The following is a 72,089-nucleotide window of genomic DNA, read 5'->3' as shown; positions in this document are numbered from 1 at the left end:
AAACATATAAATATGTTATATTTGGATTAAAAACAAGCTCTGAAAATTAAAAATATAAAAATTATTATCAAAATTAAATTGTCGAAATCAATTTAAAAACACTTTCATCTTATTCCTTGTCGGTTCCTGATTCCAAAAACATATAGATATGATATGTTTGGATTAAAAACACGCTCAGAAAGTTAAAACAAAGAGAGGTACAGAAAAGCGTGCTATCCTTCTTAGCGCAACTACTACCCCGCTCTTCTTGTCAATTTCACTGCCTTTGCCATGAGCGGTGGACTGACGATGCTACGAGTATACGGTCTTACTGAAAAATGGCATTGCGTTCAGTTTCATTCTGTGAGTTCGACAGCTACTTGACTAAATATTGTATTTTCGCCTTACGCGACTTGTTTTTGTTTACTTTTGCCAGTTTGCCAGTTGGTTTTTGGAACTTTGGAAAAAACAAATGAAACCTACCGATATGTCTTCTTACAAAGTCATGGAGTGCGTGTATCTTTGTGTGAGAAACACGAACGTCAAGTTCAAGTCAAACCAATTGACCCCTGACACACACATTTTGACCCGTGCACAAGTCAGACGTCAGTTATTACTAAGTTTTTTTAATTTAGTCCTTGTATCCGGCAAAGTACCCGAAGACTGGACTATTGGTGTCATTAAGCCCCTTTTCAGAATAAGGGTAGTAAGGATGATCCTAATAACTATAGAGGTATTTCCATCCTGAGCTGTTTTGGAAAAGCTTTCACCTGTCTGTTAAACAACCGCCTTACTCATTTTTTTGATGCCAATAACACTATTGGTGAAGAACAAGCAGGTTTTCGCTCCGACCATAGCGTGACTGATCATATTTTTACCCTGAATGTGACCCTCCACCACGGAATGAGTCGCATGTCACCTTTGCATGATTTTCATATTTTTACATGTTCCTAAAGGTTTTTTTATGCTCTATCCAGTGGTGAAAACCGTTTTAAAAAAGAGCGAACACTGTTTGAGTTATAAGTCTGTGACTAAGGTGACCCTCACACTGTTACCAGACACTCCCCGGACTTATATTAAGCCTAGCGCAGAACCGCGCGAGGTGACATGTGACTCATTTCGTGGTGGAGGGTCACTAATAGACTTTTTCCTGTCTAAAAAGAAGAGATTGTACTGTGTTTTTGTTGACTATGAAAAGGCTTTTGACCTTGTTAACCGCTCTTTTTTGTGGCAGAAATTGTTAAATTGTGGTGTGCGTGGTAAGATGTTGACGATTGTTCAAGATATGTACTCTAAAGCTAAGTCCTGTGTACAGTGGAACACTAAGTTGTCTGACTTTTTTTCTGGTTCTGCCGGTGTGAGACAAGGTGAGAACTTGTCTCCCCTGCTTTTTTCCGTATATTTAAACGATCTGAAGAATTATTTTGATCGGGAGTCAGCTCTAAATACCTTAGGACGTGAATCCGAAAATGTAAACTGTGACAACAGTGATGTTAACGTTCTGTATGGGTTGTTCATTTTGTTGTATGCTGACGATACGGTTATTTTTGCTGAATCGCCAGAATCCTTGCAGATCGCTCTAGATATTATGGACAGATATTGTAAAGATTGGTTTTTGAAATTGATTGTAACTAAAACAAAAGTAATGATTTTCTCAAGAGGGAAAGTAAGAACAGTTCCGACATTTACATTCAATGGTCGGAAACTTGATATTGTGTATGATTTTCAATACCTGGGTATTAAATTTAGCTACAATGGTAAATTTACTGTTGCACAGAAGAATTTGTATGACCGTGCCTCCAAGGCCATGTTTGCTTTATTACGTAAAACTAGAAAACTGTTTTTGCCTCTTGATGTCCAAATTGACCTCTTTGAAAAAACTGTGGTCCCTATTTTACTTTTCGGTTCTGAAGTATGGTGCCCTTACATGTCTGATTTAGCTAACAAATTACAGAAACGATTTTTTAAGATGATTTTGAAAGTTGGCAAATCAACACCAACAAACATGGTTTTGGGTGAATTAGGTCAGTTCCCTGTAAGTATTCAAGCGAAATGTCGTATGTTGAATTTTTGGTACAAACTTGCATTTTCTAATGGTTCTGACAAACTTTCTTGTGTGACATATCGTTTTTTGTTTAAAATGTATGAATCTGGTGTATACAAGTCAAAATTTTTGCTTTATGTCCATGGTGTTCTAAATGAGTTAGGCTTTAGTGATTTTTGGCACAATCAAACTATCAATAATGTAACGGATGGTGATTATTTTAATACTTTCAAAGCACTGATGAAAAATAGGCTACAAGACCAATTTGTCCAAACCTGGCATTCAGAAATAAATAACAATGAGTTTTATTATAATTATAGAATGTATAAAGAGAATTTTGAGTTTGAAAAGTACTTGTCCATCCTGCCGGTTAATTTAGCAAACGCTGTTTTAAAATTTAGAACACTGAATCATAAATTGCCTATACAAAAAGGTAGGACTCTTGGTATTCCCAGACAAGACAGAATCTGTCACAAATGTTCATCAGGTGACCTTGGGGACGAGTTCCATTATATTTTTGTATGTCCTTTTTTTACCAATTATAGAAAACAGTTGTTACGGTGCTATTATTATGCCCGCCCCAATTCAGTTAAATTCAGAGAGCTTTTTTCCACTACAAAAAAGAGTTTATTGCTAAAACTCGCAAAGTTCATGACACTTGTAATGGACTGTTTGAGAAGCGAGTAAAATTTAATTCTCTTTTAGCTTTATACTCCGTTATCTGTTTTGTGCTGTTTGTAATAGTATTTTTGTCCTTATGTTAACCCACCCATCTTCCCCCCCTCTCCCTCCCCCCCATTTCCCATAGTAAAGAAATGTATGTAATCACTTTGCACTTGTAGTGTTTTATTATTATTAGTATTAGTATTACTATTATTATTATTATTATTATTTATTATTATTATTGTTGAATTGTTTCTTGTATTGTTTTTGCTCTCCCTCACCCCTCAACTCCCTTTTCTGTACATAGTCTGATTTCTTTTTGTTTTAGTTCCTTTTATTTGGTGTTGAATGAAATGTGTTTTTATTGTGTTTTTTTAATTTTCCATGTACCCTCACGGGGTTTTATTGGAATAAAACTTGACTTGATGTTCAGAATGGTGAGGGTGTGTGACGGCTTTTTATAGTTGGTTTGCAATCCTAAGTTTGAATAATATTGCTGTTTGATGTTGACTGATGCACACACAAATGCATAATAGTTTATGTCCATAACATCTCACCTCTCCAAGTTTATGTTCAGGGTTTTTTGGAGGGTGCGTCGTGTAGAGGAACTTGAGGAACTCCAGCTTGCTAATGTTGCCATGTTGCGTGTCGCTGTTTTTCTTCTTGAGCACGTCCAGCTCGTCTTTGATCAGCTTGAGCACCTCCTTCCTGTCCTTCTGGTGCTTATCCTCCTCTGCCTGCACCTGCTGCTGCTGGTATCTCTCCACCGTGCTGCGCGCGTACTCGTAGCACTCTGTAACAGTAATCAAAGCTGAACAACACAATGGACCATTTTCCTGATTCAGTGGAATAACCCCACTGACTGCAGCAAATGGACAGACAGCTGCTGGTAACTTTCTACTGTACTGCGCGCGAACTCGTATCACTCTGAAACAACAAACAAAAGCTCTATAAAAAAAAATAAACGCAAAAGAACGAAAACAACAAACAACAAAGGCCGTTTCCTAATGCAGTGGATTAACCCCACTGACTGTGGCAAACGGACAGACAGCTGTGACCAATGAAGATAAAACAACCACAATTAATGAGTTTTTCTCAAGTTTTTTGTTTTACAAGAGATGATGTGAGTACTCTACCAGATTTAAATCTGGCATCTACATTTAAAAGGGTCACTTCGGCAAACGTTCGAGCAACTTCAGGAGCAGTTTGAACGAAACTGAGCGATTGAAACCCCAATAAGGCACAAGGGCCGGACAAAATCCCATCAAGGGTATTAAATAGGAATTTGGACTTGGCGCTATAATTTTGTGCTTTATGTGATAAATGCACGGAAAAATCGTCCAAAATGACTTGACATCAGCGGATGTGTGTTACACGACACTTGAGATTGCCACAAGTTCTCAAATGTCGTATAGTTGTGTTCTTTTTTTCTACGTCGCCCGTCTTCGCAGCAGCAGAAAACAACTCGTCAAATTGAGTTCGAGGATTTATTTAGCATTCCATACATACAACTGCACATCGTAGCAGAACTCAAAGTAGAAGCTTTTCTTCATACAAATCGCGCTGGCATATATAGTAAATACTCAATCTCGAGAATCGGCAATGCGCGATGACGTAGGTGTTCCCATGCACGCGTGATGCGTCGGCCATCTTGGTAAGCAGCGCTGAGAGGTGACTGTGCGTGAGGCGTGCAATGATACATGTTTCTGTTTGTCGTTGCAAAGTGATGGGGAATTTGTACTGAAACCTGGCCATCCCTATTACGCCCAGGTTCAGTGTCAGCTTCTTGCAACCAAGGCTGATTACTGTGACTTTGTTGTGTGGACCACAGTATATTTTTTGGTTGTGAGGGTGGAACCAGACGCTGCCTTTTTGCAGCGCGCAGAGGAAAAAGCCAAGGCATTTTTTTCAAAGAGTTGTCCTGCAAGAGATGGTTGCAAAACACTTCACAAACATTCACACAGCTTCAACATCTGTGATTGTCACTCCAGATTCACAGACACAGCATCTAACCAGAACTTCTGAAAGAATGCCACTCAGTCCTCAGAAAAGCATTCCTCCCCCGAAAAGAACCAAAAGAGTTATTTGTTCCAAGGGCAAGCCCAGGAGAAAAGTCAGTGTGTGGTGTTTGTGTCGCAAGCCTGAAAGTGGTGACATGGTTGCTTGTGACAGTGAAAATTGCAAAGTTCAGTGGTACCACACGGCATGTGTTGGACTTGATCATTTGCCAGGGAAAGATGATGCTTGGTTTTGTCCGGCTTGCCTTAAAATGTCACTTTAGCTTCGTGTAGCTGTCTGGGGTTTTTCTGTCAGTGTCATGCTGTTTGAGGTTATAAGACTGAGTGACTGCATATTTTGAAGTATGTATTTGCCTAACTGTGCAAGTCTTGCACACTTACTTGTTGTTTCATTTGTGTGCCAAATCTGAATTCACACACACACACACACACATTACAAATATTTGGTTGACTTCATAAACAAATGTGTTCTGTTTTTATTTTTTATTTTTGTACTGTGAGCACATGCACAGAAAAGTACAACATTGGAAAAAGAATGTGCAGCTGTCTACTAGTACTAGACTCATAGAATGTACATGCATGTGTATGTTATAATGATAATGTGACACAAAATAAATCTTTCTTCTGTCCCATACACATGACTTGAGCTGTTCATACATATGTGCCTGTTTCAGTGTTTGTTGGTGTGACTGTTACTTAATGTAAGCCATCTAAACTCCGAAAATAACAGAACAAATCACCATGTCACTGCACATACAAGTCAGAGCACAACAAGAAAGTTGTAAACACAATTCTGATACAATGGGATGATTCCAGAATGCTATACACACACATCTTCAGAGTCAAACACAATCACACCACACTTGGACACATGTTGGTCAGGGCACAGCAAACAACCACTATTTTGTCGAGGAATGTTACATCCTCGCCTTCACAAGGCAGTATTAGATTGATGGGGATAGTACTACTCAGAATGGTATATTTCATTACAACATTGCCAATTACACGTTCAACATGGATCCTTAAATGTGCAATTTTCTTTGTCTGCTCAATGTCCTGGGAATGCATCTGACACTTTCCCCTAGTAAATGCAGGGATTTTCACCTCTGCACATGCAAGACCTACAATCTCCTCAAAATCAAAGCCGCGATCTGCTAGCACTTTGTCTCCTGGTAACAGATGATTCAGAAATCCACTATTTTCTGTCATCATCTTATCACTTGCCTTCCCTCCCCATCCCTTCGACAGAAATGAAATAACCCCCTGTGGTGTTATGCCTATGAGATAATATTATTATTTCATGGTGTGGTTGTGTTTATAATTTGACCATGTCTCTGAGTGAGCCCTACAATTTGAAGGTTTTTCAATAAAAATCTCAAAGCAGTCAATGATCACAGCAACATTTCTTCCAAAGGCCTCAATGAACTCATGTGGCATGCTGTCATGCAGAGACTGCCTATCTGGCCAGTGAATCAGTCCCACTAAGCGTTCATACAGAACATTCATGGTTTCCATGATGACAGCCGAAGAACTTCCCAAACGCTAACACACACACGCGCCCACATACACACACACGCACACACACACACACACACACGCGCGCGCGTTTTTGATCTGTGTATCAGCGTTTTAACCACAATCGAGCGTGATGGACTTAAAGCTTGATCTTTGAGCAAAACAATTTGGTATCTATGTAATGTCTTTTGTGCTATATACTTTTTCTTGTTTTAGCTTGTTTACAGCGTTAAGGATATTGTTGTTTTTCTGTTTCGTTTTCAAATGTACATACACAAGGTTGCACAGAAGACAGTTTTACCTTACACCTGTTACGACCGTTTGGTTTGCCTGAAGCGTCTGGCATTAGGTTGATATTTGCAAATGTGCCAAGTGCACAAACACATTATTCATACAACTTTGATAGAAACTCTGTTTTTTTCCACTTTCATGTGTTTCTTTGTGTACAGTTTCTCGCCATCTTATCGGCAGCACATTTTGTGTGTGTTATGTGTTATTGACCATTGGTCTGCTTTCAACCATGACAGCAAGAAACGCCAAGGTGTGGAGCTCTTATTGTGTAATTATAATTTGATTAGATCAAGAATCAGGCTTAGACATAGCATGAATAGAAGCACAACTCACTGATATATGTGTTTAGTTTTTATTCAAAGATTAGAATTATTTCTGAACATATCAAACCGCTGATTATAGTTTGAACTCAACAACTAAAACATTTCATCTTGCACAAATATGTGTCAAAAAGTATTGGCTTTCCCGTAACTGTTTTTTTAAGATTAAAACAAAAATGCAAAGAATTTAGAACATCTATGCAATTACGTTAGGACTTGAAATACATTTTGAAAATGTACAACAGGCAGTGTAGCTATGCGTACAAGTTGGACATATACTGAATAAAACATAGAAAGAACGTAATTATTGACTTTTTTGATTTTTTACGATGGAAAATCTTGGAAAATAAGCAAATTAAACACAAAAACAAAAAACAGTTGACAAGAGAGAAGACAAAAAAAAGACATATATAGCAGACAAGCAAGCGAACAAACAAACACGCTTCTTACTATTGACACAGCAGACAAAATTAAAATAGATAAAGTTGGGGAAATCACCCAGACATATTCACATGAGGCATTGTAATAGCGCTGATTGAACATAACATATAACCTTCATGAACATGTCAAAGGAGAAAACGTTAGCAACGAATACATCAGATCAATACATGTTTTTTCATGATATCATTTCTTGACGCTGTTGTTGACAGTCTCTCCTTTTCTTCAAAGAAAATTATGAGAGAGGTAAAGAGAGAGAGAGAGAGAGAGAGAGAGAGAGAGAGAGAGAGAGAGAGAGAGAGAGAGATGGGTAACTCAGAACTTAGAACTCAGAGAGAGAGAGAGAGAGGGGCAACTCAGAACTTAGAACTCAGAGAGAGAGAGAGAGAGAGAGAGAGAGAGAGAGAGGGGGGTAACTCAGAACTTAGAACTCAGAGAGAGAGGGAGAGAGAAAGAGAGACAGACAGACATACAGAAAGACAGACAGAGGCACACAGACACAGACACAGACACAGAGGGAGAGAGAGAGAGAAAGAGAGACAGACAGACATACAGAAAGACAGACAGAGGCAGAGAAACACAGACACAGAGAGAGAAAGATAATCAGAAACAGAATCATTGATGCAGAGGGGGGAACAACAAAACATGTATACATGCATAGAATTAACAAAAACGTAGTCATTTTCTTTGTTGCGAAAAACAACTAATGTATCTTTGGCTAATTACGAACACGATTTAGCACGTCCACAGATAAACGAGGTTAATATTATGCAAAAGCTCAAATGTAAAATTCCGATGCAACGCCTATTGGAGAATCTGGGTCACGAGAACAAACGTAGCTAGAGTTGCAAGCACCGATCCTGTAACAAATAAATTAACACGCGCTTAGTACATGTATTACAAACTTAGAATTACTCTATTTGAGCATATTAAAATGTAAAGAAGACCAATGAATAGACTGGTGATGGAGGAAGGAAAGTAGGAAGGGACAGAGAGAGAGAGAGAGAGAGAGAGAGAGAGAGAGAGAGAGAGAGAGAGAGAGAGAGAGAGAGAGAGAGAGAGAGAGAGAGAGAGAGATCAAATCAAATCAAATTAAATCACATTTTCTTTTACAAGGGTTGTGGCATAAGCAATACAAACGAGCTTCTTTTCAACCAGCCCTCGCCAAGAGAGAGAGAGAGAGAGAGAGAGAGAGAGAGAGAGAGAGAGAGAGAGAGAGAGAGAGAGAGAGAGAGAGAGAGAGAGAGTTTTTAGCAAACGCACGAACAAGACGCCATTCAAAAGGAAACGTTATGGCTGGGACAGAGAGAAAGGCACGCAAGCACACACACTCATTGGAAACATGAACTTCACACAATCATGTCATGTGTACGGTAATACACGCATACAAGGTCATTGTAGTACTTACCCGCTAAAGTTACAGCAGCTCCCGTGGGGACATCTGCAAAGTATCGAAGGTACAATTTACAAATAAACACAAAACACAGTGTTTTGTTTTTACACCCCCGGTATAGGGGTGTGTATAGGATTCGGTCGATGTGTTTGTTTGTTTGTTTGTTTGTGTGTTTGTGTGTTTGTGTTCGCATATAGATCTCAAGAATGAACGGACCGATCGTCACCAAACTTGGTGAACAGGTTCTATACATTCCTGAGACGGTCCTTACAAAAATTGGGACCAGTCAAACACACGGTTAGGGAGTTATTGGTGGATTAAAATTATACAAGGACTTATTAATGGTCAAAGGGAAATAACCATTTTCACTGCCACCAACTGAGAAGGTTATTTCCCTTTGACGGGGGTGTTTTTCCTACCTCGGAGGAATTTCTTGTTTTACGGGTTTTTTTTATACTTTAACAGGTTTACAGGTTGAGTTTTTCAACGATTATTGTGAAGAATAATTGTATAGGTCGCCGAAGAAATCTAGACTTTGTGTAAAATACATTTTAAGAATGATTATTTTGTAATATACCAACAGAAAGCCTCACCAATCTGTTCACCGCACAAACAAGAAATATAAAATGCAAGTTTCTTAAAGAAGCCTCCTTCTCGTTTAGACAATCTCGTAAATTATCATAGATTATCATAAGAACAGCCTTCTATTTGGCCTGCTTTTGTTCAGAGTATTGATGGATGGGGGGGGGGGGGGGGGGGGGGGTGTCGTTTAATGGACAGATCCGTGGTTGTGCCTGTGTTCGTTTGCATAAGAAGGAATGTATCTTCAAATTCACATAGATTTGACCAATCGACAATTACCTGTGATTTCAATCTTCAAAAACGATACGGTGCCAGAGCCCGTCCCAGCAACCAACAACATTGGATAGTCTGCTAGTCCTTTATCCGTGCCGACATACCTTTGAGAGAGGACAAAAGCAGAACGTTTTGGTTATGAATCTTTTTGACATAGACGCACACCTGTAGGTCTGAATCGTTACAGAGAAACAGATACAAAGTAGATATCTATGTATAGGAAAGATGCATTTGTTATAACAGAATTAATCAGACAGCTTTGATAGTCTTGTAAACGAAGACAAAAGGAATGAAAGTGCGGTAATTCTCACGCTTTTCCTCTCAGTGATCTACGTAATTAGAAGCGTGAGTGGTAGCTATGTATGCTTCTGGAGCTTGACACGCTGAACAGAAGACAAATTTGCTATCGCCCCTCTATCGTTCTACACTCGCCCCTCTATCTAGTTGGCGTCTAACTCCGCCTTCAAATCAAAGAATATCGCGTGGAAGAAAACTGTCACACGATTAAGTCGGAACGCAGTAGGTAATCTAGGAATTAACACTTTACTGAGTGGAAGATAGGGCAAGGAAGAGACGTATTGGTTTGTCATAATTATGTGGCAACATCGAACCAATTTTGTTCCCCCTAAAACGGCACTCACTCGATATACTCAGGATCTATAGCGTGAAGCCTCCTAGCGTCATAAAGTTGTCCCCACGTGCTGCTGTTGTCTTGTGGGATACCGTCCGTGTACAGTGACTGAAAACGAGGCTGCATCCGGCGGTCGCCAGGGGCAACCGTGTAAATAGCGATACTTCCGGGTCTTTCGATTCCCACGAAGATCAGAAGGTAGCCCTGGATTTCTGCCACGGCCACGCTTTCGGGTTCTGGACCCTGAGAAAAAGAAAATAGCAGTGGGTGGGTAGGCGAGTGAGTAAGTCAGTCAGTCAGTGACTTATGCAGTCAGTCCGTCAGTCAGTGATCGAGTGAGTGAGTGAGTGAGTGAGTGAGTGAGTCCGTCAGTCCGTCAGTCAGTCCGCCAGTCAGTCCGCCAGTCAGTCAGTCAGTCAGTCAGCCCGAGTCTGTCAGTCAGTGAGTAAGTTGATAACTTAGCGTATTGGTTAATTACCGAGGAATTGTACGAATAACTTGAGTAAACGAGGGTCCGTCTTGCCGTCTGTCCGCCTATACCTGCGTTTGTTCCTTCGTCCGTTCTTCCATCCCTCCGTCAGCCAGTCAGTCGGTAAGTCAGTCTGACAATGTTCAAGACAGTAAGTTCCTCCGTTTTTGTCTGGTATCACATGATTAAATGAGTGATTGACTTGTGTGATTAGCTAGGTATACACCGTATAGTTAAGGTTTTGTTCGTTAGTTTGTTTTAACACCATGCAAGGCTGTTACGACTGATGGTTTGCCAGGGGTATTTTCTGTCTCCATCACCCCATACTGCCTCATGCATCATCTCAGCGAACAATGCCAACATCAACTGAGCATTTTGTTTCCCATATAATATCAGATATCAGAGAGACAAACGGACTCCTTACCCTATTTTCCGATCGTTTGTCCATGCCGTCAGCGACCTTCGTGTTCCTGCTACCAACGTTGTTGTTGAAGAGATCCCTCCGCAGCTCAATGGTCTTCTGACTCAGTTCGCTTCCGCTGTCAAAAATGAGTGCCATGTCGGAAGCGCGCCGAATGGAGAAGCTTCGACCGCCGAAGGTGTAGAATTGTTGATATTTCCCTTGTGTATCCTTGCCGTCGACTGAAGAGAACTGCAGTCGACCTGATTGAAAATAAAACTGATTACTTTCAGACAGAAAATATGGTAATGTATACAGACACGAATATAAAAACTTGCACAAATGTACAATTTGCTCCCCCCCCCCCCCCTCTGTGTGTCTGTCAATCGTCTGTGTCGCTCGCGCGCACGTGTGTGTGTGTGTGTGTGTGTGTGTGTGTGTGTGTGTGTGTGTGTGCGTGTGCGTTTGAGTGTGTGTGTGTGTGTGTGTGTGTGCGTGCGCGGGTGTGTGTGTGAGTGTGTGTAAGAATGTGTGTGTGTGTGTGTGTGTGTGTAGGTCTCATTGTCGGCACAAACAAACAAACAAATAAAAAACTTGTCATCATTACCCAATTGAGAATCATTCCGCAAAGCAGCCCGCATGTCAGCACTCACAGATGACGAAAGTTCCTGAGCTGAAAGAGAAACGATGAGATAAGACAGTGTGACTTCAAACAGAAATTAACGACATTGGTTAATCCAACAGTGTTAACGACTTCAGCAGGTCATGTGGGAAAAACACACCGAAAACACAACATATCGTCTTTATTGTAATATGTGGGCTTGAAAAGAGATTAAACGGCCCAAATCAACAATGAACAAGACAGTCACATGTGACAGCAACTGTCGCTGTCGCTACTTAATAACTACCTTTTCGTATATAACGCTGTGTTATTAAATTACAATACAGAGAGAAAGGGTGGGAAAGAGAGACAGAGAGCGTGAGACAGAGACAGCCCATCAAGGGGTGGTGGTAGAGACACAACAAGGCAGAGAAACACAGTAGACAAAAACGCAGAAACAGACAGCTAAGACAAAGGAAACACGACGGAGGAAACGAGAAAAAAACAATCCAAACACATCCCAAAATTAAAAAAAAAAAAAATACATAATCATACACCAACACAATCCCCACCGATGAATCAAACACTGCAGAGACAACCACTGACCAGAAAATTCTTTCCCCCGCTTGTCCTCCTCAAAGCTGACAGAATCGTACTCCTTGGCACCCCCCTCATTGGCTGTGACGAGATAGTCGGTGCCAGACCAGCGGAACCAGGCGATACCGTCTGGCTGGTAGATCCCGTACACCGGCCACGGTGCCATGTGGATGCCTGAAAAGGAGAAGAACACAAGTACTGACACTTACCTACTAACACTGAAGCCTGTCCTGAATTGGGCGAAGTCGACAACGCGAAGTATGCTTCGCGAAGCTGGGCCGTATGGAGCTTTAAGCACTGAGTTTTCGGTAAAACGACTTCGCGAAGCTGGCCGCATGGAGCTTTAAGCACTGAGTTTTCGGTAAAACGACTTCGCGAAGCTGGCCGCATGGAGCTTTACGCACTGAGTTTTCGCTAAAACGACTTCGCGAAGCTGGCCGCATGGAGCTTTAAGCACTGAGTTTTCGGTAAAACGACTTCGCGAAGCTGGCCGCATGGAGCTTTAAGCACTGAGTTTTCGCTAAAACGACTTCGCGAAAACGACTTCGGGCTCAATTAAAGACCGCCTTAAAAAAGAGCGAAATAGTCTGTCTACTTAAAACCCATTGACAGCTTGAAGAATGTAGTTACAAAATCATAATGTTCAACGTATGGCAATTAGTCCAACACTGAAATTTTTTTCTCCAGGCGAGGAAATCATGTTGCTGCACACCCAAAAGGCAATATAGAGCGGCTGTTTCCATTGTTTGCTGCACACCCAAAAGGCAATATAGAGCGGCTGTTTCCATTGTTTGCTGCACACCCAAAATGCAATATAGAGCGGCTGTTTCCATTGTTTGCTGCACACTCAAAAGGCAATATAGAGCGGCTGTTTCCATTGTTAAAAGGCAATATAGAGCGGCTGTTTCCATTGTTTGCTGCACACCCAAAAGGCAATATAGAGCGGCTGTTTCCATTGTTTGCTGCACACCCAAAATGCAATATAGAGCGGCTGTTTCCATTGTTAAAAGGCAATATAGAGCGGCTGTTTCCATTGTTTGCTGCACACTTAAAAGGCAATATAGAGCGGCTGTTTCCATTGTTTGCTGCACACCCAAAAGGCAATATAGAGCGGCTGTTTCCATTGTTAAAAGGCAATATAGAGCGGCTGTTTCCATTGTTTGCTGCACACTTAAAAGGCAATATAGAGCGGCTGTTTCCATTGTTTGCTGCACACCCAAAAGGCAATATAGAGCGGCTGTTTCCATTGTTTGCTGCACACCCAAAAGGCAATATAGAGCGGCTGTTTCCATTGTTTGCTGCACACCCAAAAGGCAATATAGAGCGGCTGTTTCCATTGTTTGCTGCACACCCAAAATGCAATATAGAGCGGCTGTTTCCATTGTTTGCTGCACACTCAAAAGGCAATATAGAGCGGCTGTTTCCATTGTGGGAGCCAAGTGGGTTTCTTTGAGACAAATGCGACTGCATTATTACTGATTTTTTTTTAAAGTTGGCAATTAGCGGTTGCTCGAAATGAGAATAATAAAACTAAACGGAGAAAATACACGATGAATGAATGAAGGAAGGAAAGGGAAAAAAAGGGTCAACAGAAGAAATGAAAGGAACGATAGGTAGATTCTGCTGTATGCATTGCCCTGACAATGTTTAGGTCAAAGGTAACAAGAACTTTGTACTTAAATAAAAACAAACAGTCCAATTCGCAGGCACAGACTCTGTACATTTGTAACATTATCTTTGACAGATCGAGATCATAGTCGACAGTATTTATCCATCTTTCATTTAGCTTCTTTGCACAGAACTGTTTGAATCTGCTGCAAGTAACAACATTCCAATGGACCGTATTTGACCAAGCATAACTGACCATTGTCTCTGTCGCTTGGGTCCAGTTGAAACAGTGTCCAGTTTTTGAAGCCAAGTCCGAGCACGGATGTGATGTTGTCCGCAGCGAGGTCTACTACAGCGATGGCGTTGTTGTCCTGTCAACAGTGTGTGTGCTGATCAAAAATGAGCAACATTGGAGAGGCTAATGTAACTACTAGTATGTCCTCTGACCAATGTATGTTAACGTTTAACAAACAAAATAGCACCAAGAAAGAGAGAGGGATGAATCAGCGGCTCGAGTGTGAAAAGTGCAGGGAGAGAGTCGAGATCAAGATCGTCGATCAAACAATCACTAACATATTCACCATTAGACTTCTAGCAATGGTCCACAATGGCAATCATAGTAACGTAAAATAAGACTTCTACTATGCATACTTAGAGCAAAAAGTAAGTCTCTCTGTGCCCCTTATCTTCACCAAACGTGCACATATGTGCACATTAAAACGCATCAACCAAACAGACAATCAACCAAGGAGAAAGACGGAGATTCAGCGAACCTGTAAACCAATGTAGGCCTTGGTCTGTTCAGCGTTGAAGGTGACGTATTCAGGTTCAACGTCATCACTGAACTTGTTGTTGTTACCCCGGTAAACCCAGCGAACACCGGCCTGGGCCAGTCCGTTGAATCTGAATGTGATGGTAAACATGATGAAATGCAAGCAGGAACGAACTTAGCATTTGGAAACAGAGCGGGGATGTAGCTCAGTCGGTAGCTCGCTGGATTTGTATCCAGTTGGCCGCTGTCAGCGTGAGTTCGTCCCAACGTTCGGCGAGAGATATATTTCTCAGAGTCAACTTCGTGTGCAGACTCTCTTCGGTGTCCGAACACCCCCGTGTGTACACGCAAGCACAAGACCAAGTGCGCACGAAAAAGATCCTGTAATCCATGTCAGAGTTCGGTGGGTTATAGCAACACGAAAATACCCAGCATGCCTTTTCCGAAAGCGGCCTATGGCTGCCTAAATGGCGGGATAAAAACGGTCATGCACGTAAAATCCGTGGGAGTTTCAGCCCATGAACGAACAAACAAATAAACACAAAGCATTTGGAAAACCGAAGAGTGCATTTTCAAAGTATTTTTAGCTCGCTGTTGCTGTGTGGGTCAAAACGACATGAGGATAGCGCAAAGAGAAATGAACATCTGAAAATAAAGCAATACTCAACGAACAAAACAAAACAAAATAACAATCCAAAAAAGATCAAGTTGATCAATACAAATACTTTACACAAAAATGAAATGTCAAAATAACAATCTACTCATGTATTTCAAATGAAAGTTAGAAAGTCGAGTGCGAGAAGAGACTGATGACAAAGCCGGTTAACAATTAGCCTAAGTAACGATACTTTACTTACAAAACAAAAATTAGAGCAAAAGTAAGAACGAGCAAACAAACTTACCGACTGACTGACTGACTGACTGACTGACGAACCGATCGAACATTCTACCAGACAACCAACAGACATACCAACCAACCTGTGATCAAAGGCCGTGAAATCCAGAGTAGTTTTGTGGGGAGAGTTGGCCACGCCCTCTGGGAATCGAATGATGCCCACGCCCCCTGGCGGGTCTATCAGCGAGCCTCCAACCGACACTGCCGGGTTTTCAAGTGCGACAACCAGTGTGCAATTCTTTGTGGCTTTCAGCATGTCAGGCTGCGTGCCGACTGAAAAATGACAAATGACAGTGACGTGAAGACAGAGAAGCACTAATTCGACACAAAAGAGAGACAGACACAGGAAGAAACAGAGGTGCATAAAGGTCCATTTACTAAACGTGCCAAGGTTAGTCGATCCCAACAGACATTTGATTAAGCAAACAAGCTCACAGGAAATTCAAATCAAAAGCAAAAGGATATGAGTTACCAGGCGACAAACAAACGAGCTCTTAAGTTATGAATCAAACATGACGAAACAATAGCTCATGGCTGAAAGCACAAGTGGTATTAGTCCATTTATCCAAAATATTGGAGGAGACGTATAATTCAGGTGGGGACAACTCTTCTGGTGCCATTTGATACATTTCAAGAACACATCGAGACAAATAGTTAAACAAACACACAGACTTTGTCATTAAAAGTGGTTTATTGTGCCGTTTTATGTCCACCAGAGAAATGCTTCGGCAAATGTTTCAAGCCCTTGCTACAGGGAAACAACTGTTGTTTGGGGATCGTCCCATTTGGAGTAGTTACCTCCCATGCACTAACACCACGTTTTAGTTCTTCCTGTATCTAATTTGTTCAATTATTGATTTCACTAAATCTTTTAAGATGTATCGCATGCATGTTGTTGCTTAATAGGTTGATCAACTTATATTTCTTCTCTGACCATCCTCCAAAGTCTGAACAAGCAAACCAGAATAGAAAGAGACTGACTCCGAGACAACCTTCATAGCACTGAGCTACACTGACGCCTAATCAGCCGCAACAAAAACAACAACACTCAGTCACAGACAGCCCTGATAGACGTACAGCCAAATAAGGCCTGGCGCTCACCTATGTAACGTCAGCAGGACAGACAACGCGCTGCAGATTATCCCAGCCCGCTACACGTTGCGTGAAAGGAAAACAGGCCAAGTACTCGTCATAATCCCTATCGCAGTATCAATAATATGCAGTGCGTCGTCTGTGCCGCTGAAACTGCGCAGGTATATTCTGCCCTTAAGTACGACACACAAACGAGTGAATGATGAAGCGAACAAACACAATCATGCAATCCTCCTGCATCATTGCACCTACTCTTGATATCCCTGGTGAAAATGATATTGCCAGAGCTCGCAGAGTACACCTGATACTGCAGAACTCCGCCGTGAAGTAGATCACGCTTGTCAATGTAGGTCACAAAGATGGCCGACCCGCACGCCGTCACATCCGTCAGATCCTTGTTCGGCACCGTCACGTGACTTAAGTAGGTCAAGCTGCTGGGGTTGCTTGCATCGATGATGTGTATGATACCCGTTCCTTCGAGAGAAAAAAAGTGATAATTCAATGAAAGAAATAATGTATGACTCTTCGTTTCACAGTATTTTATGTTTACACAGAGACATGTGCATACACTGAGACACTGGTACCATCATACACAGCCAAAAGCAGACAAGCATACGTATACACTACATTGGGGTGTGCACGTTAAAGATCCCACGATTGAAAAAAGGGTCTTTCCTGGCAAAATTGTATAGGCATAGATAAAAAAAAATGTCCACCAAATACCCGTGTGACTTGGAATAAAGGCCGTGAAAGGTGAATGCTCGCCCTAATAGGCTTGTGGTTTGCTGGCCGATGTGAATGCGTGATATATTGTGTAAAAAATTCCATCTCACACGGCAGAAATTAATATGTAAAGCACTTAGAGAACGTCAAGCGCTATATCAATCTCTCCATACCTACATACATACATACAGACAGACATGCACACAGACACAAACCCACACCCGTACGCACACACGACTGCCCGCCCGCACAAACACATACGTTCGTAAACTCTATACAAACGGCCACTTCTGAACGCACTCTTCTTAAATGTTGTGTGTGTGTTCAAGACACTTATGGTAAGGTAATGGTAACATCTAAGTCAAGATGGGTAGCAGATATTGCTCATGAAACATTTTAATCGATACACGACAATTACTGTTTACTCATTCCGACGTCAAGTGTTATAGTTTAGTTCCAGTGTCGCCACAGACGGACGGATGAGACAGGCAGACAGACAGACAGACAGCCAGATAGACACCCACACACACGAACACACACACATACACATCAGGGGCGGGTCTGGGTTTTGAAAGGGGGGGGGGTGCAAAGTTCTTTTTTTTTTTTTTTTGTATCTTATCAGCGAAGGCGCGAAGCGCCGAACCGATGGCGCGAAGCGCCGAGCATGCTAGGGGGGTCCGGGGGCATGCCCCCCCGGAATTTTTTTTTAAAAAGGAAGCAAAATTGTGCAATCTGGTGCAATCTGAGCGTGTAAAGTGCTATTTTCAGGTGATACATTTTTCTTCTTTTTGTTTGTTTTTTTTTTTTTTTTTTTTTTTTTTTGTCCCGCTGGGGAGGGTGCAATTGCACCCATTGCACCCCCCAGATCCGCCCCTGCACATACACACACACAAACACACACACACACACGCACAGACACACACACGCACACACACACATAAACTCACACACACTCAAACACACACACACGTACACACACACACACACACACACACACACAAACACACACACACACATAAACTCACACACACACACACACACACACTCTCAAAACACACTCAAAACACACTCAAAAACACACTCAAAAACACACACGCACACACACGCACACATACACACGCACACGCACACACACACACACACACACACACACACACACACACACACACACAACACACACACACACACACACACATCCCTCTCACCGACAGCATACACGATCTTTCCCACGGGATCGAGGACGGCTTTCTCCACGGCATCGGACTGAAACTCGAACTGGGGAGTGAGCCCATCAAAGCTGTGTGGCAAGTATACGGTTGACAGATGCTTCATTTGTACCTTGTAGCCGTCCGTCAAGCAAGCCACCAACAAGATGGGGAGCCACACATAGAATAATTCCATCCTGAGTATGTCCTGCTTTGTAAATGGTTGATCTGGAAGTAAGCAATTATGTATGTTACAGAACGATGGTTGTTTGAAGGTTGTTGTTTCTTGTTTCAAGAACCAATGGGGTTTAACGATGCCGATTAAGTCAGTTTAGGCCTGAAAAAAAAAATAGGTGTGGTTACTGTAACCCGACCTACCCTATTTTTTGGGGCCGACCCTATAACTTTTTATTACATTTGTCAAACAAAACACCCAAAAAAACAAGTAAACGAGTGCAGAAAACGCAATGAAAGCGAAAGCGCCCGAGTCGCACACTTATTTCCCTGTCAAGTAGGTTTAATTTGTACACATTAGAAAAAAAAAAGAAAAGTGATTGCCTACCTTCCTACCCTATTTATTTTGGCTATGTTACCGTAACCACACCTATTATTTTTGTTTTTTGCCTTAGAGTGTGCATGAGCAAGACCACACAAGAGAGCTAACCCATCCATGACCGACTAAGAAAATAGTGAACCAACTAGCTTACCCAACAACCATGCAAGTGAACTAGTTAGTCAAAAGCATGTGAACGTTAACACCAATGCAATGTTCCTTGAAACTTAGAACCACAGTATGCCTGCAAGCGTGTCCGCGTTTCTCACTGCCCTCGTACTAACAATTACACCCCCCCCCCTCCCCGCACCCCCTCCAGTTAGGCCCATTGCAGGGCTGGACTAGGCGAAGAGGAGGGGGGGGGTTGCCAGTGGTGGTCCAGGGGGATGTTCCCCCTTGCGGGGTCAAGGGGCAGAGCCCCTTGTGGGGGTCAGGGGGCAAAGCCCCCTGAAGCTGATGGGTAGGTCATATTCTGAGATAGGAAAATGGTCGCTCCTTGCATGAAACGGCATAAAATAAATAATAAAAAATGTTTTAAATGAGGTACATGTTTAGGCTGGGGGGGGGGGGGGGGTTGCGCAACCCCCATAACCCCCCCGGTAGTCCGGCCCTGCATTGAAACTATATCACTGACAGGAACCCAGCTAACACCGCTATTTAACCTCAGATGATTGGACAGTTACAAAACACACACACCCACACACACACACACACACACACACACACCGGCCGTCTCCATTCCTCTACTGTATTATGGCCGAAAGTCAAGTCACGTTGCCGTTAACGTCTCTTTGTCATTTTAAGCCAACTAATAATTGCCAAGGCGCTGAGACAATGCATGTTCGGGGGTACTTGTCGCCTGAAGCTATCATTAGTCAACGGCCGCTTGTCTTGTTGTTGACAGGTGAGTATCTTTGAATCTGCTCTTGCGTGTCCCCTCACCAGCGCTAAAGGGTTATACTATAGGTGTTCCCCATTCCGTTTCAAAGGTTTCAATTTGAATTTGTATACTATTCTGAAAACAGGTCAAGATTGGTCTGATTTAAGTAAATACTCCATGTTCAAAACATCGCTTTTGTGATCGTGTTTGTGCGTTTGGGTGTGTCTGTCTTTGCTTGTGTGTATCTGTGCGTTTTGTGGCCGTTGGAGATGTCGGGAGTGGCGTAAGGGTAGGCTGTCTTATCACAAGCTCGGATCATTGGTCATGGCGTGTGGACTGAAGGAGTTAGAAAAGTAGATATGAATAAAGAGACTGCGAGGAGGAAGAAGGAAAAGAGATCAAGGCAGTATCGACGTGGCAAGGCCAAAACAGGATCTTGTTGCGATATCGTTTGATCAGTGCACCAGATACATTCAAAAGTTATTGTTCTTGCATTATTGAGATATATAAACTTGGCCAAACAATTCTTGCAACAAATTTAGAACCCAAATTAAAGCATCAATTCTAGTGTCATTTTATTAAAACTTTTAATGCCAGCTAAGGCCGTTCACTTAACTATCAGGATCACCTTTTGGATTAAAGATTTATTGTACAGGGATCACGTGACTTCCGCTCAAACAAGGGTACCCTCAAAATCGACCAGATAAAAACGGAAGGGCCGAATACCTTCGTGGTTGAAAACGACGTTAAACACCAACCAAAGAAAGAAAGAAAGAAAGGAAGGGCCGAATGAAAAATCGACAATAAAATCACAATAGGCAAAACTTTGCAACTTTGACATACGAGAAGAAAGTCAAATCCATTATCTACCCTGAACAGATTGTTTTGTTTTGCTATCTTGTGTATTGCATGTGCTTTGCTATTCCTACTGCTGCAGGTGTCGATCGCAAGAGCGGTCAAAAATGGGACTTTTTGCGTCATTTTTTAGGGGTATCATGAAAAAAATGCTACACTTTAGCAATGACTTGTTGGATTGCCTTGACACTTTTAGAATATGTTACCAACATACAAGAAATACTTCGTGCGAAAGTTTAGATCGTTACAGTTATTCATTCAGATGTGACGTAATGTTTCGGAAAAAAATTGTTAAACTCGTCATAGGATTGTTCACTTGTGTCCAAACAAATGTATGACTTTGCATGTCTACAGATAAATAATTGATACAGATACTGTCGAAGTTTCATTTGCGTGTAGGCACTGGCGTTAATTTGCTAGTCATGCAAACACATGAGAAAAAAATAGAACGTTCACGCTGTTTCGCGCTGACTGTTGTTATCGCTGCGTCCAGGTGCCTCTTAAAACATGCTACGGTCACGCTTGGCTGGGCATCGCTGTGGCATCAGATTCATCGCTTAAATATCAAGCGTGTTTGATGCTTTAATTTGGGTGCGAAATTTGTTGCAATAATTTGTTGGCCAAGTTTAGCTTAGCTTTTCAGGTGTGTGGTCCCGACTGTTTCTAATGTACTATATACCACGCTATATTTTCATAATACATGTTTGTTTAAACCAATCGCAGTATTAGCAGCGGTCAGAGACACATAACGACACCAGAGTGTGTATAGAGTACTCTACAGTGTGCTCACACTAAGAATAGTTAATTACTCATTTTCACGTGTTAGTTACTAACTTTCGCACGAAAATTAGTAATTTTCACGTGAAAAGAGTAATTTTTAGTTTTGGCTCTAGTAATCCGTCAGGAAGCGGGCAAAAACTGAACGTGTTAATTACTAACTTTCACGGGAAAATTACTAATTTTTAGTTTTGGCACTAGCAATCCGTCAGGAAGTGAGCCAAAACTAAACATTAGTAATTAACAGGTGAAAGTTAGTAATTTTCACGGGAAAATGAGTAATTTGCACGGGAAAATTAGTAATTTGCACGGGAAAATTAGTAATTAACACGGGAAAATGGTAATTATCACGTGAAAATTAGTAATTTTCACGTGATAATTACAATTATGAGGTTTTGGCACTAGTAAGCCGTCATAGAATACTCGAACTGCTTCCAGACGAACAGCATCGCGCCAACTGACTTGCGCTGCGTATCCAGCTTCTTATTTTCCCAATATTGTGCCATGCACTTCACGTGGAGCGTTTGATTTTCATCAACATCTTTACAAATTTCATTCAAATATGTTTGACTTACGATGAACATTAACATTCTCATATACAATACTTTTTTCTCATTATTTGTTAAATAAATATAATTTATGTATCTGCAGTTGAAAAACACATTAGATACATAATGACATTCACATTAAACATAATATGTAGGACTACTACTTTATGAAAAATTATCCACTTCAATACAACATATACACAAAATCGTTTGTACCGTTGGAACGTATTTTTAATAGGCAGTTGCACATTAGAAGCATATTTGTGTAAGTATTGGTAAAATGTTCACACAAAGCCAGTGTACGTGAATATTTGTTTTGAAAGGATGGTTTTAAAACAAGTAAAAGCCTGACCGGCTGGTGTGCTGGACTGTTAAATAATGTCGTATTAACAATATTCATGTACATTATACCTGTGTCCAGCTTCATTGTAACCTGACCAATGGCTAACGAGAAATAACGGTCAGCGCATCGAAACGAATAATCCAAAATGTATGCAATGATAAACTCTTACCTTTAGAAACGTGTTTACTCCTAAACGGTAAACCCGAAACTTGTAGGCTTACATACGAAATAGTGCACTGTTTTTCAGTTGTAGATCGTATAATTATATGCAGCAATAACAGTGAGCGCGATAGTCTTTTCCTTCAAAATGGTTGTCAGTGTTTCTAACACAAAGGATGTATTTCTCCGTTGCATTAAAAAAACACCAGAAACTCGTTTCCTCATGCGTCAGTGAAAGTGTTTTTGCATTTTACGCTTGGGTGAATTCTCGTACCAGGATTCAATGGTAGCTTATTCAAGGCTGTTCTGTCTTGTGATTTGCTTCAGAGTAACACACTACATACAAGTAGCCTAAGTACTGTTTTTAGAACTGCAAATACCTTTCATGCATTGTGAGAACTGTATACATGGTTTTCGCACACGCACACACACACACACACACACACACACACACACACACACACACACACACACACATATATACACACACACACACATATATATATACACACACACACACACACACACACACACACACACACATATATACACACACACACACAATATTCACACACACACACATACATACACACACACACACAAACACACACACACACACAATACTCACCCCCACACATACACACACACACACACACACACACACACACACACACACACACACACACACACACACACACACGCAAACACACACCCCACATGATTACTTTCTGTTTTAGAAGAAGAAAAAACCCACCAGAAAAGCAACATGCGAGGAAAAGAATTAAAACATATTCACCTACCAGCGGTATTCCTGCTCCAAAACAAGTGCACACAACAAGAACAGCCCGACAATGACAGATGCCTACAAGGACTAACAACGGCCTGTGCAGGCTTGCTTGACGAACACACAAACAACGTATGAGGGAAGGTCGCACATTCAGATACACTGTCGCTCATGTTCCCAAACTCTAGAGGTTTCACCTTTCACGTGCTTTCACAGTCGTTAGCAGTGGGAGAGGCTTCAGAGGCGTCAGTCTCACGCAAGTCAAGATAAACAGGGTCTTTGTGATCGTAACGTCCACTAATTGTGACAAGACGCTAGCAACAGCGTATACAGTGACACCGATAGCAGGGCTTTGAACTGACTGCAGTGTTAATTCCCATGACTGATTCCGAAGACTTGCTCAATTTCTTAGAAAGTTTTGAAAGCTCTGCGTAGATGTGTGCGTGAGACAGAGACCTGCTTTTAAAACAAACATGTGTGTGTGTGTGTGTGTGTGTGTGTGTGTGTGTGTGTGTGTGTGTGTGAGTGTGTGTGTGTGTGTGTGTGTGTGTGTGTGTGAGAGAGAATATGTTTGTGTGCGTGTGCGTTAATTTGTTACTGAAAATAAAACTAAGTGCACGAGATGCGACAAGCACTTTGTGAATATATATATCAATTCACCGCAGAGGAAAAACCACAGTTCATTCCCATAAAAAGACGATACTGATTTACTGCCAGCGGCTCGCGTGAGGTATCATCTGTCACCCTGCGTCCCACACATCTTTGCTTACAATGGCAAAGGGATTGCGCTCTTATCAGCGCCGGACATGTGTTCATTTGCAAAGAACCAAGACAAGGAATTCATGTCGGTATACCGAAGCCAACGTTGCAAACTAGTTCTAGTCAGAATCATGCTACATTCAGAACATCGAAGATGCCCGAGCATTCCCGAAGGCTCTAAAAACTGGAGTAGACTGATAGGCTGTAAGTGTTATAGAAAACCCAGGTTGCAAAACATAGTGAGTGGCCCTCGTAGATAAGCAAGCAGACAGACAGCAAAGTTATAAGTCAATCATACAGAAACACAGCCAGACAAACAGACAATGATTGTCAGACAGACAGAGAGACAGACATAGAGACAGACAGACAGCAAAGTTATAAGTCAATCATACAGAAACACAGCCAGACAAACAGACAATGATTGTCAGACAGACAGAGAGACAGACATAGAGACAGACAGACAGCAAAGTTATAAGTCAATCATACAGAAACACAGCCAGACAAACAGACAATGATTGTCAGACAGACAGAGAGACAGACATAGAGACAGACAGACAGCAAAGTTATAAGTCAATCATACAGAAACACAGCCAGACAAACAGACAATGATTGTCAGACAGACAGAGAGACAGACATAGAGACAGACAGACAGCAAAGTTATAAGTCAGTCATACAGAAACACAGCCAGACAAACAGACAATGATTGTCAGACAGACAGAGAGACAGACATAGAGACAGACAGACAGCAAAGTTATAAGTCAATCATACAGAAACACAGCCAGACAAACAGACAATGATTGTCAGACAGACAGACAAATACGAAGACACACAGAATACTTTAAGGCCGTGAACAAGTCACATGGTTTCAACAGGATAAGCAGTAGCTCAGTTGGTAGAGCACTGGACTTGTGATCGGAAGGTCGCAGGTTCGAATTCGGGCCGGGACGGACACGGGTCAACTTTATGTGCAGACCCAGAGACGGAAGCCATGTCCCACCCCCGTGTCATCACAATGGCACGTAAAAGACCTTGGTCATTCTGCCATAAGTGCAGGTGGCTGAATACACCTAAACACGCAGACACCTGGGTAGCGCGACTCCGTTGCTGCTAGCTTTCCACTGGGAGGAAGCGACCCGAATTTCCCAGCGATGGGACAATAAAGTAATGAAAAAAAAAAAAAATGGGCACATGCTTTTTAACTAAAGATACTTTCCTTGCCGTGTAGACAAATGTTGCAATATAACCTTATTTATTGTATTTGTATGGATCACATGACGAAACTGAAACCAACCGTCATTGGTCAAACATGCACCCTGTACTTCACTTGATATCGCGCTGGAAGTAATGTTTGCCCAAACAATATCGCGCGCGCGCACACACACACACACACACACACGCACGCAAGCACACCCACACACACACACACACACACACACACACGCACGCACGCAAGCTTGTGCACACACACACACAAACACACACATACACTCACACACACACACACATACACATACACACACACACACACACACATACACACACGTGTGTGCACTCGTACATGCACACAAAGAAAATAACAGGGAGGAGAACAGTAAAAACACCAACAGTTTATTTGTATCTACTTTTTATGACCTCATCGTCAGCACGTGGAGAACGTATGTGTTATACACAATAAAAAACACCGAACAGTTAATATCTGGTTATTTCTGAAAATATTGCACCTTTAATTTGTTTCCACGTTCATTCACGGGATAAAACTATACTTAAAGACAAATGCACAGAAACAACGTGCGTGCGTGCATTAGTGTTTCTGTCCGTTTTTCTGACTTTCTTTCTGTCTGTCTGTCTGCCTGCCTGTATGTCTGGTCTGTCTGTCTGTCTGTCTGTCTGCCTGCCTTCCTGTCTGTCTGTGCATGTCTGGGTTTGCCTTTCTGAGGCTGTGCATGCTTGCAACTATGTGTTCACGCACAACGGACGGAAAGGCAGAGCAGATAACGCTTGGTGAGTCAGTTATAGTCCAACAATATTTTTCAGTCAACACTCTTCTTCTTAATCTTTTTCTTCTTCTTCTTCTTCTTCTGTTTCGTCTTCTTCTTCTTCTTCTTCTTCTTCTTCTTCTTCTTCTTCTTCTTCTTCTTCTTCTTCTTAATCTTTTTCTTCTTCTTCTGGTCGATCACAGTCAACATCAGAGCTTACATTTAATTTTTCGCTGCACCCCTTGAAGAACTCGTAGTGGCCGTTGAGAAGCTTTGTGATCTCCTCGGTCAGCACTTTCCACTTGGACCCATGCTCGTCCACTTGGATTTTATCCGGGTGATAGTGGATGACGGCCTTTTGGTACAGCCTCTTCAGCTTGCTCTGTTCCGGTGTGGGTGACACCTGAGACGGTAACAAATCATTATACATAATCGTCTATTGTCTGTGTGCATGGTAATTCCCGTGGAATGGGTCTCGGCACAAGTGGATGAAATACTACAAGTTCCCATCCCTGTTCATTGGCTCTATCGACGCCCGTTTTTAACCGCTTGCTTCCCTTTATATAATAAACCGTCCATAGATCGTCGTTCTCCCGAGCTAACTCCTTAGTATGTCATCAAGAATAGAGGATTTTGGGTATTTTTCATGCAATGACGTCAGCGCTTTTCAGCGATTGGTCAATGCATTTCGTATCAATAATGTTGGTCACGCTTGAAATTATCGCTACTTCATATTGCTTTCCAAACTTATACGAAATGACCGGGAGCGTAGGGTCAGTTATGAACTGAATTAGCCCCGAACGGTGAAATATAGAGAACAGTACACAAATACGAACGAAGAGACTCGGAAACTCGAGTCAGTCGTCGCCACGCTCGAGAACTCAAGTGTAATATTTCAAGTTAAAAAATCTTCCTCGCCTACAGTGCGACAGAATAGTTCAGTTGGTAACGCGCTCGATCATGCGCTCTTTTCTTACTTTTGTGGTCCTGGGTTCGATTCGCTTCGACGGTAATTTATTTTATTTTTGTCTGAACTCGTAATTCTTGTGTTTTATTCATTTGCTTCATTCCAAGCGTTTTGGATTATGAAATGAATCGAAATAATAAAAAAAAAGTTGCAGATATAGTATATCCAGCGGGACAATAATCCTCAGCCGCAGAACAAGTTACTAATTCATTTGTTTGTGTTTTAGTAACATCGGCTTTGGTGTTAATTGATTGCCCTATAGGCAACACCGTGAACTACATGTAATGACGGTATCAAGAAAACGTACAGAACACAAATACGAACTGGGAAAACGACGAGTCAACAAATGCTCGATTCGAAAACTGACCCGGGCACTTGGCAGTTATGTTGGCAGTTCAAGTCTTAGTTTTCACGCTTGTAGGGGTGGTAAGACGTTTGCGTCCAATGCCGGCGGTCTTGGGTTCGAATCCCCAAAGATTTTTGTAAAATATATATTTTTAATTTTCTTTTCTTCTTTTCTGAACTCTTTATTCTTGTATGTTATTCTTTTTATATTTAGTCAAGTTTTGACTAAATATTTTAACATCGAGGGGGAATCGAAACGAGGGTACCGGGTCGTGGTGTATGTGCGTGTGTGTGTGCGTGTGTGTGTGCGTGTGTGTGTGTGTGTGTCTGTGTGTGTGTGTAGAGCGATTCAGACTAAACTACTGGACCGATCTTTATGAAATTTGACATGAGAGTTCCTGGGTATGAAATCCCCATACCTTTTTTTCATTTTTTTGATAAATGTCTTTGATGACGTCATATCCGGCTTTTCGTGAAAGTTGAGGCGGCACTGTCACGCCCTCATTTTTCAACCAAATTGGTTGAAATTTTGGTCAAGTAATCTTCGACAAAGCCCGGACTTCGGTATTGCATTTCAGCTTGGTGGCTTAAAAATTAATTAATGACTTTGGTCATTAAAAATCTGAAAATTGTAAAACAAAATAAAAATGTATAAAACGATCCAAATTTACGTTTATCTTATTCTCCATCATTTGCTGATTCCAAAAACATATAAATATGTTATATTCGGATTAAAAACAAGCTCTGAAAATTAAATATATAAAAATTATTATCAAAATTAAATTGTCCAAATCAATTTAAAAACACTTTCATCTTATTCCTTGTCGGTTCCTGATTCCAAAAACATATAGATATGATATGTGTGGATTAAAAACACGCTCAGAAAGTTAAAACAAAGAGAGGTACAGAAAAGTGTGCTATCCTTCTTAGCGCAACTACTACCCCGCTCTTCTTGTCAATTTCACTGCCTTTGCCATGAGCGGTGGACTGACGATGCTACGAGTATACGGTCTTGCTGAAAAATGGCATTGCGTTCAGTTTCATTCTGTGAGTTCGACAGCTACTTGACTAAATATTGTATTTTCGCCTTACGCGACTTGTTGATTTATCCGAAAGGTTTTGAGTCGTGTATTGAAAATCGAATATAGTGCGTGAGAGCCCTTGGACAGCTTTCCCATAATCCCTTATTACACCCCCGGTATAGGGGTGTGTATAGGATTCGGTCCATGTGTTTGTTTGTTTGTTTGTTTGTTTGTTTGTTTGTGTGTTTGTGTTCGCATATAGATCTCAAGAATGAACGGACCGATCGTCACCAAACTTGGTGAACAGGTTCTATACATTCCTGAGACGGTCCTTACAAAAATTGGGACCAGTCAAACACACGGTTAGGGAGTTATTGGTGGATTAAGATTCCACAAGGACTTATAGAGGGACATATTAATGGTCAAAGGGAAATAACCTTCTCAGTTGGTGGCAGTGAGAATGGTTATTTCCCTTTGACCAACGGGGGTGTTTTTCCTACCTCGGAGGAATTTCTTGTTTTATTTTTAGTACGGGGTATCCCACAGGAAAGGTCAAAGGGCATATATGTATCACCGCGTGTCGACTGCTGGTACTAGTAGATAAATACTTCTAGATAGGCCTAATAGACTTCTGGTCTCCGGGAGTAATGATGATAGGAGGTGGGTGTAGCGGGGGGGGGGGGGGGGGGGCGGGGGAGGGGGGAGGGGTTCTGTGGATTAGTGGGATAAAAAAAATGTTGAAATTGCACATATGCGCATTTGACTAAAAACAACAACATCTAGCAAGCAATATATGGAGCGTAAAATGAGAAGAAATGGGGTTAGAGGCACTTTCAAACTCTTGTGCCCCAACAACTGTATTCCAGGTAATATTTCAAGGACCGGTCACGTTCGGTCAAGTTCGGTCAAGTTCAAGAGACTTTTTTTCTTTCTGAAGTTTTCTTCGAAACCTGATATGTTTGCCAGTCATATTGATAAAGTTATCCTCATAACTGAAAACAGTTAATTGGCAGGAGCAAACTAGAACAAGTCGCGTGAAGCGATATAAAGACATTAATTTTAGTCAAGATCAACACCACAAACCAATCATCGCCAAGACTACATTCAGATAGTCTCGACAAACCATACCGAAGCCCGAGACGGGTCACGCTCGCCTCCGAGAAGCATGCGTCCGTATAGTTCTTACTTAACCTATTTTCTTTCATTCTGAGCATATATTTAGAGTAAACATGACATATCTATATATTTTCTTTAATTTAGGAGAAGATGAGGAATACAATACAATCATGTTTTAATCTGCTTCTGAAAATTCGATTTTAATGACAATTTTACTGAGCAAACTTCCCGCAGTGGGGCACTGCGGTTATGAAATTAAAGGCCCCTCCTGTTTTTGGAACCGCAGGAGCTTTCTAGCTTGATGTTAGGTAGATTTTTGGTTCCTCTTTGCTGTCATGCTCTCTTTTTCTTCATGAATTCTTTTCTTTAACTGATTTGTAAGCTTCCAAGCTGAAATGCAACCCCATAGTCCGTACTCCGTCGAAGATTGCTTGACCAAAATTTCAACCAATTTGGTTGCAAAATGAGGGTGTGACAGTGCCGCCTCAACTTTCACAAAAAGCCGGATATGACGTCATCAAAGACATTTATATAAAAAAGAACAAACAAGTGTGGGGATATCATACTCAGGAGCTCTCGTGTAAAGTTTCATGAAGATCAGTCCAGCAGTTTTCTCTGAATCGCTCCACACATAAACACATAAACACAGACACAGACACAGACACACACACCACACCCTCGTCTCGATTCCCCCGTCTATGGTAACACATTTTAGTCAAAACTTGACTAAATGTTAAAAGGGTGGTAACAGTAAAGACATTCTGTGGACTTGAATGAGGCGTACGATTGATGTTAAGAATGGTGAGGGTATGTGGCGGCTTTTTATAGTTGGTTTGCAATCCTAAGTTTTAAATAACATTGCATTAAATAAATTTGCTGTTGACTAATGCACAACCAGATGCATAATATTTTATCACCTCTCCAAGTTTATGCTCAGGGTTTTTGGGAGGGTGCGTAGTGTAGAGGAACTTGAGGAACTCCAGCTTGCCCAAGTCGCCGTGTTTCTTCTTGATCACGTCCACCTCGTTTTTGATCAGCTTGAGCGCCTCCTCCTCGGCCTTCTCCTTCTCTGACTCCACCTGCTCCTTCTGGTATCTCTCCACCGTGCTGCGCGCGAACTCGTACCACTCTGTTACAATAATGAAAGCTGAACAACAAAATGAACCATTTTCCTGATTCAGTGGAATAACCCCACTGACTGCAGCAAATGGACAGACAGCTGCTGGTACCTTTCTACCGTGCTGCGCGCGAACTCGTACCACTCTGAAACAACAACAAAACGCTCTAAAAACACACACACACACACACACACACACACACACACAAAAGGACATACACATCAAAAATCAAAGGCCGTTTCCTAAAACAGTGGATTAAGCCCACTGGTTGTGGCGATTGGACAGACAGCTGTGACCGAAGAAGATAAGAGTGACTGACAACCACAATTAATGAGTTTTTCTCAAGTTTTTTTTTTTTACAAGAGATGATGTGAGTACTCTCCCAGATTTAAATCTGGCATCTACATTGAAAAGGGTTACTTCGGCAAACGTTCGAGCTACTTCAGGAGCAGTTTGAACGAAATTGAGCGATTGAAACCCCAATAAGGCACAAGGGCCGGACAAAATCCTATCAAGGGTATTAAATAGGAATTTGGACTTGGCGCTATAATGTTGTGCTTTATTTGATAAATGCACGGAACAATCGCAAGTCCCAAATGACTTGAAATCAGCGGATGTGATTGCTTTTTAAAAAGAAAAAGGAATCAAGATCCGATCCTAGAAAGTACATGGCAGTGAGCCTCACATGACTTATCTGTATAAAGTACAAGCGGCGTCTGTTGCAAGTATCTGTATATTTTCACTGTACCGAAGGCGAAATCGTACACACAGTAGATATTAACCAAGAAGCGCAAGAAGTTCACTATTTGATAGGAAACAAGATCGAGGGACACCTACCGTCTCCTGTGAAGTTACGAGGCACCATAGTGTTGGCTAGCTCCAGCACCTTCATCAGACATGTTTTGGCACGCTCCCTCATTTTCAGCACCTGGAACAGCGGCAGAGAAACACCATACTTGTCATTTAGAATGTTATGTAAATAACCTCTATAGAAGCACACATTGGAGTAACATTTCTTTCGTACACAGAGAGTATGTCTTATAAGTTGTAGAAGTTGAGAATACGCTTAATTTTTATTCAGACATTATCTGGAAAACATTTCACCATCTGGGTACCATCTATGCAGTCTATTATAATGAATGCAGCCTGAAAATAGCCAGTTATCACACCAAAGCAATACCATAGCCGGTGTCAACTCCAACGACTAACAATAAACATTAAAACGTTCCTCATCATATAAATATACCTTATTCAGGTTTCCCCATTACATTGCTACCAATTCTAACTCAGACGCAATCAAATGCAAACATATGTAGATAGTAGACAACAAAGACGACAGGAGTTTAAAACAGACCTGGATGGAGCATCAACTTTATATGGGTTTCACGGTTCTCATTAGCAAAAACAGATATACCCGAGGTCTTCAGCTGCATCTAATCCGTTCAGAAAGACAGTTGGTGCAAGAAAGAACGTTTGTTTTAAATCATTTTGATACTGACCTAAAACTGTCATATTTTAGACCCCATCCCCCAATAAGATTAAATTTAAAAAAAATACACAAAACATACATGCACATAAACAAGTCTACTCAATAAACCAATACATCAAACAGGTAAAACCTCATTCATCACCTAATCGAATGAAATTTAAGTTTACCACCCTCATGGCAAAACCATCAACATCAGGGGCATGTGAGACGTACGAGACAAATCCCCAGCAATAGGCATGGTTAAAACTACAACAAATAAAACAAAACAAGAAAGCAAACAAACAAACAAAACAATACAAACAACTACAATAAATACTTGCCCGGGGGGGGGGGGGGGGGGTATCCTTTTGGGGAGAGGTTATATTGTCATTACATGATAGGGGCATAACCTGCCCTGGCTTTAACAAAAATAACAAGAACAAAATGCCGAAGGTTAGCTGCCGCAACAGGAAGGATTACCTGATCATACACCTTGCCCATGTCACTGAGCGCCATGGCCTCCAGTTCCAGGTCACGGTCCCTGGTCAGCATGGCGGCCTTGCTGAAGCAGTCCACCACCTCCCACACCATGTCGATGTTCAGGATCTCCTCGTCACGTATGATGTACTCCAGCAGTTCTTCACCTGTACACATATATTTATAGAAATGTCAGCATTTGTACATAAGCTCTAGGCCACATGTCAAAGTCAAAATGGCGGCCCTACAGAACCAGTCAACAACCTCCCATACCATGTCGATGTTCAGGATCTCCTCGATACGTATGATGTACTGCAACAGTTCTTCGCCTGTACTGTACATATATACAATATGTTGGGATCAGTAAATATTCACAATAGTTTAGTGACATTCATCTCGTCGTACACTGCATCTTGATGTTTGATGTTTTCTCACGCTGTGTCGTATGTTGTTTAATGGAGTGATATACACCACAAGTACACTTCTCGTTCAAGACAATAACATCTTCCATGACGATGTAAATGTCTCCACATGAATGATTATAACGGCACTCAAAGCGTGGTGGTTCTCGTTTCGTCGTATCATTCATATTTACAAATTAGCAGTCGAAGAGCAATTTTGTTTTTGGTAAATTTTACATACTTGGTTTCTCTTCATGTCTGAATGATTTCTTTCTGTATGTCTCACTTTGCTGTTTGTTTTGGGTATTCCTAAGGCACACATTTTTTAATATGTTTACAAATATATAATGTAAATTTGTAGCTTACCAAGGAAAATCCTGGTTTCATGTAATACACTTTTTTTTATCGATACAAAAACATGCATAAATGCTGCGACACTGGTTCTCATGCTATTAATAATAATAATAATAATACTAATTGTCAGAAAGTGCTGGTGTCACATGACTGATGTGAACCAGTTGATTGGCGAATGGCGATGCGCTTAATACTGTTAGCGCACTCTTGGAATGCGCTAACTTTTCCACAGAGCGTATTCTTCCGACCTTTGCCTAAGCGAGACTGTACTCTCATCCTCAGAAGTAATTAATGACATGTAGCTTATATTCTCCACAATACCAAATGACCATAAATTTCCTGCGGCTCATTTAAAGCAAAAGTGGTTTTTTCTGATAGATTGCATGTGCCTGTGCCACAGTGGATCCCACTGATCTAAAAATAGAAGCGGCTGTGTCTCATTTCATTTTGGACTTGCATAGATTCTTCTCACATGCTGTGTTAGTGGCATGTAGCTTATTATCCACATTACCAAATGATGAGTTAGCATACAATTCACAGCAGCTAACAGAAAACACAAGTGTTATTCCGATAACGTACCAGAGCTCATTGGTCTAAAACATATGTAAATATTGTGCAGCAAAGGGAAGCTACCCACGGGAAAATAATCATCGAATATCCTGTTATTAACCAATGAGCGCTGGTATGCATATTCGGTGCGGATGCATGATTTGAAGCAAAGTGGATATTAGCGACTCGCAAACGAAGATTCGTCCAAATGATGGTTAAAAACAACCCGCAAGGGACGGAAGCTGAAAATTAAAGGTACATACAGTTCAAACAATCATTCAACTGTATTTATTTGACCTTACACAGACTGTAGGAAGAGGCAAACTGTCTTGAACAATATTTTTCCCCAGGAAGCGACTCCAAGAACACAGAAGACTCGAAGGTGAGTGACGTACCTTGTAGTCTTTCTGTGATAGTAGTAGTCCAGTGGACGATACGGCCTTCCGCCTGTGGCTCGACTGGAGGTTTCGAATCGCAAAAAACTAAGAGCACAGTCCTTTCTCCGAGTTCAAATGAGGTCTCTATGAAAGATCATCACTGTTTAGCTTAACGCTAAACTGGAATTTACCAACATAAATGAAAAAAGAGTTTGCGTGTGACAGAAAGCACGACAAACTTGAGACACCACACACAAAAGTAGATCTAACACGACATGACCTCACAGTTAGGCCTGTCCAAATGCGCGTAGCAAAATGTGCGTGTTGAATCTTCGTTTTTCACTGGCGGTACCGACAATATCGTTATTTAAACAATCCCAGTGCACTAAGGGATTTATAGAGCAAATCTCGAAAATAATTATTAAACTCAGCGCTATGCGCTTCGTTCAATAATGAATTTTCTAGATTTGCCCTATAAATCCCTTAGTGCACTGGGATGTCTCAATAACTTAAATAATAATACATAATTTTTTTTTTATAGCGGAATTCCCGATTCACAGCTCCAAGCGCTTTACATTTCCAAATAGCACCTCTCACACACACACACACACGCACACGCACAGACAGACACACAGACACACACACAAACACACACACACACACACACTGACACACACACACACACACACAAACACACACACACACACACACACGATATACAAATCCCGACATTTGAAAATACAACCGGGAAGTTCGACGAGGACACTGCCCTCTGAAATCCAGGAATGCAAGGGCGGAGCTGCGTCATTCTTCCCCCAACGTTCAGGGGACTGAACTCCGAGTCCGCTAAATTCACCTGGGAAAGAACTCTTTCTACCTGTTTCTGTGATAACCTTGGCATGTTATCAATGTTAGTGATATTGCTTTTTTATTTTAATTTCTAATTTTTATTTTTACTGTCAATGCATGGTATTTCTTATGAGTGTATTTGTGTACGAATTCTTACCCACTCCAGGATGAATACCACATACTGCTATGTTACTGTCAAATTACATTATTGTTCATCATTCTTCTTTTGTCAAAACACACCTCTGATTCGTGCTTGGATGGATTCGGCCACACAGTGCGTGACGTGGATGTTATCCCGCAGAAGGGCGCATTTCCTGGCCAGCGAGTTGTCCAGGCCTCCGTAACGCATGGCCTCGTTCATAGCAAAGTTGCAATTGGCAAGAAACCTCAGACATCGCTGGTAGTCGCGATCCGCTAAGAAGGTCAAAGACTGGTGGAAGTACAGTTCGGCAATCCCGTAGTACTCGTATGCCTGGAAGAGTTGATTGTCATTATGCACTCTTGTAGCAGTAATGAACAAAGAAAAAGACAGATAAGAATTGAATAAATGAATGAAGAGAGGAAGGAAGGAAGGATTGAAGGAAGGAATAAAGGAAGAAAGGAAGGAAGGAAGGAAGGAAGGAAGGAAGGAATGAAGGAAGAAAGGAAGGAAGAGAGGAAGGAAGACAGGAAGGAAGAAAGGAAGGACGGAAGGAAGAAAGGAAGGAAGGAAGGAAGGAAAAAAGGAAGGAAGGAAGAAAGGAAGGAAGATATTCATATTTTCTATTTAGGAATGTCTTTTGTGGGAAAATACATCTTTTTATACTGTATGCACGTTGCACTAGTAGTCCAAGTGTGAAGGCTTTCCGCTGTTCATTTAGGTTTCTGGATTTTGGTTTTGCTGCTGTTAGTTTGTTTCTTTTTTTGTTAGTTGATTTCCTTGTTTCAATTTCTAATGCAGAGGGAGAACGAGACCAATTAAAGGTAGCGCGCTGGTACATATATCAACTCAGTATGCAAGATAAATAGAGAATACTACATTGGTTGCTGTGTCGTACCAAATTTACACGAGTTGCTTTGTTAAAAATATTGAACTGCGAGAGAAAGCGAGTTGTTCACTATTTGAAAAAGCAAAGAGTGTAAATCTGGTACGACACAGCAAGCCATGTAGTATTCTGCTATCCTACATACTGTAATTACGTGTATTTTACTCAAAACGTCCCACAGTCGAGGTGTCCAAATTGTAGACGCTTCTTTTGGAAACTCGATTTCTACCAAAGCCTCGTGCAATCTTTGACGTGAAAGTAAAGAAACGCCACTCTAGAAAGTGTAGCGTGACGTGTATGTTTATAACATTCTTCCAGGGGAAACGGCAGGCGCAAAAGTGTTTCCTTGTTTGGCATCATAAGCAGTGGAAAAGCAGGTCCCTGCAAGACTAGTTTGACACGACCTCATTTAGATGGTCTCTCTCACGTATGTAGGATAAAACATATATATGCAAGACCACAGAAAGATGCAAGACAGATATAGTCCAGAACAAATCAAAAGAAGGAAGACAATACATCACACGTCTAAAACTACTGCAATGCTCAAAATAACAATACAAATAAATAAATAAAATATTCAAAATCATTAAAACAAATTAAATAAAATGTAAAGGTGGCGTATACCATGGTAAAGTCATCAATGGATAAAGGTACCAGTTGCTCCAGCTCTCGCACCCGTTCCTCAAAGTTCCAGCTGTCTACCCGGTCATGGATGTCTGACCAGCACGAGGCGGCTGACACCACCAGTGAGTCCTGCCAGGTATTGTCACGGTCTGCACCCTGTTTCTTGGCCTCCTAGGTTACAAAACATTTCTTTTTCTAGTCAAAATTTTAAATTTTACCAATCAGGTAAAGTTGCTCAACGTCCAAAATTCGGGTTTCTACGATTCTGTGCACAACTCAGCCAAGACAGAATCTGAGCAATTATTTATATTATTTTATTGCACTAGATTCGGGTACTCACACAGGGTTCTTCCTTTGTTTCTACTGGCTGCGCCTTCACACAAAATGTTACAAACTTATTCTCTAATTCCACAGGTTTACTCTTTTAAGTTATCTCAGGCGTATAATTATATTGTAAGACAGGTAAGTATGGCAACCGCTCAATGTCAAAATTCGTTCTGCTGAGTCGATCCCCGAATTTGGAAACCTTTTGTGAAATTGCACAAAATGCATGCCATTTAGTCTACACAATTTCCACTTCGTCGACTGGTCGTGCATACGCTGTAGTTGATGTACACCAAATCTGAAGTAGTTCGATCAACAGATGTAGATGATAAAAGCTTGTGTGTGGGTTGCATTTTTTTGGGGTCGCCCTATATTCAAAATAACGAAATATATCTTTTTTAGAATCTTGTTTTCGTGGACACATTCATCATTCACACAGAGCGATTTCCTCATCTACATTAACGAGACAAAACGATAGTTTTCAAAATCATCTCTTTTTGTGTTTAACTTACTTTGAAGTTTATTCATTCATTCGCTCGGCTTCTTGACGAGTAGACGAAACCAATAGAACTATCAAAATAAGTTGTGTGTGAATATTTGTTTGTCTGTTCACTTAAAAAATTGGGTCGAAATAGGCTGTGAATGTATTGTTTTGTCAATAACAAACGTTCCAACAACCTACCTTTCTTGTTTTTTTTATTCTGAATTTTGGAACGTTGGCGGTCTCTTTGTTTTTGGACTTACTTTGAAGTGTTTCAAGGCTCCTTTGAAATAAAACATAACGTTTTTCGGGAGATCGGTAGCTTTGGCCATTTTCCAGTTGGCCATTGCCATGTTTTTGTGGGCTGAAGACCTGTATAAAAGACACTTGGCGTGTAACTGACTAGTTTGAATCTATAGAGTATGATTGCAAGTATTAAATTGCTTTCACAGCTTAATCCATCCATCCATTCACCCATCCACTCATCCCGCCATCCATTCATCCTCCAACCAACAAAACAACCAACCAGCCAACCGACCACAAATCAACCAACCAATCAACCCAGGGACTGACCAATCAATCAACCAACCAACCAACCAACCAACCACAAACCAACCAACCAATCAACCCAGGGACTGACCAATCAATCAACCAACCAACCAACCAACCAACCACAAACCAACCACCCAATCAATAAACAAACAAAAAAATCCTTTTCTAAAATCCTTGCTTTTCTAACTCACTTTTCTTCAGGCAGTTCCGCCAGGTAGATGGCGCGGTCGTAGTGGTTGATGGCCTGTTGCAGTCTGTTCACCTGCAGGGTGGGGGACACGTCATCACCCGCCTTTCTGTAGAACTCGTTACCCTTCTCCCGCCACTGGACCGACAGTGACTGGGACTGGAATGGGCAACACAATGTTAATCAGCTAAATCCAATCAGCAAAACAAACAACTAAACAAACAGTACAATTGAATGAAACTGAAACTGAAACTGAACTTTATTACAAAAGCATAGAGGTTTTAGGTAAAGCCTAATCTTACAACCTGTCCCTTATACAGACACTTAGTACGGACGCACATAATATTAATAATAATAAAAAACCAAAAATCATATTTTCTTATACACACAACAAAGGGAAAAACAAAATCAAAATCAAAATCATACAAAAATAAAGTGTTGACATTGAACGCATGGCATATATATATAAAAATCAAAAACATTTGATGACAAAAGGGATTAACATGTTTTTGCTTTACAAATCATGTTTTATGTGGAGAGGAATTACTATGAATATTCGCTTGTGTAATATGATTAGCAATACATGCGCAGAAAGAACCAAACAAGTCGCGTAAGGCGAAATTACTACATTTAGTCAAGCTGTCGAACTCACAGAATGAAACTGAACGCACTGTATTTTTTCACCAAGACAGTGCACACACCGGTGACACTGTGACGGTTCCCCTACGCTTTGTGTTCGGTGCCCTGACCCTTTGTGTTCGGTTCCCACTCGGTTCCCACACGCCAAAATTCGCGGACAAAACATCCATTTATGGTAGTATTACGCAATGTTGCTCTCTGAGAATGGTCTTGTTAGATCTGTGAGTGTTTACACTACATGCCTAGGTGCTGTTGGATTGAAGGTTTTTGATATTTTAGCCGTTATTAGGTAGAATGCCTTCCACTTTACTGCAAAACTGCATAATTCGTAGCATCGGCAAGAAATATCCTACCAAAAAATGCCTGCTTGGAACTGTCCGTGGTCCAGCAAAAAGTTCAACATGTCTGTAGCAGACAGCCCAAGTTTCAAGATTGTAGGGCCATCCAAACAGCCGTAATAATAAAAACAACAAAAGTAGTCAGTGAAATTGGCTGTGTTCGGTCCCCCCACACTTTTGTGACGTAGGCGTGACGGTTCCCATAATTCATTGTGTCGGTCCCCACTTTCTGTGTCGGACCCCACTTTCGACCTAATTTCTCTGTGACGGACCCCACAACCAGCCTATTTTGTGTCGGTCCCCACACCTTCTTGGATTTATGACTTGCCGGTTACTTGTATCATTGTATTCATTGAATCTAATTGTCTCGGAGTTATTTTTCAGCAAAAACCGGCAAGGCAGCACCTTTTGTGATACCAAGTAAGTCAGATGACATCAGTATGTGTGTGTGTGTGTGTGTGTGTGTGTGTGTGTGTGTGTGTGTGTGTGTGAGAGAGAGAGAGAGAGAGAGAGAGAGAGAGAGAGAGAGAGAGAGAGAGAGAGAGAGAGAGAGAGAGAGAGAGAGAGAGAGAGAGAGAGAGAGAGAGAGAGAGAGAGAGAGAGAGAGAGTTGTGTTTCCGTACCCGCGACAGCGTTTTTCCAGCAACCCATTCTATATGTATTCTGATAGTGTGTTCTGATCGTTTTGAGTTCTTGGTTAGCATGACAAACATTGAATTAGTGTTCAGAGAAGAGACCAGACCAGGCCTTTTTGTTTTATATTTCAAGGAAACATTTCAACCTTTGCCTTCAGCCATGGAAGTCATAAAATGACACGCGGTAATGTTATACTCGCGGTAGTGTGACACGCGGTAGTGTTATACTCGCGGTAGTGTCGTACTCGCGGTAAGTTCTGTTTCCGTACCCGCGACAGCGGCAGCGACAAAAGAAAACGCGCGCAAACGCGTGACGTGTTTCCGTACTTGCGTTTTAAACATGCGGTAAAATCTGTAAACTCCCGCGTTGCCGCGCGACAACGCGAAAAAATCGCTCCAGGACCCTTTCAAAAAAATCGCGTCGCTTGCCGCTTGTGGCGCCGCTAACGCGTCGCGCGTGTGGAAACACTCCTGGTCATTTTCTATGTGCTTCATTTTCGTCGCGCCGCTGGAAAAACGCTGTCGCGGGTACGGAAACACAACTCTCTCTCTCTCTCTCTCTCTCTCTCTCTCTCTCTCTCTCTCTCTCTCTCTCTCTCTCTCTCTCTCTCTCTCTCTCTCTCATACACACACGCACACACCGCACACACACACACACACACACACACATACTGATGTCATCTGACTTACTTGGTATCACAAAAGGTGCTGCCTTGCCGGTTTTTGCTGAAAAATAACTCCGAGACAATTAGATTCAATGAATACAATGATACAAGTAACCGACAAGTCATAAATCCAAGAAGGTGTGGGGACCGACACAAAATAGGCTGGTTGTGGGGTCCGTCACAGAGAAATTAGGTCGAAAGTGGGGTCCGACACAGAAAGTGGGGACCGACACAATGAATTATGGGAACCGTCACGCCTACGTCACAAAAGTGTGGGGGGACCGAACACAGCCAATTTCACTGACTACTTTTGTTGTTTTTATTATTACGGCTGTTTGGATGGCCCTACAATCTTGAAACTTGGGCTGTCTGCTACAGACATGTTGAACTTTTTGCTGGACCACGGACAGTTCCAAGCAGGCATTTTTTGGTAGGATATTTCTTGCCGATGCTACGAATTATGCAGTTTTGCAGTAAAGTGGAAGGCATTCTACCTAATAACGGCTAAAATATCAAAAACCTTCAATCCAACAGCACCTAGGCATGTAGTGTAAACACTCACAGATCTAACAAGACCATTCTCAGAGAGCAACATTGCGTAATACTACCATAAATGGATGTTTTGTCCGCGAATTTTGGCGTGTGGGAACCGAGTGGGAACCGAACACAAAGGGTCAGGGCACCGAACACAAAGCGTAGGGGAACCGTCACAGTGTCACCGGTGTGGTGCAGCTTCGTCAATCCCCGCGAGAAGGAAATCGCTCACCTCCCACGTGAAAAACGCAGTGAAATTGACACGCCAGAATAGCGCAGTAGCGTATTGTGCAAAGCAGGAAAGCGCGCTTTCCTGTATTCTTGTTAACTTTCTGAGCTTGTTTTGAATACACCCGGACACCCCCCCCCCCCCCCCCCCCCTCACGCCTAATTTTTTTTTAAAGAAATAAATACATTTGAGAAAAAAAAACCTGATGCTCAGATTGCACAAGATTGCTCTATTTTCCTTAATTTTTATCAAAATGTTCCGGAGGGGGGGGGGGGGGCAATGCAAGCCCCCAGACCCCCCTAGAAGTCAGCCTTTGTCTTCTAAGTGACGATTTTGGAAAGCAATTGGGTAATTTGTTGGCTGAGGTTGCATCAGATCGGTCAATTGTCCTTGTTTTGATCCAAATTTGTCTTCTTAAATTTACTTGTTGGAAGGTGTATTAGGGGAAGTTTCTTTGGTCAGATTGCACAAGATTGCTCTATTTTCCTTCTTTTTTTTTATCAAATAGGAGGTTCGAACGCTTCGCGCCCTCAACTAAACGCTTCATGTCGTCGAATTGTCCCAAAAAGAATTTTGGACCCCCCCCCCCCCACCCCCCCGTTAAAATTGATGTGATCTGCCCCTGTGCTGTGTGATTAAACTTGAAATGCCAGTTCTACTTGAAACTACTCAACGTCACCTTTACACCAGGGCTCCCCACCAACGCTCTACCTAGAGGGTCCCGGGACCCCCAATTATAATGTTAGAGGGTCCCGGGACCCCCAATTATAATGTTAGAGGGTCCCGGGACCCCCAATTATAATGTTAGAGGTTCCCGGGACCCCCAATTATAATGTTAGAGGGTCCCGGGACCCCCAATTATAATGTTAGAGGATCCCGGGACCCCCAATTATAATGTTAGAGGGTCCCGGGACCCCCAATTATACTGTTAGAGGGTCCCAAAACCGGGAGGACGTATGGCACTTCTGTGAGACCTTCACACAAGTGTTATCGGTTCGATTTACTCCGGCAGGATATTGCTTCGTTTTCGAAATACAGCCAAGTGTACGTTATTTTATCCTACATACGAGAGTGGGACCACTCATGAGATAACAATATCTTTCAAACCACACGTGTGTATGTCATATAAATGAGGTCATGTCAAACTAGTTTGGCAGGGACCAGGGGCCAGTTTCATAAGATAGCAGTGAACCGACTGACAGTCGATCGACTGCCCAGTCGATGGACTGTGGTTGATCGCCGGGTCACCGAAAAGCGCGTTTCATGAGCGAATCACCGTCACCCGTGGACAACCGCAGTCGACCGACTGTACAGTAATCCGAATGGCCAAGTCGAGGGCTAAATTTAGCAACATTACCACTTCCGTTTGCTCATTCGCACGTGGAAATGGCCGATTACGAAGAAAAAACAAGTCTCGGCCCGCTCAAAATAACTATGACCGAGACTTTTAGTAATTCCTTCGCGTGACGTCTAACCCTCTTACGCCATAATGTGACGTCTTCAAGACATAACCCTGACTTGTCTCCTGGATTACTGCGTCATGATAGATACATTTCGAAGAACAATCACAAGGTTTGGCTCACAATCCAAAAAAGTGTGAGCATTCTGCCATTGACTGTGCGGATAATTACATTTATTTTCGGTTTACCGCAGTAAGCCGAACACAGTGTTGGGGGGAGAGCATCACCGTGTTTGGCCGACTTCCGGTGAGACGACCCGCAGTCGGCCGACTGAAATTGTGTTCGTGAAACCCGATAACGTCGGATTACTGTGGTTCTCTCGGACAACTGCAGTTGGTCGACTGTGTTTCTGGCTTATGAAACTGGCCCCTGCTTTTCGACTGCTTATGATGCCAGAGTCACAAACGTCATTATGGAAACCCTTTTACGCTATGCTGTTTCTCCTGGTAGACGTTTTAGAACTTTCACGTAACGCTACACTTTCTATAGAGTGACGTGTTTTTGTTTTGACGTCAGAGATTGCACGAGGCTTTGTAATAGATCGAAGTTCCAAAAGAAGCGTCTTCAATGTGGACGCCTCCACTGCGGGACGTTTGGAGTAAAATACACGTAAGTACAGTATTCAGGATTAATAGAATATACTACATGGCTTGCTGTGTCTTACCAGATTTACACTCGTTGCTTTTTGGCTCACGTAAGTGTAGCCTATGCGATCGTAACTTTGTCTGTCTGTGCGTGCGTGCGTGCGTGCGTGCGTCTGTGCGTGTGTATGTCTGTGGTAGAAACTCTAACATTTGAAGACGTCACATTACATTGACGTCACATTATGACGTAAGAGGGTCAGACGTCACGCGAAGGAAGTACTGAAAGTCTCGGTCATTATTATTTTGAGCGCGCCGAGACTAGTTGGCAGTCGTGTCCTTGTAACTGTAAGTAGGCTACATGCAGACAGACAGATCTAGATCTAGTGTCTCGCTTTCTTGCACAGTTTCACCTATGCTCTTTCTCTCTGTGTGTGTGTGTGTGTGTGTGTGTATGTGTGTGTGTGTGTGTGTGTGTGTGTGTGTGTGTGTGTGGTGTGTGGTGTGTGTGTGTGTGACGGAGTGATTGAGTTTGTGTTACTGTTTGTCGATTTCTTACGTGAGCCTTGATGGCTTCGCCTCTTGTTCAAATAGTGAACAGCTCGCTTTCGCTCGCATTTCAATATTTTGTTGTTAAAACTCGTGTAAATCTGGTACGACACAGTAAGCCATGTAATATTCTGTATGTCTATTTTGTATGGAAACTATCAGATGATTCAGTACCGGACCGTACACATGATAACGCAAATTTAGTGCATCCCTGGACTCGCACTTTTAGAGTTAAGTGCGTCACGGGACCCCCTTCAAGAATTTGTGATACGTATTTGTGGCTTGTAGTGCCCATAGGACGCAGGGACGCACAGTTGCACTGCCTATAGTTACAGAGCCTTGTTACTGTAAAGCCGAGCGGTGGTAGCTTCACGGGAATATTATCTGTCTGTGTCTAGGATGTAACCGTGCGTGTGTTTTCGAAAGACATTTGTCAGGATGGCATTCAAAGCACACGCACCAGACGAACAGACAAACGAAATGTAAAGTCAACAATTACAAAAGTATAATAGGATTTCAAATTGTATTCAAACAAAAACAATCAAAAGAAAACATACGTGGGTCCTTCCATAGAAAGTATATCTATAAAGAGTCTGGGTTGGCTTTAATACAGTCTAAACACTACACTAACAAATAAAATCGAGTCCTTACAATGCTGGAAAATCGGGCATGACCAGCATTGTCGCCTGGCTTGATGCACTCCCCCCCTGACCTCACGAGGACAGGGGTCTTTTATAGCTAACGGGGCTTCCTCCCACGTCACCCTAGCAGGACCAATGGGAATCCCGCTCTGGCAGCGCGGGAGCAAAAGGGGGGGGGGGGGGTGGAGGGCTCTGAGCCTGCGGCCAGCCTCCTTACAAACTGAAGTTAAATCCCTCAAATATACACAAAAACTCTTCTATTAAGAAAACCCACATGAAAATTTATTTACAAACATATGTCATTAAATGACAAACCTCACAACGTACCCGTAGATACCAAACACTTGTAGGTAGACAAAAACGCAGACGAACTGCAAAACTTCCAATTACACACTGTCTCTCAAAGACTGAGCAATTATGTTACTCACAAAAATACTTCTTCTTCAATACACAAAACGTACGCTCGTACTCATATCAAACGGCAAATCCATGCCCATAAAAACCCCACAAAAACGCTGCGTGCTCAAAGCAACAACGGCCATTGCCATAACAAAAACGTCGGCACACACCGGTTTCACCTGTCTTTATACATTCGCATTAGCCACATATATGATTAACATAGCGCCTACATTCTACTGAATAAAAGAATACATGTATTGAATATACGAATAAAAGGGATACCGAGAAAAAGAATGGCAAAATAAAATAGAGAGAGAGAGAGTATGCGTTTGTGAGTATAGCAGCAGAGAACGTCAAGCCTAGCCATAAACAAACCAAAGACAGGGAGGAAGAGAGGGTAAAAAGAACACGCCCTTCTTCACCAAACCTTCATAAAAGCTGATTATAAAACTTACAAAGATGATCCTAAAACAAAAAGGGACGTTATTTGTGGTATCAAAAACGATGTAATTAAAACATTACAAGAAAAGGTAGGGCAAAGAAGATCCTAAAATCTCCAAGTCGAATCATTTCCTACAGCTACAGGGGAAGGGGGGGGGGGGGGTGTAAAGTCCAGTTGCGGGATGGGGAGGGGAGGACTAGAACTAAGGCCCCTCCGTGGTCAGCTCGGTTTCCCAGGGCCAGCCCCGCTCGCCTTATCAACACATGTGAAAGCAATTAATTTGCTCGGTACCGGAGTTTTGCTAAGGAATAGAGCACAACTCCGATCTGGCTGCACCAAAGTGGTCAGCTTAAATTGACCTACTTCCTCTGCTCAAAACACGGGTCGTCCGTACTGTATATGATCCCCTCTTGTACACACTCGGTTTACTCTCCTTGTACATCATCAGTATCATATGATTAACGTAAAAATACATGTATCGTACATGTATCGAATATATGGATAAAAGGAATATCAAATAAAAGGGTACAGAATAAAAGAAAGGAGCAAGAGAGAGAGAGGGTGTGCGTGCATGTGTACGTATGTGTGTAGAGGCAGAAAACATTAACTCCATTCTTAGCAACCTAAAGGAAGGGGAGAAAGAATGTGTTGCATCCGAAAGCGAGATGATTAAAACGTCATTAGAAAGGGTAGGAATATTCCAACACTCAAAGGTTTGTCACCGTCTGTACCGTACAACTAGGGGAGTTGCAAGTTCAGCCATTTCGGTCCTTTATCTTGGGGAGGGGCGGAAAGAGGAGGGGGGGGGGGGGGGGCTGGAACAAAGACCATGCTGTGGTCAGTCCGCTCTTCGCGGCCCGTCTAGCTGACCTCAGCACTGCATGTGCACCGACCACAGAGACCGACCGAGAAGTCTAAGAAAGGGGAGGAGGGGGGGGGGGCGGGGTTGGTCAAGCTGGGGGCAGTGCCACAGGTGCAAGCGATTAACCGCTTGGCACCAAAGTTTTGCTAAGAGAAAGAGGAAAAACCCAATTCTGGTGCACACAAGTTGTCGGGTTAAAGTGACCTATTTATGCACTGGCGATTTGTACTGGGTCACCTTTTGTACTATTACAGGACTTTCATTGGGGAAATAAGAAATACAAAAAAACACATAGGTGTACTGCACTTTTCTCCACATTACACTGATCTATGCATCGAAACAGAAAATGAATTAATGGGTGACATAGAGTTAGATAGAGACAGAGACAGGACAAGCAAATAGGCACACCAACGCTTACCTGTCTCGAGGCCATTTACAGTTGTCCTGCACGAGATTACAAGCCAGATGTAGGCTAATCAGATCACACACAGATATGTGTTTGCACGTAATAAGCTTATCAACACCAGCACAGTAAACCACCAGTCTACTCCGAAGGCAAAACAAAACAAAACCAGAAATGTGTCCCACCAAACGCTGGGAGGCCGGCACGCCCTGGATCGTGGAACGCCTAGTTGTGTCCACCGCAGGCGCTATACACGATTATGTCCCCCGCACGCGGAAGCAGATTTGATATATCGTAAAAGAATTACCCCGTGAAGGTATTTTATGGCAGATCACATTATTTATTATAGATAGTCTGAAGCAGAATTACCTAGGCTATAAGTACACTATTTTACTTAGGTCTTGTTGTGTACTCGTGAACAGTGGCGTTCGATTTTCTGCCGAAGTCCGTGAAAAGTACGCAGAGAGGTCTCAATGTCTTACAAATTAACCCAGAACTACCTTTTGAATCACTATTCTAAAACTCACAGTTCAATCTTCGATACCTTGCAGACTTGTATGCGCGTTTTGGGGCACCAGCATCGCAGATAAGCTGCGCTAATCTAGCATTATTTTGTGGTACTCGATTCTCAGTGGGTAAGGTCCCCCGCAGACACCAGATAAGGTCCCCCGCAGACACCAGATAAGGTCCCCCGCAATTTTGACCAAGCTGTTGGGGATGTTACCCCGTCAAATGCTACTGTTCATCTTTGTACCCATCGTGAGTCTAAACTAAGCTAAGCTGAAACTTAACAATGGAAAGCAGTATCCACAAGTAGTTAGACTTTGACGAGCAATAAGATTTAAGCCCTTCTGTTGACCGTGCTTTGTGTTATTTTATCATTTTTAACGTGGGGAACAGTATTTCTGACCTGTCTTGGTGAAATGTCTTCTCTTATGTAGTACACGAGAGTATAAATGGTAAGAAAACTGGCTGATCCAATGCAAAAAAAAAGTGCCGGTCAGTATGATATAAACTTCAATACAAGAAAGTCTGGTTATCTACTATTTAAAGGCATTAATTTGGAGACACCTACCATGTGGTTGGTCTTGCGGGGGACATAATCGGGTGTTGCGCTTGCGGGGGACACAACTAGGCGTTCCACGATCCAGGGCGTGCGGTATTGCGAAATCTACTTGATGAAGCCGGAAGATATTCACTGAGCACAAACACAAGTTGCTAAAAATAGGGAAACGTACAGCATTTCTGAAAAATGGGTGTATAAAGTGTCAGTGTGTGTGTGTGTGTGTGTGTGTGTGTGTGTGTGTGTGTGTGTTTAATAAAAGGGATATGTAGGTGTAATGGGTGTGCTGTGAAACACAGAAAGAATTAACCAGATTGTTAAGGCGTAGGAGCAACTACTAAAGAGAAGACGTGGCTACGGTTGGAATGTAACCTACTTTAGTGAAACGAAAGTCACTATTGATTGAGTTTCGGAGCAGTTCTCACTCGTGTGTGTGTGTGCGTGTGTGTGTTTGTGTGCGTGCGTGAGCGTCTCTCAGTCTCTCTCTCTCTCTTTCTCTCTCTCTCTCTCTCTCTCTCTCTCTCAGCCTCTCTCTTAGAATGCGTGGAAACAGCAACAATAACAATAGGCCCCCTTCAAATCATCAACAGTATTCCGAGAACTGACGCTGCTATCACTTTCGGTTCCAACAAGAAACTAAAAGTAGTGAACAGAAAGTAGGGAACTGAAAGTTGCGAACCAAAAATGACAAACGACGAAAACAAAAAAATCACTGTGTGACGCACAGCAAGATGGCGACAGGTGGTCGCGACGTTGTAGTAGACAGCCGAATAACCCAGGGCCGGACCCAGGGGGGGGGGAGGGGGGGGGTTCCAGGGGTTCCGGAATCCCACCCCTGGAAAAAGCATGTACCTTGCTTTGACTTTTACTAGTTTTAGCACCAAAACAATGCTGCTCTTAACCCTCAAAACAAGGCCCAGAATGCACCAGATTGCACAGATTTTAACCGTTTTTCAAACAATTTTCGGGGGAGCATGCCCCCGGACCCCCCTAGTTCGCGCGCCTGTGGCTTCGCCACTTCGCTGATTTGCCCCCCCAAAAAAGGAGGAAACCCCCCCCCCCCCCTTACAACTCATTTGGTCCGGCCCTGTAACCTGCAGCATTTGCCTTAAACCATTCAAAGCAAGATATCCGAAACTGCTGCAGTGCTTCCACACGTTCTGTCTGCCGTGTCTGACGCAGCTGGCTGACAGACCGACCCCTAAATCGCTCAAGGTAGGCGAGTTGTTTAGAACGCATAATTTCAAAGTGACAAGTAAAGGTTTAGCAAAAAGGTGTAGTCGGGACCCTACTTCAATATGGCCTAGTTGTAACTGATTTTCATCTCAGAGCTGTGGATATGTGCTCGTTTGCAGCGGAGGTTGGTTTAAACAACGCACGCGCACACCATCAATTGACACACACACACACAAACACACTGAGACACACACACACATACTGACACATACACAGCTCTCTCTCTCTCTCCCTCCCTCCCCCCTATATCTCTCTCGCTGTCCCCTCCCTCTCTCTCTCGCTTTCTTTCGCCCTCTCTATCTGGATTTCGCTCACTCCCTCGCTTCCCCTTCCCGCCCCACCCATGCCTTCAATAGAATTATTTTGGCCATGCTTTTCATGCTCTGGTACACTTTTGCTGTGATACCAAATCAAATGTTGCGATTTTGCTGTCTTATAATTTAGTAGACTGCTGAACACCTCACTGAAGAAAACGATTACGGCCTTTTTATATTTAGTCAAGTTTTGACTAAATATTTTAACATCGAGGGGGAATCGAAACGAGAGTCGTGGTGTATGTGCGTGTGAGCGTGTGTGCGTGTGTGTGTGTGTGTAGAGCGATTCAGACTAAACTACTGGACCGAGATTCTAAATCGTTGGCGTAAAATAACAGCCGCGGAAAAATCCGAAGATTAAAAAAAAGCGTTGTATTGACTGTGTTTGTGACCAGCACTTTTCAGGGGAGCAAACTGCTACACGATCTTCTGTCATACAAAGTGGTGTTATCTATCTTTAGAATTCACAGCCTTTTCCTCAATTTGAAAACGGTTGTCATCATTTCTTTACAAATTCTTATGTTTTCCCGTCTCTTCGGTAATGAAGCCTTCACGAACACATTTACCATTACCAAACTACACGCAGACGGGTACACTCTGAACAAAGACGAGTAATAAAACATGAATGGGGAATGAAAAGAAACAAAATCAACGACAAACACAACAGCAACAACAACAACACGATATTTAAAAAAAAAAGAGAAAAAAAAGACCAAAACAAACATAATTTATTGTGTATTTTATTTGTTATTCAGACATCTTGGTGAGCCAAGCGAGGAGAAAGACATCCATGCCACGGCTAGTGTCAGCATTGTCTGCCCCACGTGTCGACGATCAACCCCAATACCATCTGGAGGAGTAGAGCGTCTACAGGTAACTTGATGCAGTCTACCTCTGTTTTGTTTTTTTACCTGAAGGCAGATGTTTTGTTGTTTCGATAGATACGCGAACACAGGAACCCGTCACAGTACACCCGTTGCACATACACAAACATTCACACCCACGCTTTCACACACACACGCATGTACACACACACACGCACACACGTAGGCACGATGGCACGCAAGCACGCACACACACACACACGCACACACGCATGCACACACACACACACACACACGATACAAAGATACACATACAGACACAGATATACACACACACACACACACACACACACACACACACGAGTTTCCTTAACAGTTCAGTTATACGTTCTGTTTATTGCTAGTTTTTGGGGGAGTGGGATGTGACAATGTTTGTTTATTTGATTGTTTACATATTTTGTTTTGTAATGCCCGCGCGTATAATGTGCTGGTAGTTGTCGACGGTCGCAGTGTTATCAGTCAGACTCGTACTTTGCCTGCATGACTGTTCTATGTAATTGTTTTCTTTATTAATGTGTTGGTATGTTTTCTTATTTGTTTTTTTTTGTGTTTTGTGTGTGTGTGTGATGGGTGTGTTGTTGTTGTTGTTGTCGTGCTTATCGTTGTTGTTGTTGTTGTTGTTGTGTTGGTAAGTTTGGGTTTTGTTTGTCTGTTTGCTTGGTTGGTTGTTAACACAGTCCGTACTTTTGAATTCCAGAATAATATCTACGTGAATGCCGGCAACGATGAAAACGACCCTCCACCCATACTGTGTGACCTTTGTGAGGAAGGTCAGGAGGCTAAGTACAACTGCACCAAGTGTGTCAGCTACTTCTGCACCCGATGTACCCGTAGCCACAACAGGTTTTGCCAGGCCTCCGCGGTGAAGGAACTTAAAACAAGTAAAGCAAGCACTACCAGCAGCAAGACCCCAGCAAATGCACCGAGAGATGAGTGTCAGCTGTTGCAAGATGTCATTCACAAACTCGTGGAGAAAGAGAAACGGCTTGGAGAGGAAAGGAGAGCCAGAGAACACGACGTTCACGTGCGGTACGCTGCTCTGCTACGTCACGCCGGCGAAGCTCGTGACGTCAGCCTCGGAAGTCTCAGAGAAGTGACGCAGGTCCTCGGTGACGTCATCCGTGCTGACCTGTCTCTTGCGCGTGACGCGCTCAACAAGATGAAACAAAGTTCAGCAGGAGACGAAGCAGTGTCCGTGACTTCGAAGAAGGTTCTTTCTGAGGAGAATCGTCGTCACTTTGAAGAGCTGCTGAACCAGAAAGAAGACCTGTCAATTCTGAAATATGAGCAACGAGACAACACTGAAAACCTTCATTCTTCTCTCCGAGATTTCATGGGTACCATTGTCGCACCTAGTAACGATTCAGCTGAAGATTTCGATGCCAGCAGGCATCTGAATGCATCGAACAGCCTGCAGCAAGGAAAGGGGCTTCTGCCTTCCCAGGGATCTAAACTTTCACTGCAAAATGTGGATGCCACGGATATGGAAGCCAAGCTAGAAACACTGGCTGCAAAGGTTGCCGAATCAGAAAAACAGATATCACTGCTCCAGACACAGAACACACTTCTTTGCAGAGACTTTACTGCTCGTCATAACGACAACACCAAACTTAGCACTGACGTAGAAGCTCTCTTTAAAGAACTGTGCTGTCTGAAAGAAACTAGCAGCAAAACTACCAAAGATGTAACAACACTTCAGCACGACAAGGCCAACATCGCAGAAAAATGCCAAAAGAATCAGCAGCTTCGCGACGAGTTAACTTCGCTCCAAGCCGAACATAACAAAACCGCAACAAATGTCGGCGAAATGAAACAGAGCATCGGAGACCTTTTGAAAGACAAAGTCGGTAAGAAAAAATATTTTCATATGAAAAGTCATTATCTTCGAAAAATGTATGTGTGGGTGTTTGAAGTGGACATGCACGTAGGAAAGGTATTAAGTGTGTGTGTGTGTGTGTGTGTGTGTGTGTGTGTGTGTGTGTGTGTGTGTGTGTGTGTGTGTGTGTGTGTGTGTGTGTGTGTGTGTGTGTGTTTGATTGGGTATCTTTTGTTTTTCAATTGTATCAATCGTGTTTGCTTTCCACAACTTAAAACTCATGTGTTACAGTGTAGGTGTTTGATGTGGAAATAAGGGGGATATTAAAATGTGTGTGTGTGTGTGTGTGTGTCAGAATGTGTTTGTGTGTGTGTGTGTGTGTGTGTGTGTGTGTGTGTGTGTGTGTGTGTGTGTGTCAGAATGTGTTTGTGTGTGTGTGTGTGTGTGTGTGTTTGTGTGTGTGTGTGTGTGTGTGTGTGTGTGTGTGTGTGTGTGTGTGTGTGTGTGTGTCTGGTTTTGACGGGGTCATTTGTTTTTCAATTGTCCTTTTGAGTCGTGTTTGTTTTCCACAACTTAATTATATTCTAAGGGAATACGACTATACTATGTAATAACAGCAATATACACAGCAGCTGCCAGTTAATTTCATATTTTTTTGTTTCAGCTAAAGGCAACCCTCAAGTCGCATTCCACGCCAGAATGAATGACGAGACAGTCGTCAAGCAATTCTTGGAAACAGTTATCTGCGGCACTGTCATCACTAATGCAGGTGGTGCTTACGACGACAAGACTGGGATATTCAAAGCTCCCGTGTCTGGTTTCTACTGTTTTCTGGCCACATCCAGATCAGCTGACGCCGACGACGACAGCATATGTGACCCTCCACCACGGAATGAGTCGCATGTCACCTCGCGCGGTTCTGCGCTAGGCATAATATAAGTCCGGGGAGTGTCTGGTAACAGTGTGAGGGTCACCTTAGTCACAGGCTAATAACTCGAAAAGTTTTCGATCTTTTCTAAAACGGTTTTCACCACTGGACAGAGCATACAAAACGCTTTAAGAAAATGTAAAAATATGAAAATCATGCAAAGGTGACATGCGACTCATTCCGTGGTGGAGGGTCACATATGTGGAATATCGATCATCCTGAACGGAGAGAAGGTTGGACACGTCTTGTCTAACGGCAAAGGGAAGTGTACCGGTCACGTTGTAATTCACGTGAAAGCAGAGCAGAAAGTTTATCTTCGCTCTGCTAACTTCGACAACAGGATCTTCGGAGGCTGGGCTACCACATTTAGTGGCATGCTCATCCAAGGTGACCTTTCTTAAACTCAACACACAGAAACAAATCGGAGGTTGTTTTGCGAAAAACAAATCGCAGTGTAAATACATCTGTACCGCTTAGTATTTGTTCCGTTGGAATTTTCATCAACTCAAGGCTGGCTGAAGCCTTTCCGGAATCATTGTGGACTGGGTGGCCGAGTGGTAACGCACTTGCGCTCGGAAGCGAGAGGTTGCGAGTTCGACCCTGGGTCAGGGCGTTAGCAATTTTCTCCCCCCTTTCCTAACCGAGGTGGTGGGTTCAAGTGCTAGTCTTTCAGATGAGACGAAAAACCGAGGTCCCTTCGTGTACACTACATTGGGGTGTGCACGTTAAAGATCCCACGATTGACAAAAGGGTCTTTCCTGGCAAAATTGTATGGGCATAGATAAAAATGTCCACCAAAATACCCGTGTGACTTGGAATAATAGGCCGTGAAAAGTAGGATATGCGCCAAAATGGCTGCGATCTGCTGGCCGATGTGAATGCATGATGTATTGTGTAAATAAAATTCCATCTCACACGGCATAAATAAATCCCTGCGCCTTGAATATGTGCGCGATATAAATTGCATAAAAAATAAAATAAAAATAAAAAAAATCCCTGCGCTTAGAACTGTACCCACGGAATACGCGCGATATAAGCCTCATATTGATTGATTGATGAATCATATATAGAAATAACTTTGGCTACTAATTAAAGCACTGAGGAAGAAGACTTTCGGTTCCCTGCTTATCTTTGAGTATTAAAGAGAAGCAATTTGATACAGAAGACTAATACGACGTTTAACTGAATACGATGCTCTACATTAACTGCACCATGACTGTCCTCCAGCCGTCTTGACCTTCGTTCTTGCCACTGGATAAAGATACGTCTGACGTTGTGAAACTCTCCTTCACTCAAAACCACCAGCTCACGCGCAAGTCACGACACCACATACGTGCCTCCCAATACCCGTTGAGTCAGGAGAGAGGTTAGCATGTGAGAGGGGTACCTGGTGGAGCCTAGTCAGGAGAGAGGTTAGCATGTGAGAGGGGTACCTGGTGGAGCCTAGTCAGGAGAGAGGTTAGCATGTGAGAGGGGTACCTGGTGGAGCCTAGTCAGGAGAGAGGTTAGCATGTGAGAGGGGTACCTGGTGGAGCCTAGTCAGGAGAGAGGTTAGCATGTGAGAGGGGTACCTGGTGGAGCCTAGTCAGGAGAGAGGTTAGCATGTGAGAGGGGTACCTGGTGGAGCCTAGTCAGGAGAGAGGTTAGCATGTGAGAGGGGTACCTGGTGGAGCCTAGTCAGGAGAGAGGTTAGCATGTGAGAGGGGTACCTGGTGGAGCCTAGTCAGGAGAGAGGTTAGCATGTGAGAGGGGTACCTGGTGGAGCCTAGTCAGGAGAGAGGTTAGCATGTGAGAGGGGTACCTGGTGGAGCCTAGTCAGGAGAGAGGTTAGCATGTGAGAGGGGTACCTGGTGGAGCCTAGTCAGGAGAGAGGTTAGCATGTGAGAGGGGTACCTGGTGGAGCCTAGTCAGGAGAGAGGTTAGCATGTGAGAGGGGTACCTGGTGGAGCCTATAGTCAGTTAGTGAGCATGCAGACTCCTTTGAATAAGCCAGAATCAGTATAGCTTGGAAGACCGGCACGGTGGCCTAGTGGTAAGGCGTCCGCCCCGTGATCGGGAGGTCGTGGGTTCGAACCCAGGCCGGGTCATACCTAAGACTTTAAAATTGGCAATCTAGTGGCTGCTCCGCCTGGCGTCTGGCATTATGGGGTTAGTGCTAGGACTGGTTGGTCCGGTGTCAGAATAATGTGACTGGGTGAGACATGAAGCCTGTGCTGCGACTTCTGTCTTGTGTGTGGCGCACGTTATATGTCAAAGCAGCACCGCCCTGATATGGCCCTTCGTGGTCGGCTGGGCGTAAAGCAAACAAACAAACAAACAAACAAATAGCTTGGAAGCAGAAGAAGCTTCAAAAGTCCAGACAGCATGACTATTCACCGCATGTGAATTGTGAGTTGACATGATGATTTCAAATCAAATAAAATCGAATGTACTTTATTACCTCAATTTATTTGCCCCGAGAGTTTGCTTTTGTTTAAAGGAATTATTCATATGTACTAATTTGACTGTATTCTATAAATGTTTCATGTTGTTCTATGTCATGTTTTATGTTTATTGTCATAATCATACACACCTCAAACAACTTTCTCCGTTGAGGTAATAAAGTCTTCTATGTCTATGTCTATGCACCTAGTACATTCCCAGACTAGCCTCATTAGTCACAGCTGGACGTACCGCCAGCAGTAACCAGATCCACGATGTCATGGTCATCCTTCTCCCGGGTGTAGGAACAAGGGAGACAAGACAGCTAACCTAACCGCGAGCAAAGGAGAACATGACACAGTGTAACTGTTTGTATAATTCAAAAACAAAGAGACTGCCAACGTTCCAAAATTCAGAATAAAAAAACAAGAAAGGTAAGGTTGTTGGAACGTTTGTTATTGACAAAACAATACATTCACAGATATTTCGACCCAACGAACAGACAAACAAATATTCACACAAAACTTATCTTAATAGAATCAGTGTTTGCCCACTCGTCAGGAAAACTCGGCTTCCTGACGAGTGGGTGAAAACTGATTCTATCAAGAACCAACAACCTATCTTTCTTGTTTTTGATTGTGTTTGTATACTTGCCTTGCTTGTGTCTTAAATCTGAGCGTGTTTCCGTACATTTTCTCAGACAACTTTATTATCTGTATCATACGTGTTTGTCTTTCTGTCGAATTAAAAGACCGCTGGGTGGTAGTACAGTGAATGTAAGGTTTTGTTTTGTCATAAGTTAAACGTTCCAATAACATATCGTTCTTGTCTTTTGATCCTGAATTTTGGAACGTTGGCAGTTTATCTGTTTTTTGATTTTTGGGGGGATAATGATAGGAGCCTTTATACTTTTAATGTATCCGTGTGTGTGTGTGTGTGTGAGTGTGTGTGTGTGTGTGTGTGTGTGAGTGTGTGTGTGTGTGTGTGTGTGTGTGTGTGTGTGTGTGTGTGTGAGTGTGTGTGTGTGTGTGTGTGTGTGTGTGTGTGTGTGTGTGTTTGCTTTTACGAAAAATAATACAGCATAATAGTTGCATTGTGTGAATCCTTTTATTTACTGTGGAGATTTACATCTTACATTAACATTACATTTACATTACATCAATAAAAAAAAAAATAGTTATAGCAAATAATTACTATAATAACGCACCTGCGTGGATGTGTCTACAAGCCTATTGCATACATTTCTGATCCTTTAGCCCGCACTGAACTGAAAGTTGTGCGTTATCCGACATAGGTCATTATAGAAAGGGGGCAGAGGCGTGTTCGAAGGTGGCGTCATGTGTATAGAGCTGAATCTTTGTGTCCGATGTGTGTATTTTTACACCCCCGGTATAGGGGTGTGTATAGGTTTCGGTCGATGTGTTTGTTTGTTTGTTTGTTTGTGTGTTTGTGTTCGCATATAGATCTCAAGAATGAACGGACCGATCGTCACCAAACTTGGTGAACAGGTTCTATACATTCCTGAGACGATCCTTACAAAAATTGGGACCAGTCAAACACACGCTTAGGGAGTTATTGGTGGATTAAGATTATACAAGGACTTATAGAGGAACATCTTAATGGTCAAAGGGATATAACCATTCTCACTCAGTCACTGCCACCAACTGAGAAGGTTATTTCCCTTTGACGGGTGTGTTTTTCCTACCTCGTAGGAATTTCTTGTTTTTTTTTATATTGTAGGACGCGTAGAACTATAGTGGGATTTGTACCACATAAATATCCTTATGAACATTACAAATGCCTTGATGTAAATTATTTTCACATGCTTAAGCTTATACGGGGTGGGCAAACGAAAATGAACACTGAACTTACACATCTATTTGGCTTTCTTTAAAAAAATACTTTCTGTTGATCACGAACATGTATAGTTTTGTCAGAATTAGTTACACGAGAAACTGTATCTGCCTCCAGACTGGATCTATCCACTTTTTAAATACATTTTGATAACACATTTAAACTATACTGATATTACCAAAGCAAAGCAAAATAACCTAGCGTTATTGAAGGGTCGCTGTGTGAGAGGTCGTTGCCCGACGCAAGGGGAATAACACGTCCTTCGGGCGCTCTCCGACCGGTCCTGGAACCTCGTGGGCACAAGCGAACCATCCGTCCGAGTTCAGAACTGTTCGGAGCATCTCATCAACAGAACTCAAGCGTAGAACGACAATATGACAGGCTAAAACAGTATTTTTACTTTATATCTACTTCTCTGGCGGAAAAGAAGTATGACAATACCTTTGCAAAAAGAAAAGTTTTTTTGATTTAAAAAGAAAAGTAACAACAGTCAGTAGACTTAACATTTCGAGAAAACATTCTATCCGAACTGACAGTCTGTATAATGTCTACGGTGTCCTCTCAGACATGTGTATTTAAAATGTATTGAAATAGATTCAATGTTGTTGTGTTATTGAAAAATTGGTCAACATGATAATTTCAGCAAAGATTAATCTGACATTAAACATCATCTTTCATTAAAAAAAAAAAGTGTACTTATCTGTGGAGAAATAAGTGCCAATTAACATTTCATTCTAAGATTCACTCGGATTTATGGTTTTATGAATGAAAAACAAGCCTCTCCATCTTTACTTTACAAATCTTCAGTACGAAGAAACGTCGGTGCGTAATACGCTAAGTTATGTGGGTTTGTTGTGTGAACATTGACGGACGGTGTTGGTCCTGACAAGATTCGATACACTCGTTATTTTTGTCAGCGGTGGTGTAAACGATACGATAGTACCCCAAAGGCAACACAGCTGGTAACATAATTATTCGAAATGTTTTTGTTTTCACAGGACAGTAATACGGAGAAACACAATGTGTTGAACCACTCTGTTGTTTGCGTATATGTTCGATTTCCGGCGAAGACATGCGCGTTTTATGTTGTGCCTATGACGGTTTTATGACAAAAGAACCATCGTATACAATTCTTGTCTGTTGACGTATGAGAAACAATATGTCAATGTAGGTAACTAACAATGAAGACGAAACAACGAAACTAAGAACTTGCTACGTGCACATAAAACATCCCGTGCCTCAACAGTGTGGTGCTTGTTGCTTACTCTGTATGGATATATATGTGAGTGAAAGGATGTGATTGATTTAATTTATAAAGAACTAAAGATACTTTTCTAATTATACTTTCTATTGTAAGACAGAGTATGGACTAGCTTTAGATTTTTTTGCCTATCTCTTTCTCTCTGACTCTCTCCCTCTTTCTCTCTCGTTCTCTTTCTTCATCTGTCTGTCTCTATCCGTGCGTCCCTCTCTCTCTCATTCTCTGTCACTCTTTGGTGCTCTCGGTCTCTTTCTCTCTCTGTCTCTATCTGTGTATCTTTCTCTCTTTCACTGTCTCTCTGTTTCTCTCTCTGTCTCTAAGAAGATTTTATTGAAATGTGATTGCGATGGAGATATCGTTTCACTAACATGGTATCTGTAAAATGTTCCACATGCTAATGAATAATTCCCTTCCAACCTTTTGAAACCTGTTTTTGTGAATTAGATTAAGATACATTTAAATTCAAATGTATTTTCCTTGCTATACATTTTACGAAAGGTTGTCACTGTATATATTACCCCCCATTTTAGGGGCCTATATATGGCCTATAAGTAAATAAATCAGCAATCTCTGCCATTAATCTCTGCCTGTCTGCCTATCTCTATTTGTCTGTTTCTCTTTTCTCATCGTAGGTGTGTCTCTACTTCGTGGTCTCTCTCCGTCTCTTATTAAGCTCTCTTTTCCTGTCTGTCTTTCTCTGTCCTTATGTGCCCATCTTCGTCTTTCTTTCTTTTTTTCTCTCTCTCTCCCTCTTTCTCTCTGGCTCCCTCTCTGGCTAGGTTTGTCTCTGTACTTCGTGGTCTCTCTCCGTCTCTTATTACGCTCTCTTTTCCTGTCTGTCTTTCTCTGTCCTTATGTGCCTATCTTCGTCTTTCTTTCTTTTTTTCTCTCTCTCTCTCTCTCCCTCTTTCTCTCTGGCTCCCTCTCTGGCTAGGTTTGTCTCTGTACTTCGTGGTCTCTCTCCGTCTCTTATTACGCTCTCTTTTCCTGTCTGTCTTTCTCTGTCCTTATGTGCCTATCTTCGTCTTTCTTTCTCTCTCCCTCTTTCTCTCTGGCTCCCTCTCTGGCTAGGTTTGTCTCTGTATTTCGTGGTCTCTCTCCGTCTCTTATTGCGCTCTCTTTTCCTGACTGTCTTTCTCTGTCCTTATGTGCCCATCTTTGTCTTTCTTTCTTTCTTTCTTTCTCTCTCTCTCCCTCTTTCTCTCTGGCTCCCTCTCTGGCTAGGTTTGTCTCTGTATTTCGTGGTCTCTCTCCGTCTCTTATTGCGCTCTCTTTTCCTGACTGTCTTTCTCTGTCCTTATGTGCCCATCTTTGTCTTTCTTTCTCTCTCTCTCTCTCCCTCTTTCTCTCTCTGCTTGAATTGCTCTGTCACTTTCTCATTGTGTGTGTGTGTGTGTGTGTGTGTGTGTGTGTGTGTGTGTGCGAGTCCAGTCTTCTCACATCTGATAGAATTATAAGCACTGGAATGAACCGTCAAGCCAATCGCAGTGATCTTTTTCCAGTGTTGGCCACTGCTGCGTACTGCCATCACACACACACACACACACACACACACACACACACACACACACACACACACACACACACATACACACACACACACACACACACACACACAATTGTTCTTTTCTTTCTTTCTTTTCTTTATTTGGTGTTTAACGTCGTTTTCAACCATTCAAGCTTATATCGCGACGGGGAAAGGGGGGGAGGGGGGAGATGGGACAGAGCCACTTGTCAATTGTTTCTTGTTCACAAAAGCACTAATCAAAAATTTGCTCCAGGGGCTTGCAACGTAGTACAATATATTACCTTACTGGGAGAATGCAAGTTTCCAGTACAAAGGACTTAACATTTCTTGCATACTGCTTGACTAAAATCTTTACAAAAATTGACTATATTCTATACAAGAAACACTTAACAAGGGTAAAAGGAGAAACAGAATCCGTTAGTCGCCTCTTACGACATGCTGGGGAGCATCGGGTAAATTCTTCCCCCTAACCCCCGGGGGGTCTGATTGTTCATTTAACTAGTGATAATAAGTAGATGTGAAAACCAATAAACAACACTTCACAGCTGAGAGGCCAAAGCTTGATTTGTATGAAGGTTAACACACGAAGATTGAAAATTACGACTTTTGCGGACAAATCGCAGTTTTGGCGGGCCTTTTGAGGGGGTCTCCAGTTTGGCTGTGTGAACGTGCACGTGATTCAGCCATAAAAAATTCAGCGGACGTCCGCTGAATTCTTGGGTCCGCGGAAACACGGGTGTGTAACGTAGAAATAGTCCGTAGAAGTAGGCCAACACACACACATACACACACACACACACACACACACATGCACTCACACACTCACACACACACACACACACACACACACACACACACACACACAGATTATTCTGAGTGCCAATGCATAGAGTCACCACTAAAATGTACTCATGGACTGAGCTGTCAGCGATTGGACTCGTCTACTTTGGTCAGTGTGGATAGGGAGGGCTGAGGGCTGTCTCAAATAAAAAGAGACTGTTCGAATGATCGCCCCCAATATGCCGTCGGCCGTCAGCGAAAAGACGAGTCCATTTCGTTTAAAGTAGTTAGAGCGGGTAGAATTACAAACAGTTTTCCGCGAACACAGCGTTGCTTACAACAAGCTAGAACACTTTTTCTCTCTTCGCGAATAGAGCGTTAGCTCTACGCAACGCGCCCCTGATGTATACCGTTTAACATTCGTAAAGCGATTGTTTTTAATGTATCAAATGTTAAAGGCACAGTGCAGCTCACAGCCTTCGTTTTGTTTTTTTGTTGCAGCTGAGTGCATTTACAGTTCAAACACTGACCCTCCTATGGTAGTAAAACAAACCCAAATCTACCCAACGACGACATCTGTGAAGCTCGACAGTTTCTTGTTCACGCGAGTGCATAAATTAACCTAGTTATTACGTGGTGTTTGGTCGGAGTTAGATTCAACTGAGTGATTCCGGCCTCCATTTTGTTTTACACAAACTCATGATGACGTCTGACATAGTTTGCTAGTGACGTGTCTTTTTGTGCATGATGTGGTGATCTACCTGATCTAAATTTAGATCCAAAAATAGGTCAAGACCAGCCGGGTACGAATACGAAATTAATTCGTAAAAAAATCGCAGTTCTTGACTCTTTGGGTGCAAGTCAATGAAACTTAGTTGTTCTTCTGACGGATAGCTGCCTGAGGTATGACTAAAAGCCCCAGGGGCTCCGTGCACCTGGATTTGACAAGTTCAGTACCTTTAATCAAGTGCACACAAACATTATAGTCACTAACTGAGGTGGGGTTTTTTCGTTTTTACATCGTTCAGGCATGAGACCAGCAAATGTTCAAAAAGTAGGAAACTAAGCCGGGGTCCAGGGGCCGCTCAGGCCCCTGGTGGGGTCCAGGGGCAACGCCCCGGTGGGGGGTTCAGGGGGGCAAAGCCCCCCTGACGGAAAATGATTTTTAGAATTATAAAGGCCATTTTGGGGCCTCTCCTGATAGCAAAAAAATAGATCATGCCTTTTTAAAAAGCTATAAAAACCACAAGAATAATATGTTTTAGCATTTTAAACAAAACATTTTGCTTCACATCCACAGGTGCCTGTAATCACATGATAATGACAATGTAGAAAACAAGAGGCGAAGCCTTCAAGGCTCACGTAAGAAATCGACAAACAGTAACACAAACTCAATCACTCCGTCACACATACACACACACACAGTAAGCATAGGTGACACTGTGCAAGAAAGCGAGACACTATAGATCTAGATCTGTCTGTCTGCATGTAGCCTGTAACTTACAGGGACACGACTGCCAACTAGTCTCGGCTCGCTCAAAATGACAATGACCGAGACTTTCAGTAATTCCTTCGCGTGACGTCTAACCCTCTTACGCCATAATGTGACGTCTTCAAATGTTAAAGTTTCTACCACAGACATACACACGCACAGACAGACAAAGTTACGATCGCATAGGCTACACTTACGTGAGCCAAAAAGCAATCAAGATAACTCATCAAAGCTGCTACAATGTCTGAACAGAGTGCACCTCCTCTCCCCCCCACCCCCCACCCCCCCCCAAAAAAAAAGGTTCTAATCTATAAATCGGTTGTTTCAGTTGCCTTGAGTTGAGGTGTTAATTTTCCTTATAGGTCCCTGTTCAGGCCTACCAGCAACTGCGGGTCATCGGCTCAGCGCAGACAGGATGGAGGGAAAGAGAGAGAGAGAGAGAGAGAGAGAGAGAGAGAGAGAGAGAGAGAGAGAGAGAGACGTGCTTCCAAGAGCCCTCTGTGCTTCTTGCTTTCAATGTGACGAACCAACACCTTTTTTCCACCAAGTCCGTATTTCACCACGCAGTGGCCGTTGTCGCACCACGTGCACACGGCCTGACCGGGAATGGATATTTTGGCGATACTGTCGCCAATGAGCTGGCGCCTTTCTTTCTTGTTGATAGTGACAGTCACTTCTTCTGACAGCCAGTTGGCTTTCCACTTGTTTTTCACACTTTGGTCGTCGATCGTAAGAGCTTCCACAGCCGACAAAACAATATGGAATCCAGACGCCATGATGCTACGGTGTTTGGAGATCGGGAGCCAATCAAAACAACCATCGGTGAATAATTAAGCCTCGGCAATAATCGTCGGAGATCAACAGCCAATCAAACGCGACCCATGATACTGCTATGGGTTCACGCGAGTGCTGGGGTGCGAATGCACTGACTTCAGTCGCAGACAGCTTCAGCTGAACGGTTCATACCACCACCTATGGGTTCACGCGAGTGCTGGGGTGCGAATGCACTGACTTCAGACGCAGACAGCTTCAGCTGAACGGTTCATACCAACTCCCCCCCCCCCCCCTTTTTTTCTCAACGAATTTGCATCGATCTCAAGAATGGTCTGTGAGCTAAGGAAAATATCGGAATTCCGATAAAAATCGGACCAGTCCCATGTCTGAGATTCGTTACTTTTTATCCTAATGCTGGGAAATTGGATCGTTTCCTCCCATGGTACGCTGTTGTCGCTGCAGACTGGTGGTAAAACATCTATAGATTTGATTGATTCGGTGAGCGACCTTCGTGACGAGCGGTCACGTTTTGCGCTGCTCTCTACGCCCCGAGTTTTGTAGTACACCAGCTTCGCTCTTTTTCATGTGTATGCTAGGATTACTGAAACTTCGCTGGACTGGGACTGACCTGCTGTGGTGAATGTTATTGTTCCTTGGTGTTGCTAGTCTGTCTATTAGCTTCTTCTTCGCTATGGTGTTGTAGTTATTTGCTGTTTCTCTGTGTCTCTCTCTACCGACGTGACCGTGTGTTCGTTGTTGCTTTGTTTGGGTCTTTTTTCTGTTGCTTTTTTTTCTACATACCCATGTGAAATTATGTCCACCCAAGAACCTGTACAACCTGTCTTCATCAGAAACAATGATATTGCTCGCACAACTCTGAACCCGGCGACAGTCCTTGAGGTCTGTCTGACCGAGCAGGAGGAATTCAAATGAATGATATACAAGTATTGCAAGAATCTATTCTGTGCGGCTGGCTTGCTCAGCTTTCGAATATGAATAACGATAGTCATGGACTTGGGATTCCTAGATTATATTTCCGTATTTTTGGAACAGATTTATCATGTTTTAATTCAATTATTGGTCCTAAATGTTTAATGGGTTAGATAGTCTTTAGTCCTTCTTCTGGGGCAAAGTACTGCGAGTCTGGTTGGAACATAATAAACTGCACTCTTCTGCATCTCTGAAGATGGCATGCATATGAAATAATGTCGATATAAAATATCAAAATAATGTAATTTAGTTTGACAATTGGGGGAAACAAAAAGGAATAACACATGTCAATGACCTTTTAGAAAACAATTCCATTTTGTCATTTCAGAATGTACAGAACTTAATTGGTACTTCACCAGAACTCTATTTACAGTACATTGTTGTTCACTCAGCGTTGTCTCGTTATTTAAAGAATAATACCGATTATGTATAATATGCTGTTACTGAAGAATTTTCAAATTGTATTTTAATGATCAAGTGATGTTAAAAGCTAGAGATTTGTGAAATTGTATGACAGATATGAAATATAGTCCACCCTGTTGTGTTCAATTTTGACTGAACAAACTTGGTATTAATATTGAAGAAAAGGTTTGGCTGAATGCAAAAGAGACAACAACAGGAACCAGATGAAGAGAATTACAGTGGAAGATATTACATAATATATACCCAACCAATATTCTTCTCTTAAAAAAGGGACTCGTAAATAATGATACATGTCCATATTGTACTGAACATGTTGATTATATTGAACATTTCTTTTTCTATTGCAGTAAAATTCACTATTTGTGGAAGCATGTTGAAACATTGTTTTACGATCAATATAACATAGCAATTATGTTACACGCAACAGATGTGCTGATTGGTGTGCGAGATAAAAATGGTTTGACACATGATATGTTTAAGTATCTTACCCATTTAATGTTGATTGAAAAAATGTGTATAAGTAAATATAGATATGGGACACGCCTTGAAATATTATTTATTTTTCAAAGGGACTTAACCCTCAGGGGCCTGTTATAAAACAAGTGTAAGTTTAATTTGAGTGTTTGAAATAATAATATTTAGAGCTTGTTATTGATGTGATAGTGAAATGCATGATATACTCCAGGTGTTTACTACATGTTTGAATTAAAAAAAAATTTAAAAACCACAATAACCTTGGAAAATGATGACACAACTGTTGAAGTCAGAGATTGGACAAGCAAACGGAAACTATTGAATTTATAGGCATGAATAAATAATAATAATAATAATAATAATAATAATAATAATGAACATTTAAAAAATAATAATAATCATGATTATATACTACTACTACTAATAGTAATAAAAAAAATAAGAAGTTAAAATTGGAAGTTATAAGATAAATAAAGTGACATTCATTTCGAAGTGTTTGTTTGTTCGTTCATGGGCTGAAACTCCCACGGCTTTTACGTGTATGACCGTTCTTACCCCGCCATTTAGGCAGCCATACGCCGCTTTCGGAGGAAGCATGCTGGGTATTTTCGTGTTTCTACAACCCACCGAACTCTGACATGGATTACAGGATCTTTTTCGTGCGCACTTGGTCTTGTGCTTGCGTGTACACACGGGGGTGTTCGGACACCGAGGAGAGTCTGCACACAAAGTTGACTCTGAGAAATAAATCTCTCGCCGAACGTAGGGACGAACTCACGCTGACAGCGGCCAACTGGATACAAATCCAGCGCACTACCGACTGAGCTACATCCCCGCCCCATTTCGAAGTAATTTAAGATTGTTATATATTTTTTTAAATTTATTTATATATATATATATTTTTTAAGTGTGACTATTTGTTTTAAAATTATATAAATGTAATGGAAAAGAAGAATGTACAGTAATACATGAAATTTAAACAAGTCGCGTAAGGCGAAAATACACTATTTAGTCAAGTAGCTGTCGAACTCACAGAATGAAACTGAACGCAATGCCATTTTTCAGCAAGACCGTATACTCGTGGTCCACCGCTCACGGCATAGGCAGTGAAATTGACAAGAAGAGCGGGGTAGTAGTTACGCTATGCTGCATAGCACGCTTTTCTGTACCTCTCTTCGTTTTAACTTTCTGAGCGTGTTTTTAATCCAAACATATCATATCTATATGTTTTTGGAATCAGGAACCGACAAGGAATAAGATGAAACTGTTTTTAAATTGATTTCGGAAAAAAAAATTTGATAATAATTTTTATATATTTAATTTTCAGAGCTTGTTTTTAATCCGAATATAACATATTTATATGTTTTTGGAATCAGCAAATGATGGAGAATAAGATAAACGTAAATTTGGATCGTTTTATAAATTTTTATTTTTTTTTACAATTTTCAGATTTTTAATGACCAAAGTCATTAATTAATTTTTAAGCCACCAAGCTGAAATGCAATACCGAAGTCCGGGCTTCGTCGAAGATTACTTGACCAAAATTGCAACCAATTTGGTTGAAAAATGAGGGCGTGACAGTGCCGCCTCAACTTTCACGAAAAGCCGGATATGACGTCATCAAAGACATTTATCAAAAAAATGAAAAAAACGTTCGGGGATTTCATACCCAGGAACTCTCATGTCAAATTTCATAAAGATCGGTCCAGTAGTTTAGTCTGAATCGCTCTACACACACACACACACACACACACACACACACACACGCACAGACAGACAGACACACATACACCACGACCCTCGTTTCGATTCCCCCTCGATGTTAAAATATTTAGTCAAAACTTGACTAAATATAATGAATAGATAAGAAATAGTTTTTAAGGAAAAATTAAATATGTAAGAATTATTTGTGTGTGGATAGAATAGGTATATATGTAGGTTAAAGTTTGATTTCATTTTCAGGCAGTTTTAAAAAAAATTTATTAAATAAACTGATTGACTGTTTTATATTTTATATAACATGCATATATAATGAATTAGTTGTTTTTGATATTATAAGATTGTGAAATAAGGCATCTCCGTGTGCAAGCCCTAATATCTCACAAAAAAAGCTGATTCCCAGAAAAAAAATCCAAACAAATCTATAGATTTAATTATTTGTGACGTTTGTGTAATCATGAGATCTTTGCAGGTACTGCTTGTTTCAGTAATACGTATCGGAACATTGACAAGTTGACAGAGCTGGTAGGAATGCAACATATTGAGAAGGTTTTGAGAGGGAGAACTCATAAAGTAAACGTTAAAATCACCACAAATTACAAACTTCAATACTTGACTATTTACCTTTTTGTAAACTTTCATCAACTAATTCCCAATATTTAACCCTTTCGCTGCCAATCAAAACTTCCTGACTGCCAGGGAATATTGGAGTTCATGGTGTGATAATTCACAAAAAATTCTAGCTCCAAACTGGCAGTAGGTAGAAAAGTAAAACCTATGTTATTTTTAAAAGAAATTCAACCAAGAATCTGTTTTTAGTATCTAATCATGGAAATAATGCACAAGTGCAGGACGGGTATACCCGTCCTAAGGCAGTCAAGGGGTGCATTCGTTGGACGGTAACATGAACATATCAGAATACTTTCTCTATACAATTTGATCTCAACCCACACAGCTTTGGACATTAAACTCAGGGCAGGGTTTATAATACATACACGTTTTTACATAAATAGCTACTCCTCCGTAAGGACCGACGGTCGAGTCGAACAGGGGGACTAACATTTGGAATCATTAATGAAGAATTATTATCAGAGTGTGCTAGCCATATCTCAGAAAATGTTAAGACATCGTGCTGCTGAACTTCAGGCTGCAATAAATCTATTTTATTCTTAAGGCTTCATTTTGAGCTGACATGCATATAGGCAATCTGGTTCACAGACGGAAAATACATTTGGTATGGGTGTCTTAAGTGGGGTCTCTTCTGAAAATGATCCTCAGTAAAGCATGAGTGAAGCTGCTTATTGTTGATGCTTAAAGGCACAGTAAGCCTCCCGTAAACCATCACAGAGCTCCCCGAGCGTCTACATACAGTACAAGCATACTTCCATTTGAACGCTCACCAAACGGAAACATCCTGGCTGCTTTCTGTCGAGCGTGAGAAATTTCCAAAGAATTTATTTTCGTGGACTTGCTCCTCTACAACAATGGCGCCTCGTTTTGGTGCTGGACGGCTGTTATGAATATTCAATACCGGAAATCACGCCCGGACAGTAAGCCTCCCGTAAACCATCACAGATATTGTCAGGCTTTTACACACAGTACAAACAAACACCCTTCCATTTGAACGCTCACCAACGGGAACATCCAAGGTGCCCTACGTAAAGAGCGAGCAATTTTTAAAGAATTAATTTTGCAGATTGTCTCGAACACTTTTTGGACCCATCCTGAACTCAGGTCAATAATGAGTTACTTCCCTTCGGGTCTCATTCTATCGATGTAAACTGGCGATAGCCGTGGATCGATGATTATCAGAATGTTTTTGGACCGTGGTACGTTTTTGCGCTAGACCTAACTTTTAAAATCTAAATAATAAATTGACAGCTTGTTGCACAAACATTCTTTAATCATATAAGAATTCTTTTTTCATCAAGACAAGATCAGTACAATTCGAAGTTGTGAAAGTTTGAAAAAAGAAAAGCCCGGAAGCAGGGTCACGCAAGGGTCGTAGCAGACGACGGTTTATGCATATCGCCGTTCTTCTCAACAGTCAAAAGCCATCGCTGGAGTTCTTGTGAACCACAGCCGTTTGTTTCGTGCATAAAAACGTGCTATTGTAGATAAGCTCACATCGAGTCGCATCCAAATGACTAACTGACGACTACATTGTGAACAAGAGGCGAAGCCTTCAAGGCTCCCGTAAAAAATCAACAAACAGTAACACAAACTCACTCACTCCGTCACACACACACACACTCACACACACACACACGCACACACGCACACACACACACACACACACACACACACACACACACACACACACACACACACACACACACACGCAGTTAAAACTAACGCATCATATCAACTCCATGTATAATTTTCAAAAGAAGGCAAACAGATAAAATGACTGTGTATTTGTTGTTGGCGCAGTTGTCCCTGAAGGAGATCTTATGCAATCCTCACACACACACACACACACACACACACACACACACACACACACACACACACACACACACACACACACACACACACACACACGCACACACACACACACACATACACAAAACCGCACAAGCACGCACGTACACACAGACACACTTTTAAACTGCATCAGCATATTTATCATGGCAAAGCTATATATCTACTACCTATCAACCTACCCAAGAGCTTGCGTATCAAGATATATTCTTGGAATGATCATACGACTAAGAGTTAAAGATATGGTCACACTCACACAGCTTTACATGAGGTTATTACACCCCCGGTATAGGGGTGTGTATAGGTTTCGCTCGATGTGTTTGTTTGTTTGTTTGTGTTCGCATATAGATCTCAAGAATGAACGGACCGATCGTCACCAAACTTGGTGAACAGGTTCTATACATTCCTGAGACGGTCCTTACAAAAATTGGGACCAGTCAAACACACGGTTAGGGAGTTATTGGTGGATTAAAATTATACAAGGACTTATAGAGGGACATCTTCATGGTCAAAGGGAAATAACCATTCTCACTCAGTCACTGCCACCAACTGAGAAGGTTATTTCCCTTTGACGGGGGTGTTTTTCCTACCCCGGAGGAATTTCTTGTTTTCCCTGGTCCTCGCACTCCGAAGTCTGTGCTATTTTCCAGTGACAGTGACACGTTGTCCTGCTGGCCACCAGCTCCGCGTGCTTGGGCATGAACGGTCACCAAGAAGACCGTTGACCATTATCTCTCATGTACTGGCTGTGTGAAAGGTATTAACGTCAATGACAGAAAAATCACGTTCTTCCTCACTGCAGCCATGGGAATCTTTTTAACCCTCTCCCACTCAATTATCGGGCACAACCACTTGATTAGAGTACACTATGCACTATGTCTTGGTATCAGAGAGTTGTAATGTTAATTCCAGTTGTAAGGACGTCCTTTCCTTAAACAAATGAAGAGCTGGATTACAACGCGGCAGTGTTCTCTGCCCTGGATTGTTGCCTGCTTGCCCGTCGTAAATCAGCAGTAGATCTGAGGGTACTGCGTTCATTTGCAAATCTACCAATTGTGACCCTCCACCACGAAATGAGTCGCATGTCACCTCGCGCGGTTCTGCGCTAGGCTTAATATTAGTCCGGGGAGTGTCTGGTAACAGTGTGAGGGTCACCTACTTAGTCACAGGCTTGTAACTCAAACAGTTTTCGCTCTTTCTTAAAACACTGGATAGAGCACACAAAAACTCGTTAGGACAATGTAAAAATATGAAAATCATGCAAAGGTGATATGCGACTCATTCCGTGGTGGAGGGTCACCTATCAGCTTAACTGTCTTTTGCACTGCAGACACTAAGCAATCTATCCTAGGTAGCTGCCATGTGGCCACTTTTTCCACTGCTGTCCTCAGTCCTATACTTTTCATCAAGACTTGTCACCATGCCGAGTGAATCTAAATTCAGAAGTCTTCATGTGGCTGAGGCATATCGGACATAGCGTCGATCTTGTTGTAGGTTAACCACCTTTCTGAAACAAATGGCAAAATGCGATTAGTTATGATGACTACAACCTTCACAAATCTAAACAGTGTTTTGAAACAGAATAGTCAGGTTATACAAGCCACTTTACCTATGCAGCATGGTAACCCTACAATATGCGAAACATGTCAACTGACTGCAGCAGCCTGGTTCTTAAAATCATTCTGACGGTCAACACAGCCAACACACTATTCAGTCCATTTTAAGGAGCAACGGAGGTACTCTCTGAGGGTCTTGTTTTAGTGATAACGATAAACTCAGGAGGAAATTAAAAACAGGAAAAAAGAAACCATTAACATTAACCGCAGAAAAATACAGAATCACATGTACCATTATTTACAAACAGGACGACTGTCGTTGTCTCAAAACTCGCATTCTACCTTCTATGATATGATACCTGGAATGAAAGACATATTTAAAGTGGGTGCCGAGTATGTAAATGTGTTAATGAAACGATGTGGTAACAGATTTTGGAACGATGTTTTGAAACATTATAAGAAATGCTGTTCCTTAACCTTTGCTGGATGCCGCTTTTGACTACACACTCCCGACGATGCGGGTTTGTCTGAACCCATACATTTGAAAGAGGGTTTTTACCGTTTATTCCTCTAACGACGATGCGGGTTTGTCTGAACCCATACATTTGAAAGAGGGTTTTTACCGTTTATTTCTCTAACGACGGGGTGGGTTCAGGGAAACCCACAGCGCTACTTCAGTGGTTGCATCGAGTTTCTCCCTTCACGGACCTCTTGCAGGGGAGGGAGAGGGGGAGGGAGAGGACCCGGGAGGGAGAGGGCCCGGGAGGGAGAGACTGAGAGAGACTGAGAGACTAACAAAGAGAGAGAGAGAGAGAGAGAGAGAGAGAGAGAGAGAGAGAGAGAGAGAGAGACTAAGAAAGAGAGAGAGAGAGACTAAGAAAGAGAGAGAGACTAAGAAAGAGAGAGAGAGACTAAGAAAGAGAGAGAGAGAGACTAAGAAAGAGAGAGAGAGAGAGAGACTAAGAAAGAGAGTGAGAGACTAAGAAAGAGAGAGAGAGAGAGAGAGACTAAGAAAGAGAGAGAGGGAGACTAAGAAAGAGAGAGAGAGAGAGACAAAGAAAGAGAGAGAGACTAAGAAAGAGAGAGAGAGACTAAGAAAGAGAGAGAGACTAAGAAAGAGAGAGAGAGACTAAGAAAGAGAGAGAGACTAAGAAAGAGAGAGAGAGAGACTAAGAAAGAGAGAGAGAGAGATACTAAGAAAGAGAGAGAGAGAGACTAAGAAAGATAGAGAGAGAGACAAATAAAGAGAGAGAGAGAGAGACAAAGAAAGAGAGAGAGAGAGACTAAGAAAGAGAGAGAGAGAGACTAAGAAAGAGAGAGAGAGACTAAGAAAGAG

The 72,089-nt window shown here is 42.1% G+C and overlaps 3 protein-coding genes across 5 annotated transcripts; 1 reads left to right on the top strand and 2 right to left on the bottom strand.

Moving 5' to 3' along the window:
• Window positions 1–6,848: 6,848 nt before the first annotated feature.
• LOC138964234 (uncharacterized) lies at window positions 6,849–23,712 on the bottom strand. Of its 3 annotated transcripts, none has more exons than XM_070336140.1 (13): window positions 23,421–23,712; window positions 18,510–18,737; window positions 16,834–17,055; window positions 15,573–15,762; window positions 14,596–14,725; window positions 14,079–14,193; window positions 12,224–12,388; window positions 11,624–11,689; window positions 11,041–11,279; window positions 10,158–10,390; window positions 9,523–9,620; window positions 8,677–8,709; window positions 6,849–8,128 (listed from the first exon to the last, which is right to left on the bottom strand). In XM_070336140.1, the coding sequence occupies exons 2-13, from the start codon at window positions 18,703–18,705 to the stop codon at window positions 8,073–8,075; spliced, it is 1,743 nt and encodes a 580-aa protein (XP_070192241.1). In that variant the 5' UTR covers window positions 18,706–18,737; window positions 23,421–23,712; the 3' UTR covers window positions 6,849–8,072. The 3 variants fall into 3 exon arrangements, with proteins under 3 accessions (XP_070192241.1, XP_070192232.1, XP_070192250.1); XM_070336131.1 differs by having other exon boundaries at window positions 23,425–23,711; XM_070336149.1 differs by lacking the exon at window positions 23,421–23,712 and adding an exon at window positions 22,635–22,782.
• A 2,585-nt stretch (window positions 23,713–26,297) lies between these two features.
• LOC138968266 (uncharacterized) lies at window positions 26,298–46,950 on the bottom strand. Its single transcript, XM_070340857.1, has 10 exons — window positions 46,772–46,950; window positions 38,384–38,538; window positions 37,904–38,012; window positions 36,836–37,006; window positions 35,427–35,658; window positions 32,660–32,823; window positions 31,549–31,639; window positions 30,789–30,856; window positions 30,511–30,720; window positions 26,298–26,546 (listed from the first exon to the last, which is right to left on the bottom strand). The coding sequence occupies exons 1-10, from the start codon at window positions 46,784–46,786 to the stop codon at window positions 26,313–26,315; spliced, it is 1,449 nt and encodes a 482-aa protein (XP_070196958.1). The 5' UTR covers window positions 46,787–46,950; the 3' UTR covers window positions 26,298–26,312.
• A 1,600-nt stretch (window positions 46,951–48,550) lies between these two features.
• LOC138968169 (tripartite motif-containing protein 2-like) lies at window positions 48,551–53,008 on the top strand. The gene is made up of 5 exons (XM_070340755.1): window positions 48,551–48,577; window positions 49,175–49,179; window positions 50,125–50,242; window positions 50,951–52,100; window positions 52,734–53,008. Exons 1-5 carry the CDS (start codon window positions 48,551–48,553, stop codon window positions 53,006–53,008), a joined length of 1,575 nt encoding a protein of 524 aa, XP_070196856.1.
• Window positions 53,009–72,089: the final 19,081 nt, after the last annotated feature.

The sequence above is a fragment of the Littorina saxatilis genome, linkage group LG1, assembly GCF_037325665.1.
Source record: "Littorina saxatilis isolate snail1 linkage group LG1, US_GU_Lsax_2.0, whole genome shotgun sequence".
NCBI classification, from domain to species: domain Eukaryota; kingdom Metazoa; phylum Mollusca; class Gastropoda; order Littorinimorpha; family Littorinidae; genus Littorina; species Littorina saxatilis.
The sequence above is the reverse complement of the archived record's forward strand: the minus strand, read 5'-3'. Positions and strand labels throughout refer to the sequence as shown.

Coding starts and splice junctions, on each gene's coding strand:
- LOC138968169 (XM_070340755.1), top strand. CDS start 48,551: ATGGCGACAGGTGGTCGCGACGTTGTA. Junction 50,243..50,950: donor GAGGAGTAGAGCGTCTACAG/GTAACTTGATGC, acceptor TTTGAATTCCAG/AATAATATCTACGTGAATGC. Junction 52,101..52,733: donor CCTTTTGAAAGACAAAGTCG/GTAAGAAAAAAT, acceptor TTTTTGTTTCAG/CTAAAGGCAACCCTCAAGTC.
- LOC138964234 (XM_070336131.1), bottom strand. CDS start 23,581: ATGAGCGACAGTGTATCTGAATGTGCGACCTTCCCTCATACGTTGTTT. Junction 12,389..14,078: donor CCCAAGCGACAGAGACAATG/GTCAGTTATGCT, acceptor TCTCCTTTTCAG/GCATCCACATGGCACCGTGG. Junction 8,129..8,676: donor AGCTGCTGTAACTTTAGCGG/GTAAGTACTACA, acceptor TATTTGTTACAG/GATCGGTGCTTGCAACTCTA.
- LOC138968266 (XM_070340857.1), bottom strand. Junction 38,013..38,383: donor GCGGAACTGCCTGAAGAAAA/GTGAGTTAGAAA, acceptor TCTTTTATACAG/GTCTTCAGCCCACAAAAACA. Junction 31,640..32,659: donor TGGGCAAGGTGTATGATCAG/GTAATCCTTCCT, acceptor CCGCTGTTCCAG/GTGCTGAAAATGAGGGAGCG.